General features: G+C 38.6%; 2 protein-coding genes and 1 non-coding gene across 3 annotated transcripts; 1 reads left to right on the top strand and 2 right to left on the bottom strand.

Moving 5' to 3' along the window:
• Positions 1-23896: 23896 nt before the first annotated feature.
• LOC145071660 (small nucleolar RNA R71) lies at positions 23897-24003 on the top strand. Its single transcript, XR_013690667.1, has one exon. It is a non-coding gene; the product is annotated as a small nucleolar RNA R71 (small nucleolar RNA).
• A 9990-nt stretch (positions 24004-33993) lies between these two features.
• Positions 33994-37371, bottom strand: LOC145069120 (T-complex protein 1 subunit epsilon-like). The gene is made up of 9 exons (XM_079016089.1): positions 37026-37371; positions 35897-36215; positions 35468-35816; positions 35264-35396; positions 35120-35172; positions 34922-35024; positions 34647-34813; positions 34432-34545; positions 33994-34327 (listed from the first exon to the last, which is right to left on the bottom strand). The coding sequence occupies exons 1-9, from the start codon at positions 37222-37224 to the stop codon at positions 34157-34159; spliced, it is 1608 nt and encodes a 535-aa protein (XP_078872215.1). The 5' UTR covers positions 37225-37371; the 3' UTR covers positions 33994-34156.
• Positions 37372-37879: 508 nt separating this feature from the next.
• Positions 37880-40773, bottom strand: LOC145070130 (actin-related protein 3-like). The gene is made up of 9 exons (XM_079017076.1): positions 40221-40773; positions 39517-39985; positions 39273-39419; positions 39087-39179; positions 38895-39014; positions 38688-38798; positions 38492-38617; positions 38307-38405; positions 37880-38177 (listed from the first exon to the last, which is right to left on the bottom strand). The coding sequence occupies exons 1-9, from the start codon at positions 40268-40270 to the stop codon at positions 38097-38099; spliced, it is 1296 nt and encodes a 431-aa protein (XP_078873202.1). The 5' UTR covers positions 40271-40773; the 3' UTR covers positions 37880-38096.
• Positions 40774-72089: the final 31316 nt, after the last annotated feature.

Raw genomic sequence — 72089 nt, 5'->3', positions numbered from 1 at the left:
AAATGAGAGACTTTTCATTTTATGTAACCTATGTGTTTCTTTAATGGACTTTAAAAGAATGATTTTTGGTAATCCATAACTTGAGGACAAATTATGGATTCTATTAAAACACATAACGATCAAGAATTAAAGTTGCAAATAATTCCTATGATCTTCTAAATTCATAAGTTCATGAACATTCATATCATGAATTTCAAGAATCATAAATAATCCATACAAAACTTGAAAATTTGATAATAGCCATTGAAAATGGATTATCATAACCATTACACCATCTAAAACAAGTTTTGTAAGTCCAAAACAGTTTAGGGTAATGTTTCTAGTCAATTTCCAGCAGCAAAACTCGAAAATTTGCATTCTGGGGCTCCTACTCGTTGAGTGCACAAACCTACTCGACGAGTAGGATGAATTATCACATGGACTCGTCGAGTCCCCACATGGACTCGGCGAGTTCATGCTGCAGAATGCAGAAAACTTGAGTTTTTTCAACAATTTGCATCAAGTATCAAGAAAACAAGCCTAGGCTCTGATACCACTAAAGGTTTTTGAGCATTCAAACACTCCTAAGGTGTACATGCAACCCTAGAAACCTTGGATCTACGTTTTACTAAGATACATGCATATTTGATTTTCCAAGGTTCTTTACTTAACTAGCATGACATGGGGAACTTTGAAACATAATAGCTAGAAGAAGAACATACCTTTTGTTGTTTGGATTCCTTGAGAACCTTGTGAGCCTAGCACCTCAAGTGTGATGCCTCAAATGTCTCACACAACACCACAACACTTGGAATAACCTTAAGAGAAGTTCACTAACACACAAAATTCGGCTAGCCCTCTTGTGCTTGCTTGTAGTGCCAATTTTGCTAGTCATGGGGTCTTTATATAGTTCTGTCACAAGTAGGGTTATAACCTCCATGGACTATCCATGGAGCACCTGATGGGTTTAGCCCAATTCATATAAACCATGGATCATTAGCCCACTATACAAGAATAGATGATTTACACAATCAACCCCATATATTAAATTAGTCTCTTTTTGATAACTTAATTAATTCCAAATTAATTCTCTGATCAATACTAATTAAATAATATTATTAATATATTAGAACTTATAATATATTAATAAACCTTAAGTGTCATTTCTCTCATTTAGTCTATCCAAGTGTTTCAATGCCATGTAACCCGAATGGACCATGCTAACTGGGTCAAGTACATTCCAGGAATAGTTATGAACTTAAACACCTAATCCAACAGTAATCTGAGTTTCTGGTGCGGTGAGGGTTGAGAATCCTAAAGCCGTCTAGGATCTGAGTTAGTGTTGTCTTTATGATTCATGATTTGTGATTGCATGATATAGGGATATCAGGCATGGCCTTGGGGAAGGTACACGTAGGTGTGGAAGGTAGTATCGGGACTGTATTACTAAAAGCTTAGGAACTGTACCCAAATCAATGACAGTCCTGATAGTTCTTAAGAGTCCGGTGAGGAGAAATCTCTTTCGAATTCCTTATCTTTTTTAATTGAGAATGGATGGTGATGATCACGCGAGGTTCGGGTTCAGGATCAGGATCGGGCTCTGTCTTCTGTGTAGAGCCCATTGATGAGAGGTTGCGGGATCTTATCGCAGCCGAGGTTACTTGTCGCATCCTTGATGCTACCCCATTGATTTTTGGTACCGTAAAGGAGGGCATCATGGAGATCATGGAGGAGCGGCACAGGTCTTTCCGAATCGAGATTGCTACAGGCCAGGTTGGGGCCCGAGCTCCCTCGTTCAGGAAGTTTAAGGCGTGCAGGGCGCCTAAGTTCTTCGGGGTCAAGGATCCCATCACTAGTCGACACTTGGTGGCAGACATGGAGAATGCCTATCGCACGATCTTTTCCCCGAGGCGGAAAAGGTGGGGTTTGCATCTTGTATGTTGAGGGATCGAGCACGAAATTGGTGGGATGAGGTGACCAGTGAGGTGGGATCCGCGGGTGTGGCTGAGATGTCTTGGGAGGAGTTTGTGGGGAGGTTTTATTAGGAGTTTGCATCGTCCATTGAGGAGCAGTGTTTGGTGAGAGAGTTCCAGGAGTTGCAGCAGACTACCGAGACTGTGGCGGAGATCACTGCCAAGTTCCCTGAATAAGATGGTAAAGAAGGCCCGGGAATGGGAAATTGAGTTAGATCTCTACATGAAGCAAAATTTGGAGCAGGTTCAGGCAGCAATGGGTCACGACAAGAAGCCTAAGACCTCCGATCCTCCCAACAAAGGCCATCAAGGTCGTGGCCGTTGGGCTAAGTGTAGTAAGCCGCACAGTGGAGCCTGCCGAGCAACGGGCTCGACATGTTATGTGTGTAGCCATCCATGTCACATGAGTCGGGATTGCCCCAAGAAGGGCTTGATTTGTTTCCATTGCAACCATACTGGACATAAAAAAGGTCGATTGTCTGAGGTTGGTTAGAGGAGGAGGAGTAGTGGCAGCGCTTGTGCTCGCTACGATAAGGATTACTGATGGCCGCATGATCAAGGCAGAAGCTCCAGCGGTGAAGAGCCACGCATTTCAGCTGACTACCGAGGAGGCCCGAGCAGCACCTGACGTCGTGACTGGTATGTGCACTAATTATGTCTTGTTTATGTTATTGTTATGCTTATGCTATTATGATTTTATATAGGGACCCTTTTAGCCAATGGTTTGTCGGCCCAGATTCTTTTTGATTCGGGGGCTACCTGATCATTTTTATCTCTTGCACTCAGCAAGAAGTTTCAGCATGCTCCGAGGACTTTGGTTTCCCCACTCGAGGTTGAGATTGCGGATGACCGCACTGTGAGTGCAGCGAGAGTATTTCGGAGGAGCGTTTTGAATATGTTCGAGTAGAGGTTTTCTATCGACTTGGTTCTGATGCCTTTGTGAGGATTGAGGGTTATCATTGCGATGGATTGGTTGGGGCTCAATGGGGCCATGATAGATTATGAGAATCAGTTGGTGAGCGTCGAACCCCAAGTTGGGGATAATTGTTTATTCATGCAGAGAGAGTCTCGCATGGGCAGGTCTTTGTTCGGCTACGAGGGCTAGGAGACTCCTTCAGCAGGGTTGTTTTGGATTTTTGGCTTATGTTTCGGATACGAGGGTGGAGGCCACACCAGATATGAGCAGGGTACCAATTGTGCGAGATTTTCATGATGTATTCTTAGAGGAGTTTCCAGGGGTGCCTCCCAAGAGTCAAGTGGAGTTCCGTATCGATTTAGTGCCTGGTACGGCTCCAATAGCCAAGGCACCGTATCGTCTAGCTCCGCCTAAGATGCAGGAGTTGTCTACGCAACTTCAGGAGCTGCTAGATCAGGGATTCATTCGTCCGAGTAGTTCCCCCTAGGGAGCACCGATCCTGTTTATGAAAAAGAAGGATGGGTTGCACAGGATGTGTATTGATTATCGGGAACTAAACAAGCTAACAGTGAAGAACCATTATCCGCTTCCGATGATTGATGATTTGTTCGATCAGCCTCAAGGTGCATCGTGGTTTTCAAAAATTGATCTTCGGCCAGGGTATCATCAGATGAGGATCCGGGATGAAGACATACTGTGACAACCCAAATGTAACAAAGTAAATGAAAACACTTAAATTAAATTTAGAAAACACTTAAATTAAAACACTTAAATTAAATTTCCAAAGTAATTTAGAAAAAGTTAGTTTTTTTTATTACGGCCACTAAATCGGGTGCGACCAAAAGCCCCGTATAACGACAGTATCAGGTAGAATCCCACTGAGCCCCAACTCTAACCACTATATAAGGGTGAGTGGAGTCCATTGGAGACTTTTTACACTCTCCAAACTCTCTCTCTCTCTCTCTCTACAACTTTTTCCCGAGTCAAAAATCGTCCGTTTCGAGCCCGAAACGAGTAGGTAAACTATCCAAACTCGTTGTATAACTTATCTAGCGTGCAAATTCGAGTTTAAAACATAAAATAGGGACATAATCATGAGTTTACGGACCAAGAACACTCTTGGGCCGTGAACACCAATTAATGGGGTTTTTAAGCCCCAAAACCCCTCCAAATTGTCCCTAAGGCTTGGATATGACTTGTAGGCTTATGGAATCGGACTTAGAACACCTTGAACTAGCATTTTGAAGAGTAAACAAGAGTTTACTGCCCAAGAACATGCTTGGGCCGTAAACTCCTCTTCATGGGGAGTAAACTCATTTTTGTGTGTTAAAAATGCCCTTAAACACACCAATGGCCTTGGATTAAATTCTAGAAACGACCAACAACAAGCTAGGGACCTTAAATGCAATTAAAACAACTCCATAAGGAGTTTACGGTCGTAAACCCCTCATGGAAGGGTACCTGGTCCGTAAACTCCCACAAAGGGGTTATTTGGTGCCCTAGACTCTCCATTTGACTTGGAAAAATGCTTAGGAAATTACCCACTACCACTTAAGCCCTTAAAACACCAAAAGAAAGAGGGTATAGGAGCTTACGGCCATAAGCTCCCTTGCTTATGGCCGTAAACTCCTCAAAGGGGCCATTTCATGCTTTAAACTCATTCACACCTTATGGTTTTGGACTTAGAATAATTCCATGAGCAAGTAGAAACCTTAAAATACCCTAGAACCCATCACCATGAGTTTACGGCCGTAAACTCATGGTGAGTAGTCCTTGGGCCGTAAACTAAGTATTAGGGGTTTACTCTTGGAGAGTAAACTCCATTCCCTATCCATACACACCCTTAGACGCTACCCGGGACACCCAAACACTTATCTAAAGTGTTTTCCGCTCCTTTGAGTGCGTATACTTGTTTAATTAGTATTAAATATACTAATTGCATGTGAACATATGTTAAATAGGTCATTGAGTGTGTTCGAGTCCTTGCGTGACACCGAACGCCCAAACGGCGCCTTCGTCGGACCTACTTACACCAGGTGAGTTCATACCCCTGAATGAACCTTTTAAATGTTTTTACATGTTTTATAGGGGGGAATACAAGTTAAACATGCCAGTTATCATATCAATCACATGTGATTGATAACCCGCATGCACAAGATTTTACCACTGTACACTGTTTTTACCGAGTAGGACACTATAATGGTTTTCAATTGTTTCAAACTCTTACTTATACTGTTTTATCTAAATTCATTCTAAACTGGTTTATGAAAGATGTTCTAAGGTTTTCAAACATATTTTACAAAACAATACAAATTGTGATATTCTCCAGATATAAAGGTTTTTCATCAAAGTTTCCCTTTTACGACGTATACTTTTACTTGTTAAATACTGCTGCTTCGCTAATACTTATTTTATACTCCTACTCTGTAACGCTTTCACTTATACTTGTAGTCGCTTATACCTGATGGACGCTTATACTTATTCATACTCTTACTTAGAGATACACTTCTACTTCACTTATACTTGATATCGCTTCTACTTCACTTATACTCGATACGCTCTTACTTCACTTATTGTCGTCTCTACTTCGTGATACGCTTATACTTGTTCAACACTCTTACTTCACTTGCGACCACTCCTACTTCACCTGTTAGACACTCCTACTTCACAAAGATCACTTCTACTTGATACACACTCAGTCGTAGTTAGATATATATCTGTGCTTATATAGGTACATATAAGTAATGATTGAAAGACTTAGGAAGGCTCGTCTGCCCTATTTCCTTTTCTTCGTTGAGATGTGGTCTGGTGGGATCGGATGGCCGTCCGAAGGTCGTTTGACTCATTAGTTATATATTATGTATATGAGCATGGACATATAGGAATGCTCTAGTCAGTTCAGTTAAGAGTCTCTACCTCTAGCCTACACTTACATTAGAAACCCACTATTGGGAAGTCTCTACCTCTAGTTCAGCACTTTCACACTACCCACTATTTGGAAGTCTCTACCCACTATTTGGGATGCATCTTCAGGACACAGCCTTCTCCGTCGTCTAGTCGGTAACCAGAATCTCCTGTAGGGAGGGCGGACATTGTGTGTATAGATCTATACGGGATTGACAACCCCGCACCCAGAATGCTAGCTACAGTCCCAGCCTACCAAGCCAACGGGTGACAAATGTCACATCTTATAGTCGCTTGTAGGGCGTCTGGAACTCTAGTCAGTATGGTTACGAGTATCCCGGGTTACCTTATAATTCTTTGGCCTTAAGGTAACGGTATTTCGCCAGCAATTTACACTGTATGTTGGTAATTCATTTTCAGAGTCACACTGTTTGACCTTACAAGACGTATCTTTCATTTGATACTGTCTGGGTCTGTCTCCTCTGTTTGACCTTACAAGACGTATCTTTCATTTGATACTGTCTGGGGTCTGTCTCCTCTGTTTTGACCTTACAAGACGTATCTCTCATTTGATGCTGTCTGGGGTCTGTATCCACTGTATTCACAGAATCCACTGTATTCACTGTGTTCACTGTTTTTGACCTTGCTAGACGTATTTTTCATTTGATACTGTCTGCGGTTTGTTTTCACTGTTTTGGACCTTACCAGTTGTACCTTTCATTTGGTACCTCCTGGGGTCTGTGTCTCCACTTGATTAGACTAAACCATGCGTGTCGTTCGTTCGATACTCTCCTGGAGTCTATGATTCCTTGCCTTAGTCTGCAGTCCTCACTGCTGAGGCGTATGTTATTCCCTGATGTCGTTGCTTTCTTTAATAATCAAATTCAGTATTTTGATAATGATAGCAATTTAGGGAAAACTACTTTTTACCACATAACACTGACCAGTCTTGGTAGAAGGCTGCTTTATTTAAAGAAAATATAGGATTTTCTGGAAAGAACTCTAATACATAGTAAACACTTAACTACTACTTCATTAAGTTATTTGACAAAATGACACTAAATACTTATGAACTCACCAGCATTGTAAAAAATGCTGATACTCGCTTTTCAAATAACTTGTATTCTCAGGTTAGCATTAGACAGGTACATCCCCAGAGCAGTTGATGAAGATGGCTTAGTGCCTCGCTGTACTTACATATATCTGTCTGTATTACTTGTATTACTTTGGTGTCTTGTAATGTAACCATGTAAAACTATTACTATTAATGCAATGTTTTGTTGTACTTTGATTACTATAATGCATGTGTTGTGATACTTGACATGACGTCATCCACCCCAGAATGTTTCCGCCATTCCGGTTTTGGGGTGTGACACATACCGAAGACAGCGTTCAAAAATCTTTATGGTCATTACGAGTTTGTGGTGATGTCATTTGGGCTCACCAATGCTCCGGTAGCATTCATAGATCTCATGAACCGGATCTGCAGACCGATGTTGGATCAGTCTGTGATTGTTTTTATCGATGATATTTTGGTCTGAAGACCATGGGAGGAGCCCAAGGCCCAGGGATACAAGACCATGGGGTAGCCCATGGCATTCCAAATGAAGACCACGGAGGGAGTCCGTGGCAACTTACATGTGCATATGCATGCATGGTATTATGTGATTATATGATTTTTGTGTTTTCGGAAACTCACTAATCTTATGCTTACAGTTTTATTGAACGTTTCAGGTACTTCTATTGATAAGGGCAAGGGTCCGGCTTGATGGCGTGGCATGCATTCTCTAGTGTTTTCATATTTAGTTTTCGTACTCCGAACGTTAAAATATTATGGCTATGTAATGGGATTGTTGGACACCTTGTGGTTGATATCTATGAAATTAAAAGTTAAAAATTTTCTATAAAATTTGGGCTGTTACAAAATCCAACAACCCTATGCGGCCCTTCAAACCAGATTTCCACTACCGCTAGAGTTAAAAGATATTATAATAATACTTTGTATAATATATTTTATAATATATTTGTTATTTACAAGTTCATAATAACGATATTGAACTTTAAAATGAGCTATACATAAAGTAGGGTAAGTATAACTCACTTACCGGGAGGTTTGGCTAGGAATCGGGCTCTGCGGGGACAGAACTTCCGAGCCGAAATCTTCTTCTCAGATCCTTCTGGCGCTCCGGGACATTCCTCTAGCACCTTGGAGTTACTAGGGATTGGGAAGGGTTTAGAGAAGTAATTGACACACAGAGAGAGAAGGGCTGAGGTGTGAAGAAAATGAGTAAGCCTCGCATGGTATTTATAGGCTGAAAAATGGCTCAACTCGGCAAATTCTGAGCCTCCAACTCGTCGATTTGGGTTCCAGGTGTCACCATCTGGTGGCATTGTGTGGGGGGGAAGCAATGGCTTAGATCGCTCCATGTCACCCATTTCATATCAGCCCATCCCGACTTCTAAATTTCGTAACTTTCGCATACGAGCTCCATTTTCGACGTTCTTTATATCCACGCATATGTATTGACAAAATCTACAACTCTCCTTTTGGCTCCATCAGTTAATTCGTGACTGATTTTAAATTTAACAGTATGAGAAGATTATATTGTTTAACGACTGTGTAAAATTCACAACTTTTACATATGGACTCCGTTTTCGACTGTCTTTTTATCGTTGCACTCCTATTAAAGAGATCTTCAATTCTCATTCTCCCAAGGGCCTTTATCATATCGCGCGCATCTTCCAGCAATCAGGGGAGGTCCCGAGTACATAGACGGGGCAATCCTCGGGATGAAAGTACATTCTCTCGTGTTCTGGAACTCCTTTTCTTCGGCTAAACAAAGAAGGTTCAGTCTTGTGAAACTGTAACATAGGCGAAACCTGGCATCCCGCCCAAATTTTTACCTTCTCCAGTCCTGGAAAGAAACGCTACTTTCCTTCCTCCCACCAGCAGCTATAAGATATATCCTGATCAGATCTAGGTTGTGTCGGCTACAAAACGGTCGAACTAAAATTCGAATTTCGGGCTACATACTGTTATGCCAAATCTTAGAAAAATCATAACTTCCTCATACGAAGTCAGATTTGGGCGTTCTTTTTATGTACGATCTCGGTTTAACATACACTACGACTTCCTTTTAGATCTCTAAGGCTAAAAAGTTTTTTTTTATCAAAAATTCACTTTTTACGTTACACGGTGTCGTGCCGATTTAACCATAAAACTTTGTCAGGTCATTACTTCTTCGTTATAACTCAAATTTCAGCATTCTTTATATGTACAAAACACTTGTGACATATACTATAAATTGGTTAAGATTATTTATTCTAAATAACCTTCTATCAAAAAGTCATTTTTGACGCTCATTGTCTTTAAATTGACTAGCCCGAATCTGCGGGCGTTACAATCTTTAATGGTTTAAGTAATGGTTTGAGCATTAGAATAAACAGATCAAGAATAATAGAACTCATATACTTTCTTAGGGTAGAATGGTTCTGGGAAGTCGTAAAAAGCATATCGAAGAGGACAGCTTTTTGCGTAGTTGACGAAGTCTTCAATCCCTGAGTTCTTGAACTGATTTAGGATAACATCAGAGAATGTCATGTTTTTTTATTGAATGATGATAAGAGAACCAGGAGCATGGGGCCTTTGACCGCATTAGCTTTAGGAGAAAACTCATAAAGAACCTTTGATATGTTGAGAACTTGAGAAAGATGATGGTTGAGAGAGCCTTTGCGAGACAGAAAATCAACTGCTTGAATGAATTGTGAAAGTGACCTAAAAGAGACAGAACTTTTCCCAATTTATTTGTAAATTTTCTTCCCATTTACGTTATCATGATTGGAGAAAACAGCGGAGATGAAAGAATCATGCATCAACAGAAGCATTCAACGTATCAGAATTAGCATATCAGAGTTGCATCTAATAAAAAAAAGATTATGATGTCTCCTGATAGCATTGGTTTGAACTATCATTCACTGGCATAGTCTTGAGAAGTTTCATCAGTGTATCACTTTATGCATGGAACCATCAACTTCTTTTACTAGAAGAATAAAGGGGGAGAATGGGATGATGTGTGTAATACATTCCGGTATGAAATGTACCCATCGGCATAGAGTGTCGAAGTTTTTATCAATGTATGGCTAATATAGTGAATCGTTAACCTCTTTAATAGAAGAATTGTTAGCAAAGAATGGGTAGGTGTGTGTAATACATCACGGAAAATGATATAACCATCGGCACAGATTTTTCGAATTCTCATCAGCATCTAGCTTCATATGTTGAATCATAAAATTCTAAAGAAGAAAATATGGCGAGAATGGATTGGTTCATGTGATAAGCTACGGTACATAGCTTAACCATCGACACATATTTTTCAAGCTCTCATAAGCGTATGGTACATTACACTAAATCATAAAGCCATAAAGAAGAATTGATAACCATTGGCATAGAGTTTCAAACATTTATCAGTGTGTGGTTTATCATAGTGAATCGTTAAGTTTTATAAATAAGAGATTGAGGAGAGAATGTAATGTTTCAATCATGCTGTGGTGGAATCAGCGTGAATCATGAACAGTGTAAACTTATCAATGAGACGTGGTTTATCTTCTGTATCATAAAGTTAAGTTTCAGTCTAGAAGTTATATTTCACCATCAATTTATTTAATATGGTACAAGATAAATAAAATGATGAGAAACACAATGTTAATAAGACAAAATAGTTAGTCAACAAAGGAAGTTTTCTAAAAGCGAAAAGTGTGCAGCTTTTTCAGAAATGGGAATAAGAATCGATTCAAAAAATCTTTTCAATTGAATGGTCATAAATGAGTTTCCTTTCTCCGAGATATCTGCCCCTCAACACTGTCTATAAAAGAATAACTAGGCAAGATCAGATATTAACATAAAACATATAGTAAACAGGGAGAGAAGATGCCTTTAATCGTTGAGGTATTACAGATTGATTCCAAGCTTCATGTTCACCAAGAAAAAGAGAAGAACAAGAACCAATCTTTGTAACCAACGAGTTAATGGGATCCAATCTTTGTAACCTTCAATTTATGAGAGTCACCAAGACAAGACTCAAAGATTTCATACATTTTGATTCGTGGTAGAAGAGATGAGGAGCATTGTCTTATTGAAGAGGACCCGATTCAAAAAATCTTTTCAATTCAATGGTCATAAATGGGTTTCCTTTCTCTGAGATATCTTCCCCTTAACACTATCTATAAAAGAATAACTAGGCAAGATCAAATATTAACATAAAACATATAGTAAACAGGGAGAGAAGATGCCTTTAATCGCTGAGGTATTACGGATTGATTCCAAGGTTCATGTTCACCAAGAACAAGAGAAGAATAAGAATCAATCTTTGTAACCAACGAGTTAATGGGATCCAACCTTTGTAACCTTCGATTTAGGAGAGTCGCCAAGACAAGACTCAAAGATTTCATACATTTTGATTCGTGGTAGAAGAGATGAGGAGCATTGTCTTATTAAAGAGGACTTTGGATCTCAGATGGGAAACGGTGTAGTAGTGACAACATCTATGGAAATCAGACGTGCTACGTTACCTAGCTTTACTTTATCCCATTGCAACCAAGATAGGTTGTTAGAGAAGAAAGATATTTGTGCCCAGAAGAACAAGTTTAGACACAATTCTCTCCTATCTGGCCTCATCGGAAGAATATTTCATGTCTATTAGCGTGAGCATCAACTTCATGAAGAGGGTAGTTGGTGTTGAAGAAAGGATGCAGAGCCAGCTCTGACTACTCCTACTCTGAAGATTTTACACCAAAGGAATGACACGTTGATCCCCTTCAAATTGACAAATCAGTTAAGATCATTGTCGAGATAAAGGCAGAAGATCCTGAGACTTAGAAAGTGAGAGAAAAGAGAACACATAGGAAAATTTAGTAGCATAATATATAATGTATACTTTTTTGGTAAAATGAAAGTTAAAAAGAATTTTTGAAGCAAAAGAAATCTCATAGTAAACTAAAAATCAGTATCATATGTTCAGAAAATCTTAAGGATAGCAAAAAGTAATGTAACGTCATAAAGCAGCATAGTCCAACAAGAGTAAAATTAAAGCAGGTAAATATTATTATCCAAGAGTGCAATGAGCACAATTTTGTTCTTTGAGTCAATGACTTTTCCTTCATTGCAATTAAATAGAACTTTGTAACCAGCATCACAAACTTGACTGATGGAGATAAGATTGCTTTTAAGGCCCTTGACATAGAACACATTCTCCCGCTTGAACGTTTTGCACTCAAATGTTTCAACACCCATGACTATTCCTTCACTATTGTCTGAAAAAACTACAATAGGACCATCTTTCTCCACAAACTTTGTTAAGAGGAACTTGAGACCAGTTATGTGTCTAGAGCACCCACTACTAAGGAACCAAGTATGTGTTAGATCTATACCAATGGAGGATACATTCTAGCTATTCATCTTTGTTTCTTGGACAACTTCAGAAGTATCAACGTCGCTTGCTAGAACCACCATCAGGGGTATCATTGATGAGATCCATAATACCCTTAATGTTTAACCCTTCGTCTTCAGATGTCTCCTCTTCTTCCACCCATTCCTAAGAGTCCTGCTTTGCAATGAAGACTTTTGGTAGAGAGATGTTCTCCTTCTTCATGTGGGCTAGCAACTTCTTGTACAGCTCTTCATAACTCTCCGGACTTTGAGCTTCTTTCTTCTCCTTACAGTCCCTGGTAAAATGGTTAGGGCTTCCATAGTTAAAACAGTTACATGAGTTTCTTTTCTCTGAGTTAAGTCATCTCACTGAATTGCCTCCCTTGTACTGAGCTCCTTGGACTCCATTTTTTCTACTTTCTTCGTAACATTTAACAATAAGTGAAGCATTAGTAAAAAGTTCATCGGTAATTTCATCATTACTTGTTTTGCCATGATCATAGTCATCGGAGTCGTTGATGAGACTCATTGCTTCTTTTCGGGAGACCAAGGCTACAAACTTCTCTTTGTTTGAATCCTTCATTATGTATTTATGAAGACCTTTGGTTTCTTCGTAGTTTCGTAGATTTCCAAACAAGGAGTTAAGATCCATGACGTTAATCTTCTCACTATTCTTAAGAACATCAACATGATGCTCCTAGATTTTTCCAAAAGAGTCCAAGAACTTTAAAACCAACCGAGAAATGCTTGATGACTACCAACCTATGCATATCATTCACCAAACAGCTAAACATGTTAAAGGTTTGAGTCAGAGATTCAGCTTTTCGAGCAAAGAAGTGTTCATATCTCCGATTGAGGTTGTTGATGGTTGTAGCTTGAACTTCCACTATGCCTTCATAAGCCATCATCAGCGTCTCCAACATCTCTTGAGCTGACTCGCAGTTCTGAACTAAATGATACACGTGATAGGGAAGAGAGTTTCCTATGGCTACCCTAGCTTTCACATCAAGACCGATAAGTCTCGTGTCATCATCGCCATAACTAGCCTTTGGCTTTTTCTTCAAGGGACCAACAGGAGAATTATCAACCATAGGTTGATACACAGGAACGTGAGCACCTATCCCAATGATGTTAAGCATCCCATAATCCATGGTTTCAAGGACAACCATAGCCTTTGTTTTCCACATTGTAAAGTTGTGTTCCATCGAAAGGAGGGATCTTGTTGAGAGAAGACGGTTTGGGATTATAGGAGGTCGACATGATAAGTTTAGTGTATCAAAAACCCACTATGATACCAAGTGAAGGTTTGTATCGATCGGATACACTCAAGTATGAATAATAATGAATAAACAAACTAAGCAAAAGACTAAACAGAAAAACGAAAGAACAAAAGTAATCATAAAGATGCTTTCACTAAGAAAGAATGTTCTCACCCTAATATATGTCTTGGTGACCGTCTTTGTGACCTTTATTCTCTTGGTTTTTTTAATGGAAAGAAATTATAATTAAAACAAAAGAAAACAAGCTAAAGAGAGAAGCTCTAGCATATTACGCTTTTTTGTAATATGCTAGAGCTTCTCGCTTTAGCTTGCTTTGCTTTGTTCTAATTATAACTATTTTGCATTCAAAAAACAAGAGAACGAAGGTCACAAAGACGGTCACCAAGACATACATTTAGATTTCACCATAATGTTGTATATATATGATTACAATAACTGAAATCTCATTAATTAAAGGATGTATACCTATCTAAGTAAAGGTTTGATCCTAATCACAAATATTATGAATCATATATATATATATATATATATATATATATATATATATATATACGTATAACTTCCTAATATACAAAAGATCACATAGATCATTGGTTCACGCTGACGCTGATAAGATTTGGTGTTAGCGTTGGTGTTGGTGCTGATGTTGGCGTTTGCGTTGGTGGTCAGCGTGTAGTGTTTGACTCATCGGGTCATAAGGTCTGACCTTACACTTTATCACAAAAGAATTTTGATCAAGTCATCCATTTTAAAAGGCATGTAGAATTGACACATAACTAGTGGTTAAGTGACATTTATCCTACTAGAAATTGCAAAACTACCTCAAACATCAAAAGATAAAAATGATGTTTATGTTTTATAATTCTAGTTTTAAAAACATATTGTTTCACGTATATTACAAGCATTTAATAATACATGGTACTTTTTATAAAAGCATATTTTCTTTGGTGTTGGAGTTTTTTATGAGTTTTACAATCTCAATTTCAAATTTTTTTTCTTATTTTCAAACTTTATAAGCTTTTTTTAATAGAACTCCTTTTAGTTCAAAACTCATTTATTTTAGCATCTTGTATTAAAATTTATTATTTTGAAAGTAGCAAAGTTCATGATGATTTACATTTTTATTTATTGGTTGTCTAGCTAGGGATGTCAAAAAGTCTCGTGGGACCCCGTTCCCATGGGGGCCCCGTACCGTTTGGAGGAATTTTTATCAAAAATCGGGGGCGGGGACGGGGACGGGGGTCGGTGTAGGTAATGTTGTCCCGAAACTCCCATGGGGACCCCGTTAATAAATCACACATGTATTTACATATATTAATTATATAAAATAACATGATTTTGAGCTTCCAAAATTCATCAAAAAAACAAGTTTTTAAGTTGTTAGTATAATGTTTTTAAGATTTCATAACTTTTCTATTTTTAACATGTAAAATTTTGTTATAAATAATTATTTATTACCTAAAAAATAGCTTCTTTTAGAATAACAACTTCTTTTAGCCCAAAAAAAGGCAGCCCAAAATCAATCGGGGTGGGGGAACAAGGGCGGGGGTAATAAAGGGAATTCGGGGGCAGGGGCGGGGGTAGGAAGGCTGAACATTTTGGGGGCGTGGGCAGGGACGGGGGAACATAGAAATTTCGGGGCGGGGACGGGGGACGCACTCCCCGTCCTGTTTACCCCCACTGACATCCTTATGTCTAGTATGAAAAAACATACTTTCATCTACACAAACAAAACTAAAAACATACAATCATCACATACATATTATGAGTGCATAAACCAAGTCATAATTATATTAGATTTAATGTGAGTCATACATGAAATATCAAGTCCTTTTCCTAGGGGACAATAGGGACCAAAATCTTCAAGAGATGTTATTAAGGCTGCCACTAGCAAAAACATCCAATGCACGCAACATGTTGAACACTCGATGAATTAGAACTTGTTCCGGCAACATGCAAAACTTTACATAAGGGTTTCATTAGGCTCTGTTGCTTCACAAATTATGATGTAACACTTTTCAACAACAACACTTTACAGAAAAGGTTGTCTTTGCCACTACTATTAAAAAAAGACCATTTGATCTTCAATATGGATCCATCTTCGTTTTGTTACATTTTAAAGTACCTACCCTAGATCACAAGCAAATCTAATACTTAAAAAAGGAATAAATTTCTATTTACTATTACAAACCATTTGAATAAATAAATATTACTACAACTATATCGAAAAGGGTCCAACAACATCAACACATGGTCAATGGCTTGTTTATGCATTTATAATAATACAAAAATTATCAAATAACCTTTTATTTTTCTAAGACAACATTATTGTGACCAAATGCATGTAGTTAAAAAAATAGATCACATTGTTTATGTTGCCAAAAAGCCATACAAGAATTGTTCATGTTTTGCATGAAAATCGTCTATGGCTACAAAAAAACCAAACATCTTCATTTCATCCATAATATATATATATATATATATATATATATATATATATATATATGTGTGTGTGTGTGTGTGTGTGTAAAAAGGCTCTGATACCAATTGACAGAAATATAGTGTTCAAGATCGACTTTAAAACATAAAATTTTTGATTTTGCAACGGAAGATGATGTGTGTATAACTAACTAGTTTTATCCTACTTTTTAAATATGAAATTGACACACAAAAGGCAGTGTATCTGTCAATTGGTGGTATAATTTAGCAAACAGAGTATCGAACACAAGGAACGACAATTAAACTAATTAGTAGAATTATCTAAAAAACAAATAGTAAAAGTAGGGTTTTCTCTAGTTTTACAAGACTTGAAACTTAACTAACACTTAAACTAAGTAACTAACAGCTAAGCAAACAAGAATCAGCTAAATTCAATAGTGAAGGAGTCTTCTGTTTAGGTTTGAATCATTTGATCATATGGTTGATTTTATGGTAAATGTAGTGGATTAATTTTTATTGGCTACAGATTAAGGTGATTAGGTTCACGTTCGCTATTACTAATCCTTAGAAAACAGATTAATTCAAGTAGTGGCCAGTTGTCTAAATTAATGAATTTCCTAATTTATTGGTTCGGGTTAAGTAAGACTTGTAGTGGTTAATCAAATTGGTCGTTCAATTAACCTCTTGTTGATAGTTCGTCACACAAGCTCACACATTAACTTACCTATTTTCTAGTTAACCCTAGTTTCACGTTCGCTATTCCTAGGCATATAACAATGTTTTGACATTAATCATACGAGACTAGCAATTAAGAGATGTTGATACAACTTAATATATTGGTTAATTAACAGAAAATAGTTGTTGTTAACATATAAGGTTCTTTAACAAGCTTAACAAAACAATATCACCAAATTAAATTTATCCTAGCCATAAAATCAATCCATATTCACAAAGTCATTTACCCTAAACAGAAGATACGAGTTTTAGCTCATAATTACAGAAAAAACAAACTCAAAAACGAAATCAATTGGTTTATACATGGTTCAATCAAAAGATTAAGTAAAGAGTAAACTATAATGTGCCTTAATCCTCCTCAAAATAGAATGTAGGGTTGATTCTGCACTTTCCAGAGCTTCCACCGTATTCTTGATCGCAGCTTAGCCTCCAAGGGTTCCAGTGAAGTCCTTGGTCTCAGGCAGGAATGTCTTATTTATAGATTTCTGGAAACAGGTTTGACTCGTCGAGTCCAAGGATCAACTTGCCGAGTCCTTCATTAAAAACCCGTGTACGGCAAGGACTTCTATTGCTTCACGAATGTTCGACTAGACTCGTCGAGTCGGGGTATTGGCTCACCGAGTTCTTCAGGATTTTTGACTTTTTCTTCTTTATTTACTTCCCGAGCTCCCGATTGTTATTTCTGCTTCCTTTTGCTTCCGAGCACTTCTTCTAGGCTGAAAATACAATTTAGACGTAATTAAGCACCTTTAGTTCCATAATTGCAATAAAATAGTCAAAAAGTATTAATATTCTATACAAAATATATGAATAAATATGCACATATCAAAATACCCCACACTTGACTTTTGCTTTCCCCCAAGCAAATCTGAATTTTAACATATTAGCATCACATAAGACAATCCCAATCAAACCCAACCATTATGCCAAGACCGCAACGCATGCATTTGTGTCTAAAATTTTTCCTAAGGACCCCCCTCAATTCTAAATACTCACAATCCTCATAAATACTCGCCCACTTCTTTTGAACAATGCACATTTTATGCATCCCTCCGAATCCATCTGCAGAAGACTTCCTAACCTCAAGGTATTTTTGGTTAAGCAACTCAAGAATACATAATCTAGAAAATTATAACTTTTTTTTCGATACCACTATGGAGCTTATTCGGAATTCTTCACTTCTTTGATATTTGATCTTGATTTCTTTGAGCTCACCACCTTTTTGATTTTTGGTATCTTCAGCTTTTGAACTTCTTTAGAATTTTGATCTTTTGATCTTCATACTTTGACTCCTCCAAAATTCTTACAACTTTTTTTTGTAATTCTCTCTCTTTTTTTTAAACATGTAACTCACTTTGTTTTTCACTCAAAACCTACATGCTTAAGCAATGGCGCTCAACTTCAACCTTTATTCATTAAAGATATTAATTTTCCTGGATACATTTCAGGTACACGATGCTAAACATATTGCATTCATCAAACTAAGTGAGGTTGTGTTTTTTCCCATGATTTCACTAGAATAAAAGGGGCCACAAATGCATTATAACGTATATAGGCTCAACTAAACATTTGGGTCTTCAAAGAATCATCAAACATAATACTAGCATGACTCCTAATTGCTTTTACCAAAATTTTCTAAATTAATTCCTCTCAATTTTTCTACAAAATTTTAAAATTAAGCCTAAATTAAGATTCTAAGTTAACGAATGTAACCAACCCCCTACCCCACACTTAATTCATGCAATGTCCCCATTACATGTTATGCATGAAAAAGAAAAGTACAAAAGCAAAGAGGGAATTGGAACAAACTCCCCTAGGATAGTAGTCGCGAGGTTGATCTTGTGACATTGAAAGCTCAACCTTCAATTGACTTTAGACATGGGAACAGCTCACCCATGCCTCGGGCATCAAATCTCGTGTGGTTGATAGCTCTAAAAATGCATGAAAGACTCTCGGAAAACTTCAGCAATTAATCTTCAAAAATGCAGTCAATTTCCGTGTGAAATATCATCAAATCATGAGCTTGAGAAGTGAAATAAGGAGCAACTCGTCGAGTCATTATGGTGACTCGCCGAGTTGAAGCGCAAAAATGGCAGAAATCATGAAATTGTACTGCGACTCGTCAAGTTCATATGTGCACTCGGCGAGTTCGTCGCTGTGTGGAAAAAATGTATTATGCTTCAAATCCGGTTTTTGGTGAGTTGAACTAGCATCAAAATGACACTCATGATCTTCTTTTCTTCAATATTTACGCACTCTTTAACCCTCTTTATAATCGGACTCGTTACTTGGACTCAAAACTTCATTCTCTCTTGCCTAGACTCAATTCTTCCCACTATTATATCACTCTCTAGGCCATTTGCATGCAAACCCTCATTCAAATTCTGAAAATAACAACACAGAAGTAATAAAAAGGAAAACAAACTAATGATGATCCTAAAAACTACTTGTCCAAAAATAATCAAACATAATAAAAATAGTTTCAACACAACCAAACAATTAAAAATAAAAAGGATAAACTAGTCTTCATCTTCCTCATCACCATCTCCATCATCTCCTCGTCCGCTACCTCCCGCTCCACTTCTACGGGCATCGATTCTTTCCTCCCACGTGCGTACATACAAATAATTACCCCCATTCACATGTTGAATGTTGAAATGATTAAACATTTTAATATAAGATTTGTTGCCAAAATTCACACCCCTTGCCAAATCATCTTGAAATTGTCTCATCTCCACATTATACCAATCCATTGGTACTTCATCATCGACCGGAATCACTGGTGGGTCTTCATGGGCTTCTTCTTGTCGTCTCCTCACCCTTTTTTCCGGCTCCTTGAGTGCTATAATTGTATCATCATGTGGGATTGCAAAAACCCCACCACCAAAATCTTCTATAATCCTTGCCCTCCTTAAAAGCATAATGCTAAAAGGAGGGGTCGGGACCATTGTCAACATATTCCATGCTGCACTCTCCATCAACCCATACGATCTTGCCAGGCGGGTCACAAACAACCCGCCATTGATTTTTGAAGTTTTTCTCTCCTTGATCGCTCTGTAGGCTAAATAATATGCTAAACAGTATGGAAGATTGCAAAAAGTGTTTGGAGTAATAATACTCCACAAATAAAAGACATCAAGGTTAGGAACCATGTCGTCATCCTTCCGCATATTGATCGTGCAAGCAATAAGTCGGTGTATAAGACGCTGGATTGGTGAAAGAATGCTCCCTTCCTGAGCCGATTTGGGGATATAGACTTTATTTGCAATTGTGTTCCACCATGTGGAACCCACGACTCCCTCTGGGAACTCTTTGTGACAATGCTCCAAGAAAGTACCAAAACCTTCAGTATTGACCAAATGTTGGTCATAGATACCTAATCTCCATGCAAGCTCGCCAATGCTACATTGGCGGTATTCCCCGCCAAGGCAAAACATGAGGACACCCGGAGTGTGGTAATCATTTCCTCCACGGAAAGAAATGGTTGAGAAAAATTCCCATCACAACTCCTGAAACACCGGTTCTTGAATATGGAATAACCGGTTCCACCCATCACAAGTGAATGACACCCTATTGTGCACAAATGTCTTGACCACAAATAAGGCCAATTCCTGTTCATATCGGATTTGTCCCAGCCACTCCCAGTTCATTGCGTTGGGCACATAAATTTCCTTCTTTTTAACTTCCTCCAACTTCTTCCTCCATTTAGTCATTGTGGACTTTGATTCAATTTGTGGAAAATTTAACCAAGGATGATCCTCTTGGTTTCCTTGTGAACTTCGGCCCCTTCTGGAAAACATTTTCTGTAATCATAAAACAAGATAAAAGAACACCAAAACACCACAGAAATGTTAGAATAAAATCTGGCCTACATCAGGGACTGACTCATCGAGTTCTTCAACAGAATCGGCTAGTCTGATGAACTACTTGAGTCCTGTTGTGATTCGAACAATATTTGGTCATGAAATCTTTAAATTCAGTCAAGGGGTTTGTCTAGGAAGATATTCTAAGTACTAATTCACAACCATTCTCAACAAAAACACTTTAAACATGTCAAAATTAGAACACTAAAAAATATATCTTTTTCAAAACTGGGTTTTTCGAGAAATTAAGACCATGAAACCTCTAAAGGTTGAACCTTAAACATAATTAAAAACAAAAGATGTTAGCTTGTTGGAAGAAAGTAGAAGAAATCAAGAGAATCAAGATGGTTGATTGAAAGGAAGTTGGAATGTCGAGTGGGTGTGTCGGCTGTATAGAATGAAAGTGTTTTCCAATTAGGGTTAAAACCCTAATTTTACAAAATTGTAAAATTATTTTTTTTCGGTAAAAATACCCGACACGTCGAGTCAGTGTAGCGACTCGTCGAGTCGAGTCACGAATACAAGTTGATAATTCATGCTTTGACTCGTCGAGTCATAAACCAACTCGTCGATTCATTTGTTCTTTTGAAAAAAATTCCATCTTTTTACATGCTATCTTAAAAATAATTTCACCAAACCCCACACTCAGACCTTGCTCGTCCTCAAGCAATCATTTCAGAAAATTAAGAAGATTTAGATAGACAAATCCTTAGAAAACCACACAAAACAAAAACGAAAAAGAAAACGACAAAGAAAGCAAACTCTATTGATGGGTTGCCTCACGTTAAGCGCTTCTTTTTTAGGAGTCGTTAGCTGGACTCCTTCCCGCTCTACGTCTTTGCGTTGTCTTTCATCGGGAATTCCTACTTAGTCCTTTGTGGTTTATACTTTGTTTTGTAAATATGGATTTTCCTCTTATACGTCCTTTTCAATTCTTCCATTCTCTTCTTTGTGGCATTTTCTTCAACTTTACGCTTTATCCCTCTACCACGATTATTCTTTTTCGCTTCTTCCCTGTGACCAATTGTTTCCATTCCTCCTTTATCTACCTCGATTTCCTTTTCATTCATTATTTCATCATCACTCGAGGTCACGAATTCTTCCTCACTTTCATCACATAATAAAGAATCCGGTGGTTTAAAAGTGAAGACTTCAAATGTAGTAGAGACTAAGGCTCGAGGCTTGGTTCTTTTGATTGTGGTTGATATTGCTTCTTGATCAGGCATGTGTGATTTAATGGAAAAGTTATGCTAATCATTATTCTAAGCCTTAGTATTCTCTTTATCTTCTAAGCTTTCCTTCTTGTCATCTTGGATTGCTTCATCATATTGCACAATTGTGTCAAGATAAACCAAGTGTGCATTTTCAAAGTCACTCAAATCTTTAACAGCTCTGCTTTCCTCAAGTAGATTCTTCAATTGATCAGGCAAAATGTGCACGTCAATTCCAGAGAGGGTACTCATGGATTGCAGGCCAAAGTCTCCATCAGATTGTGACTTTTCGTCTATACTCATCGAGTCAGTGGGTCCTACTCGGCGAGTCATTGCGGGTTCAACACTTTGGATGGTCTCCTGGAAATCAGCTTCCTCGATCAGCCTCTCTATCTCCTTCAGGTCGCCTTCAGCATCAAAATTCTCTTCTAAAGATAATATGAATTGAATTGGATTGCTTTCTTGCAAAATCGTAAGCTCTCTTTCTAACAATTCATCATCCAATCCATTGAAGAAACTTTATCTTCTCTTGGCTCTATGTGCCCATTCTTTTGCTCAACTTTAAAAATAACTGAATCATCCCCCACCCTTAGTGTTAGTGTACATTCGTGCATATCTACTCAGGCACAAGCGGTATTCAAGAACGGCCGCCCAAGAATGATTGGGACTTTAAGGTCTTCTTCCATGTTTAGTATTATGAAGTCAGTAGGGAACACTAGTTTATCTACCTTGATGAGAAGATCTTCGCACACTCCCATTGGATGTATTATTGTTTTATCACCTAGATGGATTTTCATTTGAATAGGCTTTGGGTCTGGAAGGTTTAGCTTTTTGAAGAAGGAATATGGCATAATATTTATACTTGCCCCTGAATCAGTCAACGCTTGCGTGGTCATTAAGTTCCCAAATTGACAAGGCACGGTGATGCTTCCTAGATCGCCCCTCTTCTCTGGCAATTCTTTCAACACTATCTCAACCACTTTTTCCATATTTCTTCTAGTTGTAAAGAGGTTCTTAAGAAAACTTGCATATTTTGGCGTTTAAACTATTGTTTCAACAAACAGAATATTCACTTGGAGTGCCTTTATATGCTCCATAAAATTCCTATACTATTGAATATGTTCATCAGGTTTGGCTTGACTCGGAAATGGAAAAGAGGGTTGGTAAGGTTTTAAAGGAGGGTTGTTTCTGTCATCAGACATTGGACTCGTCGAGGGTTGTTTTTGTCATCAGACGTTGGACTTATCGAATCCTTGTTTGGGACTCGGCGAGTTGAGTTGGGTTTACTCGATTCCCAGTTTTCTGCCTCTTCTTTTTGCACCTCTATGGGATCCTTCTGTATAGGGGTCAGAGGAGTGAAAATTTTCTCAGAATCTGTTGTTATTGCATTCACATGTGCCATTCTTGGATTCTGTTCGGTATTGCTAGGAAGTTTACCCGGTGCTCTTTGGTTGATTTGTTGTGAAATATGGCCTAGCAGTTTTTCAATGTTATGAATGGATGCTTGCTGATTCCTAAGCATGGATTTTTGATCCATCATCATGCCTTGGTGCTCCCTTAACATATTTTGTTGCTCTTTTATTGCAGCGTCTGTGTCATTATGTCTCTTCTCGGATGCAGCTACAAATCTTGTGAGCATGTCCTCCAAATCTGATTTCTTTTCTTGCACTGGATCCTCTTTTTGATAAAGAAAACCCCTTGATTTCTTGCTTATATTTTTCCTCCTTTTCCTTTTTGTATTCATCGTATGGGAGCCATTCCTTCTTGGGTTTTTGCCAATCATCATCATATTTATCACCACTTGAATAGCACACTTGTACTTTTCGGTTCCCGTTCTCATCCAAATCACAATCTCTAGTAAGGTGAGGCATGTTACAATTCTCACATCCTACCCGGATAGCATGGATGGCTTGGTCCATCTTAGTCATTCTTCAGTCCAAAATCTCCAACTTAGCCACCATTGTTGCCATGCTATCAGTAACTGAGTTCACCACCCCTCGAATTGGTTCATTCCTTGGGTTATGATATTATCTAGAATGCTTAGAGAATTCTTCAGTTAGCTCTTTTATCACCGGGGGTGGCTTCTTTGTGAGTGGTCCTTGTGAATCAAGGAGCTGCCTAGTTGTTACATTTACTCCATCATAGAAAATGGAGACTTCTTGTTGGTTGTTTAGATCATGATGTGGGCAGTTCCTTAGTAAGCCTTTGTATCTCTCCCACACCTCATATAGTGACTCTCCAGCTTGTTGCTCAAAGTTTGCTATGGCTTTCTTTAACTTGGCTATCTTCGAGGGAGGGCAAATTTGGTCTATAAATTCCTCTTTCATTTTAACCCAAGTAGTGATGGATCCTAGAGGGAGTGATTTCAACCAATCTTTCGCAGCTCCCTTGAATGTGATTGGTAGCATACGAAGCAAAACGGTGTCACGAGCCACATTAGGGACATTGAAGTAGTCGGCTATATCGTTGACCGCATCTAGATGTTTGTATGCGTCTTCGTGATCTTTCCCGAAGAATGGAATTTCCTTAAGTTGAGCAAGTATGTGGCCTTTTAGTTCGAAAGTGACAGTTACGGGAATCGCGAGTTACACGAGTCCTGGGTCGGTGTCATCACGCATCCTTTTCTTCCATTCACCCATGGGAACTTCATCGATGTTAGCCATGGTGTTAGCGGGTTCGCCTTCAAAGTCGCTTTCTTCTTCGGATTCGGAATCGTAATCGGTTACTTATGGAATTGGATTTTCTTCATAATGTTCTAACTTGCTTTCCTCACTCTTTTGACTACTGGTTTCGCCTGTTTTCTTACTTTTCTTCTTCCCAAAGACTGACTTAAGGACTTTGAAAGGTCATTTCCTTGACGGGCTAGTGTCTTCAACAGCCTTGTCTTTGTTCTTTCTAAGAGCGGATTCTAGATCCTCATATGGAGGAACTAGGGGTGTGTTGGATCCTCGGGTCATGTAACACCAGAAATCAAAAAAAGAAACATGCGTAAAAAGAACAAAATATGAACTAAAAACGAAACTGTGGATTCAGCGATTGACTCGTCGAGTCTATTCGTAGGAACTCGACAAGTTCACTGCCAAAACAGAAAAAAAAATTAAACAAATTTCCTAAAAGCTAGAAACTAAAAATCAGTCCTAATACTAAATTTACTTAAAGCAGTAACTTTGTGCAAGAAAAATCTCACACAAATGATCGATAACACTAGTAATCAATTAAATTTTAGAACCGTTCCCCGACAACGGCGCCAAAAACTTGATGTGTGTATAACTAACTAGTTTTATCCTACTTTTTAAATATGAAATTGACACACAAAAGGCAGTGTACCTGTCAATTGGTGGTATAATTTAGCAAGCATGGTATCGAACACAGGGAACGACAATTAAACTAATTACTAAAATTATCAAAAAAAACAAATAGTAAAATAGCAGGGTTTTCTCTAGTTTTACAAGACTAGAAACTTAACTAACACTTAAACTAAGCAACTAACAACTAAGCAAACAAGAATCAAATAAATTCAATAGTGAAAGAGTCTTTTGTTTAGGTTTGAATCATTTGATCCTATGGTTGATTTTATGGTAAATGCAACGGATTAACTTTTCATTGGCTACCAATTAAGGTGATTAGGTTCATGTTTGCTATTACTAATCCTTAGAAAACAAATTAATTCAAGCAGTGGCCAGTTGTCTAAATTAATGAATTTCCTAGTTTATTGGTTCGGGTTAAGTAAGACTTGTAGTAGTTACTCAAATTGGTCATTCAATTAACCTCTTGTTGATGGTTCGTCACACAAGCTCACACATTAACTTACCTATTTTCTAGTTAACCCTAGTTTTACGTTCGCTGTTCCTAGGCATATAACAATGTTTTCACATAGATCATACGAGACTAGCAATTAAGAGATATTCATACAACTTAATATACTGGTTAATTAACAGAAAATAGTTGTTGTTAACGTATAAGGTTCTTTAACAAGCTTAACAAAACAATATCACCAAATTAAATTAATCCTAACCATAAAATCAATCCATATTCACAAAGTCATCTACCCTAAACAGAAGATACGAGTTTTAGCTCATAATTATAGAAAAAACAAACTCAAAAACGAAATCAATTGTTTATACATGGTTCAATCAAAAGATTAAGTAAAGAGTAAACTAGAATTTGCCTTAATCCTCCTTAAAGTTGAATGTAGGGTTGATTTTGCACTTTCCAGAGCTTCCACCGTGTTCTTTATTTCAGCTTAGCCTCCAAGGTTCTAGTGAAGTCCTTGGTCTCCGGCAGGAATGTCTTATTTATAGATTTCAGGAAACAGGGTCAACTCGTCGAGTCCAAGGATCGACTCGCCGATTCCTTCATTAAAACTCGTGTACGGCAAGGACTTCTATTGCTTCGCGAATGTTCGACTAGATTCATCGATTCGGGGTATTGACTCGCCGAGTTCTTCAGGATTTTTGACTTTTTCTTCTTTATTTACTTCCCGAGCTCCTGATTGTTATTTCCGCTTCCTTTTGCTTTCGAGCACTTCTTCTAGGCTGAAAAGACAATTTATACGTAATTAAGGATTCTTTTGAAGGTGGAGATCTATTCACCACTCCGCTTTGTACAGTGTAATGCCTCATTGTACCTTCTATTTTTTAGAAGTTGTCAAACGAAACCTTGCAAAACTCCAACCCATTTTCGTTTTGAGTGACCTAACTTGGTTCCCGGTCTGCTTTTCAACCATAGTCTTCCACTCCTTGAACCACCCAAACACTTCATATTCATCCTTTGTCTTCAGAAAATACACCCAGGTCTTCAATGAAAAATCATCGATAAAAGTCACAAAGTATTAACATCCACCATGAGACTTTACAGGATAGAGATCCCATATATCTGAGTGAACACACTCGAGGATCTCCTTGCTTAAGTGTTGAACCGAACTGAACTTCACCATGCGTTGTATCTCTTGAACACAAGCTTCGCCAGGTTTAGCATTTCTAGATGCATCTCCACCAAACAACCCTTTCTCGCTCATATGTCCTAACTTATGATACCACAACTTTCTTTCATCATCATACTAATCCAAGGATTAGAATACAGTCGTCTTTGCCCTAACCGTACAACCTTTCAGGATATAAATCTCATAAGGATTCATATTTCTCTTCATAACTACAAGAGCACCCTTGGAGACTCTTACTCAGTCACCCACTTCAGAATACTTCAATCCATCATTCACCAATGTGCTAAGAGAGATCAGGTTCTTTCAAAGATTTGGGACAAACTACCAATCCAATTTCCTGACCATACCATCGTGTATCGTGATCTGCACTTTGTCACTGCCCTTTACCCTGCTTATCTAATCATCACCCACCCTGATTGTTTCATTCCACTCATTAAAGGAGTCGAACTAGTCTCTATTGTACGTCATGTGATAGGATGCTCCAGTAAGCATCAGTAGAACTAGATGTATATACAGTCAAAACTTCATCATCATCCCCTTCATCGGGATCTCCTTGAACAACAACATTGTTGTTTCTTGATTCAACACCATTATTCACTTTCTTCAGCAATGGACAATCTCTTCTTAAGTGCCCCTTTTTCCTTTCAATTATAACATTTGATGTTTCCTTTAGATTTAGAACTTGACATCCCTTTGCTTTTGATACAACATGTTTGTCATAAAATTTTTATGATACTTATCACACAATTTCTTCTAAAGCCCATATGCACTCGTTTGATCCACAAACTCTATTAGTACTTTGTATGTCAAACTGAACATGCTCCATGAGCCCTAAGTGCTCCATTGAGTTCCAATTGCTCCATTAAACTCAAATGCTCCATGCAAATGTTCCAAATGCTCAAGTCACATTTAACAGAATATTTAAGTCGAGTATACTGTATAAAACTAAGATATTATTATAAAATAGTAAGCAATATTTTTACTTTCAAATAGATAAATTTAAGTGAAAAAGATGGTTTTATATATGAATTTTAGGAAAATAAATCTTGATATAAAAGTGTTGTTAAGACACCTTGCCTTAATTTTTTAAAGGATTGATTATAGATGGTTTATAAAAAATTAGTATTGGTTTTCTATTGTTAGTTTGAAATATTCTAATATTTGAGAAAGGTTGAAACAATACTATTCTCATGAAAAAAAATGAAATTTTGAAATGAAAAAAAAAATGATTTGACCTACTCTATTATGCTTGAGTGGATTATTAGGTCTGAAAAGTTGACTTTTGGTCAACAACCCACGTCACATCTTTTCTTTTTTCTGACAACTTTAGTAGTGTTTGTTTTGATGCAGTTGTAGTTCATTTTGGCTTAAGGCTCTTAACAAGTTTTCAAAAAAGATTTCTTAACTTTTAACATATTTTTGAGAATTTTAATCTTACATTTCAATTAAAATCTCACACCTAATCTTGATATTATCATATTCACTTACTTGCTTCAATTTACTTATTAATGGTATAGCTCCATTCAAGATTAGTATTGTGTAAGTGTTTGAGAGTGTTTATGTGAGTGATCATACTTCCTCTTACTAGATAGGAAAATCTTGTATAATGTATTTAAGACTACCTAACAGTCTTAATTTATTATTAATTGATCATACATCGGTGGATAATTAGTCTTAACTTATGATTGATTGATAATCTATTGGTGGATAATCTATCGGTGGATAACAATTGTAGACGGTGGGGGTATCCATATCGAAATGGAAGCTCTATGTAGAACTCAACCATTGTAAATCATTATGTTATTTATTCCCTTAATCTTTTATATATTTTGAATGTACATGTTGTTTGTATCTTTGTAGTTATAAGTTGGAAGAAAGTATTGTTTTCTTGAACTACTTTGTATTTTTTTTCTTATAAATCAAAGTATTTTGTTTATCTTTACAAACTTTGTTTAGGGTTGTTTAATAAATGTTAACTTGTTTATAATTATTATTAGCATATCCCCTTCCCACTTCCCAAGGAACACTTATAAGTACTTCAGATATAAAAGAGAGCTCCAAAAGTAATAAGAGCTCAAAGAATAGTAGGAATTTTAAAGGTATTGTGAGCGAAGAAGATAGTAAGAGTTCATAATTTGAGGTTACATATGAAGTAGATTCATAAATCCAAATGTCAAAACATCCACTAGAGAGAGAAAACCTCCACGTAGATACTCTCAACCAGCAAATTATTTGTTATTGACTTAGAATGATGAGCCAAATTCTTATCTAGAGGATTTGAGAATGAAGGATTCCATGCACTAGAAGAAAGCTATATAGGATGAGATGAGTTCACTTAATAAGAACCAAACTTGATCCCAACAGTGAGCTGCCAATACGAAAAAGAACTATATAACATGTAGGTGTTAATGTAAAGGATGCACTTGATCGTAGAAAACGATACATGGTTACAATTATAATTAGTGAGTTCTGATAGAAAAAGAGATTTGATTACAATAAGATATTTGGTTATGAAGATGAGTACAATCATATTAGTCTTAGATATAATGGCTACTAATCACTTACATATCGAGAATGGCTTGATGTAAAGGCATCTTTCTTGCATGGTGACCTTGATGAAGACACTTATATGGCACAACCATAAGTTTTTAGATAAAAGGTTTTTAGATGAATGGTGTGGAAAACCTGGTATGCATATTAAAGAAAAACATGTATTGATTAAAGCAATCACCAAGACAATAGTACTTGAAATTAAAAAACTACATGTAGAGGATATATACACGAGATGTGACATGGATAATTGTTTATATGTGAAAAAATTTGATTCCTCATAGATTATATTGTTATATGTTTATGACATATTACTGGTTGGATCATACGTAAGTAGCCATAGACAATGGTTTATCTATGTAGACAGTGTTGCTACTGATATACCATAACTGCTTTCCCTCTCTAAGATAGGTTTGTATTTTTCTCTTTTTATTTTTAAGTATCATGGGTTATAGAGAATGGTTTACCTAATTACTTATGTAATCTCTATATTTATCATCCCTAAAGCCACAAAGGTTTCCTAACACCACTTATATATTTTGACATGGACAAAACTACTCTTAAGATGTGAAAGCAAGTGATACATTATTTTTTATTGTTTTAGATAAAGGTGCAAAACAATTATATAACAAAAAAATCATTATCTCAATTATATTTAAATACATTATCTATTTAATAATTGTTAAATGAGCAAATTGCAATAAAGTCACTAAGTTAATCAAAAATTTCAATTTTGATACCGTATTTTTTTGTTCTCTCAATTAAGTCACTATATTTACAATTTTGTTACAATATCAACCAAATGATCAGTTCTCTTAGTAACCACTTTTCCTAAATTGCAATCAAGTCACTAAGTTTACCAAAAGTTTGATTATGACATTATATTTATAATTTTGTTGCAATACCAACCATTTGACCAATTACTATTGATCTAACAGGTTACCAAATAAGTGACATACCAGTATTGTGATGTGGAAGTCACGTCGGATCTTATGTGATAGGATTGAGTTTCAAATATAGTGTTTGCATTGAACTCAATTCCATATATCTTCTTCTCCTCTTCTCATTAAAGTATTTCTTCACAAATAGAGTCTAAAGGTTGATCTAGTGGTTCAAACTCACTTCAAATTCAGAGAAAATGGCATACTCACCTTTTCAGGAGATGTTATTGTGGTTTAGAATCTCGATTTCTACAAGTAAATGATGACTCATACAAGGTCGATCCAGGAGATGCTTAGTGAGTTTGAACCATTAAATCGACTTGTAGGGGTCTTCATTTACTTGTTGTCCAAATCGAGGTTCTAAACCACAATAGCATATCCTGAAAGGGTAACTACGCCCTTTTCACTGACTTGTAAGTGAGTTTTAACCATTGGACCGACTTTCAGACGCCATTTGTGAAGAAATAATCTGAAATGAAATGGAGAAGAAGATATGTGAAATTAGGTTCGATGCAAATTAAACCCATAATTTAAAACTCGGACCTATCACATATGATCCGACATGGTTTCCAAATCACAATATTGTCATGTCATTATTTTGGTAACCTATTGATGGTAACCGGTCAATTGTTGACATTGGAATAAAATTGTAAATATAATGACATAATTGAGAAAAACAAACGCGGTGTCAAAATGAATATTTTGGTAAATTTAGTGATTTTATTGCAATTCGAGAAAAAAAATAGTTATCAGGAGAATATGGAGAACCAGTCATTTGATTGATATTCCAACAAAATTGTAAATATAGTGACTTAATTGAGAAAAAAAAATACGGTGTCAAAATCGAAATTTTTAGTTAACTTAGTGACTTTATTGCGATTTATTCTTGTTAAATTGTATTTTTGTTGTGTTCTTTTAGGTTGTATTTGTTAACAAAATAACTAGTTGTTTGTCATTTGCAAAATCTATTTGTTAATTGTTACTTTTATTTTATTAATTGTTAGTTTAAGGGGAAAAAAAAAAATATTCCATATCAAGTTTATTTGTCATGTCCTTTTGTTTTGAATTTTTAGTTTCGTCCCTTAGTTCCAGTGCTTATCTTTCACCCGTGAGCAACCAACAGATATTTGGTATGAGCATAATCAAACATAAAAGCCAGAAATACATTCAAACTTTCCAATAATAGAAAATTTCAGCAAAACATAGGTTAAAGCCAAAAATACACATTTAGGAAGTGTATATAACATTTATACCTCCTCAACCGTTTTATTAGAAAATTATATTATATGGTTTTCATAATCATATATTATTATAAAAACTATATTTAACTTGTCATTGTATCAATCTATTTTGACACTTTTAGGCATCCACTAATATGGGGACATGGGATGGAGAAAGCAAAGGTATCAAGAGCAGAATTATTGGGAGGCAGCTCCCACAAAGCACATGTCCAAACACATATCAATTATCATCCACCAGTTGATTTGAGATAACCCTTCAGACATGAAAGCCCTACAATGCTCACTTATTAAGTCCATTTAAAAGAGGTTACTTTAGTAGATTTTTTATTGATCAATTTATAAGTTTTTATTCTTATTTAGATCAAAGTCCAACTCATTTATTAATATACCAAAAACCCGTAAATAACTAAAAATAAAATTAACAGTTTGGCTGATCTATAATATTTTTATATGGCATCTTTTCCCTGTTTACGTCCTTCCTTTAGCGCACGAAAGGGTTGTTTAAAAATAAACAAACTAAACCGAAAAAAAGATCAACCACAATTTTAATGGGAAAAATTCTATGCACGTTGTCCAAAATTAAGCAGAAAACTTTTAACATTTTTTTCTTTCATATTAGATCCTTGTGACCGGTTAGATTATGTCACCATTTTGTGTTCTATTTTGGTCACTAAAATTTTTAGTACGCCTAAAACCCCTACAAAAAAAAATATTTTTATACAATTTTACGTAGAGGTGTTATTCGATCGGATAATAAAATGCTAGAACTGAACTCATGTTAAAAATAAATAAAAAATATAAATAACAATGATGCATAAAAAATAAAAACAAATTTGAGGCGTATCCGTATTAGAAACAAAGTTGGCCCAAGATGAATGCAACATGAACAACGACCCAAACATTTGTCATCATCGTCTAATATGTTTTTTAAAGTATATTTCATATAATAATATTTAAAATATGTAAATTCCCTTATAGGTTTTTGGAAACAAGATCAAGGCAAATTTACATAAATGGTCCATGTTGACTTTTGAAAAATCTCAAGAATAAATTTGACGATGGAATCAAGATGCCAAGTATGGAGGAAATTGGGTACAAGATCAATAGTTCAATACAATCACTTAAAACACACACTACTGAGTACTGAGTGAGTACTAGGTAGAGGTGGCAAAAATTGACACAACACGAAATAAACGGGTTTGGATAAGATATTTCAATCCGTTTAAATAAATGGGTTGACACGACATGACACGGAAATTAAAGGGGTAAGGTTAGGGTTGAGAATTTCAACTCGAAAATGACCCGTTTATTTATATGCAAATTTTTTGAATTATTTAAATAAACTAGAAAGATACAAAACCAAAACCATAAGTAAAAGAAAACCTTCGAATTGAGTCGTTTTGTAATGTTGAAATGACTTAGCCGTCTAGATCAAGACTTAATTTCAGTTTTTCCATTCTTTCCCAAACTACCCGATCTCTTTCACCACTCTCACATCCTCGCGACCTTTTCATCCGCCTCCCCAACTCCCACTCTTTTAATTTTGTCATCTGAACTTGCTATGACTTCATCTATTCTGCCTCCAAACTATTAGTTTTTCCTCTCCGCCTACCCAACTCCTACTCTTTTAACATGCTCAATCTTTTAACCTCACATGACACGACATATTTCAAGATATAACCCTAACCCGAAACCCGACATGAACTCGACACGAAAATAAACGGGTTGACACAACACGACACATTAATTAAATGGGTCGAGTTAAGATCAAGCACTTTAAACCCGTTTAGTGTTTCGACACGACACGGTTGCCACCTCTAGTACTAGGTGGGATCTATAAGGGTGGAAAATGGGTAAAGTGAGTTTTTGAAATTTTTAAATGAGATTGTGAGCAAAATGCTATGGAGGCCAAGAGTATGTGGGTTGGGGGGTTCTTACGTAGTTTTCTTTTAATTCATATATTTGGTCCTTGTAGTTCATTATATAGTTTTCTTTTAATTCATATATTTGGTCCATGTAGTTCATTAATTGATAAAATATAAGAAAAGACAAAACAAGGGGTATTTTGGTCATTTTGCTCAGAGATCTCTAACAGAGTTAGACACAAAAACCGTGTAAAGGTTTGAAACCATAAAGACAAACAGTATAATGAAACACAAGGTTGTCCTGAACTTGAGACTTTTTGGAAACTATAGGGACCATTTATGCAATGTTGTCTATTATAAATGACAAAAGGAAAAATCAAACATTATATTATTATGTATAATAAAAAGCTAATGCGTTAGGAATAGCAAACTTTTTAGGTTTAGTATTTTGGTATGTTGCAGGTTTGGTCCCTATATAGAAAACAAATTAAAGAATATGTAAAAAAAAAAAAAAAACTCCTATAATTCATATAACTAACGATTTCCCAAAACAACGTACACTGAGTTTTATCCACATAAAGTTTTAGTTTTTGCATTTATATATAAAACAATCTGAGTCATTTCTTTGAATACAAGGAAAAAAAAGTCATTTAAGAGGCCATTATTTTTGTTTTTGCCATGAACCCAAAATATATTTGGACTGATACTGATTATAAATATCAAATACAGATAAAAAAAATTAATAATAATAATAAATTGTTTAATGGTTTTAAGGATTAACAATACAAACAAGTTCAATTCACACCATACCATACTTCTAGTTTTCTATGACATAACACAAAATTTAGGACTTCGAAAAAAAGGGTAAAAAGGTCAAATACCTAGAAATCAAATCAATACTCGGAGGGAGAGATGACATCATCGATTTTCAAGATCATCTTCACGACTTGTGTAGCAAGCAAGAGCTGTTGTTGCTTTCCAATTAGGGTTTCGAATACATTTTGCTCACGCATGTCGTTTGTGCCAGCATCATTGCAATCTATCCCACAACACGCGTTCTTCTCCTACCAGATATAATTTTAAATCATGTTATATAATTAATGAAAAAGACATAAATGCCCTCCCCATTAAGAAATGGTTTGTCCAGTTCAGTCAAAAAAAAAATTACCTTTATTTGCTGAGATTTGACTGCAGATAGTGTCTCAATGGGTTGCAGACCACTGTTCTCTGCAAGAGCCATGGGAACAGAATCCAAAGCATCTGCAAAAGCCCTCACAGCATACTGGCAATGGCGACAAAATAATTACAATTAAAAACTCCGTTTATTGAAACTATTTAAAAAAGAAATCAAATATATATATTTATATTTATATATTTATATACCTGCTCAACTCCTGGATATTTATCAGCAGCTGCTTCAACTGCAATTGAGCATGAAATTTCTGGTGCCCCACCACCATATACAATAGAGTTATTGCGGATGAGATTTCTTGCAACACATAATGCATCATGAATGCTGCGTTTTGTCTCCTCTATCATCATCTTGTTACCTAATTTATCTCAAAATTATGATTATCTATCCAATAACATTTTATCAGGAAAAAAATGATAAAGCTTTGAAGGTTAAACATAACCAATGAAAATACATGTTAACTTACCCCCACGAATAAATATGGTTACAGCCCTTGAATTAGCACAATGCTCAATATATAGCATCCGATCTTTTGTGGTGCCAAATGATTTCTCTCTAACCAAACCAGCCTGTCCATAAATTTAATAAAAAATTTAAAAAGTCATTTATTATGTTTTTTTCAGGATTACAACCAATGAAAATAGTAAATGAGAAGAAATTATACCTTGCCTAGCTTTTCTGCTGTTAATTCCTGAAACCTAGGGACAATTCTTCCACCTGTTGAAAATAAAGAATAAACACCAAAATCATATCAAAAGGGTAAAACAGACAATAATCAGTTGTTATGAGATAATTAGTAGACACAAACCAGTGGCTATTGCTATAAGCTCTAATTCAACACCACCAACCCATCTCACAGCAGGTAAGTTTCTGTGCATTAATAAGTGATTTGCTTCATCATCAAAACCCCATTGGCAAATTACCAATGTAGCCCCAACATCCTGTAGAAAAAATATATACATTGAGGCATGAGATTACAAAAAATAAAAAGTAGAATGAGGTGTCACCATACCTTGCATTGTTGAACCATGTCATCAAAGTATTTCCTTTCTTGCTCACGTAAAGTTTGAAACTTTTCAACTGTATCAATATCAACCTTATGCTTAGTCTTTGGCTTTGGAGGCTCAAAGGGGCAAGTCAAAATGGCAATTTTAGCATCCTCAATATGCTTTGGCATTTGAGGGTGACTCATATCTTTGTCAACAAGAATCCCATAAATAAGCTCTGTATCTTCCAATTTTCCACCAACTTTTCCCTCAATTTTAATCAGATCTAAGTTAACATCCTTCCTCTCTAAATCAGCAACTGCCATTACTGCCTTCACAGCAATCTCAGCCAAACTTCTTTTGCAACGGTTCACACTGAATTGAATTGAATCAGATATAAAAAAAAAACATGTAATCTTTTAAAAGATTGGAAAGAAAAATTGAGAAAAGCTTACATCTTGGAGGATAAGGTAGTCATGCAAGTTTGAACAAGGGGTTCTATATTTGTAGGATTGAACTCAAACTTGTGTGAGATTTGTTGCAAATGATCAACAGCAATCTTTGAAGCAATCTCATAGCCTTCTGCAACACGAATTGGATGAATACCACGTTCTATTAGTCGTTCAGCTTGTTCTAGAAGTGCTCCAGCCATAACAACAACTCCTGTTGTTCCATCACCAATCTCATAGTCTTGACTCCTTGAGAGTTCAACCATCAGTTTACCAATTTGATTGTCAACATCCATTTGCTCCAAGATTGTTGCACCATCATTTGCTGGAAAAAAAAATTAAAGTTAAATCTTGATAGCAATAAGCTATGCTGAATAAATTTAGGGAACTCAAATAGCAGCAAATGATTTCAACCAATTTTAATCGCTTATCACATCCTTCAAGTCATACCCATGATCAAATCAGAGTCAAATCCTTGAGATAGCTCTCACCATTGGGGAAAATAGTTAAGCTTCTCATATAAGCTTTAAAGGAGCTTTCAACATACTATGTAAAAGGATAGAAAAAACAATTTAGTGCACTGCAGACTGAACGCTGCCTTTACTATATTTTAACATGGGTGCTTGTATTTGTGCTTGATGTAATCAGCATTTTCTCCGAGAGAGTAAATAATAAACATATCAAAATTTGAAAGTACATGTTTGGCATACAAAGCCAATTTGTAGATCGCAGTGGAGGGATCAGATAACAAGTTACTAGTTCTATGTGGTCGTATGATCTGCTGTTCAATAAAATAAATCCCATCTAAGTAACCTTATACAGATCAAGTTTAGTTAAATCCGCAAATAATGATCTGGTCTTTCAAATTGCTTTGAAATAAGATCTCAAACTGCATTATAACAAAAATGTGTTCGATTATAACCTATAGTTCCTATAACACATTCTCTACCTACAGAAGATAGATTACATTCAATAAGTAAATCACGCATCGATTCATATTATTATACGTAAAAAAAAAAGGCAATATTCGATGCAGTGTTGGAGATCGTGGCGAAAACTAAGAATGGATTAAACCGGCAACATGAAACCACATAGAGAGAGAGAGAGAGAGAGAGATGGAGAGGCGAATATTTACTGATGGTGATGTCGCCGTCGGGGCTCTGGAGCATCTTGTCCATGCCTTTAGGACCAAGAGAAGTCCGGAGGATGCGAGCAACGGCGGTGCCGGCGGAAATGTTGGCTTTCTGAGCATCTAAACCTCTTAGCCTGCTCTTACTTTCTTGTTCCCTTAAGATTATGAAGGGCCGCCCATATTCGTCGAACGCCAACGCCATTTTTGTTGATCTTGCACTTGCTTAAGCTCTTAGATCGACATACAAATCAAAAATGGTTTGATCGAAAGCCACACACACGACAACGTTGAGAAGGTGGTTACCGAAGCTGCGAGTTCAAATGAGTGGTTATACCCTAAAAACCCTGGCCCAAGGGTTTGAGAGTTGCGACAAACCTCTCTCACTGATTCTCTGCTCCCGCTTATTTTTTCGGGTTTGACCCGGTTTTCATGTCGGGTCGATTAAAATTCTATCAAACAAAAATTAATATTTTATATTATTCACAAACTCAAATATCATATTCTTATTTTCAATTGAACTACTAAATGAAAACTAATTCAGACTGGTTTAATGTGATTCTATTATTTATTTATTTTTTCATTTGATTCTGGATTCCATTACAAAATAAATAAGACTTTAGATAAAGGATCTTAACTAGGATGGTCAAATGGTCCTATAAACATTTTTTTTATTTGTTCATTTCTAAAATTCCACAAATAGCTAATGTTTTAAATAGTTACGATAAATAGTATTTATAATAGTAATAATAACAAAAACATGATTTTTAATAAAACATTTTCAAAAAGTTGAAGAAAAAATTATACTAGTAATATTTTAGACGAATTTTAGACCATTAAGACTTTTTTGCTCAATAACATTTGATGACAATTTGTATTAAAGTTTTCAAAATCTGTCACCTTATAAGCCTGCAATCCAATACAAATATTTCACAAGGATCCCTATCAGAAAAACCATTGCTTCCTAAACCCCCAACAAAAAATACAAAAAAAAAAAAATCCAAAATTCACTTTTTTCATACATGAATTCAAGCCTCTAGAAATGTACACAACCACTATAACAGATTCTTGTATCAATCAATACATTCCCTTGAAAACAGGATTTGTTCTGCATATGCTTGCCCCATATTCTTCATATTCTGCTTTTGTATGACAAGCCTAATCCACACATAAATCAAATACACATTTCAGTAATTAACTAACATCAACATACATATAGATACCCACATAAATTAGTGTTTCAAATTTTCAATTGCTGATTAAAATAATAATAATTAAAAAAAATACCATGAAAAATTCCTGTGTTGATGCAAGTACAGAGCCTCCAAACCATACCGCATGTTTCTGGATAGGATGGCTCACTACATTAACTTCAACCGGTTGTGCCTGGAACCAAAATTAACATCAGTTTTTTTTTTTTTTTGTCACTAAAAATGAAATAAAATATATTTTATTGAAAATTATATGCTTACTTTCACTTCATTACTAAATTTCGCTTCTGATGCATGAACACGTGCACCCACAATCTTCTTTACCTCCCTTTGTAACCTTCTGTGGAAATCTTTAAACATGGTTGATCCTCCAGACAATACAATATTCTGAAATAAATCAAACCAAGGGTCACAAGTATTTTTACGGTTTTGCCCTTTTACAATTATAAAAATGTACCTTATAGAGGGCGCGTCTTGTGTCAATTGGTGCAGACTGAATACACTTGTCTATTACAACAGGTAAAGGAGTTGTAAAGCCTCTATTGTATATCTCTGGATTGAAGAAGACCTACACAAGGATTATTTTATAAATTATAAATTATAATACATACATCTTGACAAATTACTTTTCTACCCCTTCAAAATAAATAAAGGAAAGACAGACCTCAGGACCAAGGAATCGTTCATAGCCAATATCACATGAGTATGGTGCCCCTGTCTTTGGTTTAATGCCTTTCCATTGTTTAATGTATTTTGCTGGCTCTTTGTCATGCTTATTAAACTCCTGAACATTTAAAGAAAATAATATAAAGATATAATCATTCATTTAAACATATTACACAAAGCATATGACTACCTTGACAATGTCTGAACAAGTGTAGCAAAATGTTTCTTTAACTTTCCTTGCTACTTCAAGTGAATCTTCAGGTGGAATGTGCTCTCCTCTTTCCTAAATAAGATAATATCATGGAATCTTTCAACATTTTTTTCTCATAATCTTGATTTTGCAAGAATGATTAAGTGAAAATGAACATCAACATACCCTCATGAGTTGTTGGATGAAGTAAGTAACATCTTTTCCTGAAATAGGTATCGACTTAATACTGCTCCCAATAACATAACCTTCTGCAACAGGAACAACATGTGTAGCTCCATCTCCAACATCCACCACAACACCTGTCATCTCACACTAAGCAAAACCATATAATGATTTAAACATTACAAATTACCAAATAAACTCAAGAATCAAGATTAAAGATTAAAGATTAAAGATCCAAGAAACTAACCTTCTTTGTGGTGTATCCAGCAGCAAGAGCAAGAACAGGCTGAACTGCTATATAAAGCCCTGGAACATTGAATGTCTCAAACATAATCTCACCAGTGTATTCTCGAGTCTCGGGTGCAGTCAATGGGCTTTCAGTCAACAAAAAGTAATGATCCTCTGGATCACAACGCAAGTAATTGTATATACATTGTTGCCAAAATCGCTCCATTGCATCCCAATTTTCCACCTGTCCATGTTTGATTGGGTGAGTTAGATTGTAGATGCCACTAGATCTTGACTTTGACATGGCTTCTTCTCCTATGTGAAAATCAAGATCAGCCATCACTCCTGCACTGTGTTGAGTTAGCCAGCTGCTGCTTCCCTTGATTGAGCTTCGGGAAGGTTGGCTTACAAATGAGTCGTTAAGAGCAACTACTGTTGGAACGTTAAAGAAAGGCTCCACATTACCAGCAAATCCCATTTTCGTATACCTGTAATACCATTATAAGTTCAATTGTTAGGTCGGATTTTGTTGAGTAATTTTATCGAACAGGTGGTCTGCAAACTGTGAAAAGAGTACTAGTTTAGTAAACATTGTTGAAATGGTGGGGCAAAACGTGCTACAATCACTTGGTTGATAAGTCTTGGGTGAATATATATGAATCTTATTGGGGAATTTAAACAAACATGTGGGGCGCGTTGCAGAGATGTGAGTGAGTTAAATACCCGGTGCCATTGTCGATGACTACAGCAGGACGAGAGGTTGAAGGATCCATGATGCGAGCCAAAAGTAGAGAGAAATAATGATGTTCGTGGAGTGGTAATGGACCTGCAACTGAGATCCAAAGTGGGGTTTAAGGGAAGAACTGATCATGGTCGTTTGAGACGATGGATTAAAACTGTCGGCGTCGATTTCAACCCAAAGCAACTAGTCGGCAAACAATACTGGAGATGATCGATGTTCTTAATGGGTTTGAAAGCATCCATTTGATTGCATTGAAATTTATGATGAATGTGAAAGTTGTTTCACAAATTTCACCATCATTGCAATTGAATACAGACCCAGTGTCGTTTTCTCCGATCAAGATACTTACCTTTATGATGAAACAACAGAAACCTGTCAGTGATTCTTTCTCTATGTATGTGTTCTTGAATCTCGTGTGTAATGTTTCGAGATTGTAAACACCAAATATGGCAATCAGAGTTGAGTATGAAATTGGGCCGTTTGGTTTTGGTATCGCCACGCAACGTTGGATCCCAAATAACCAAAAGTATTCGTCACGGCTCTATTATGCTGATATATGCTATAATTGTATAACGAGTAAATCACAAAAATAGGATGGGTTGAAAGAATAAATAATTATTTTTCTACCTAATCGTAAGATTTTTGTGGTTACGTCGTTTTTGCAGGTGATTGTGTATGGCGTACGATCTTATGTTGGAATTAGACGGGATATTTTTGGCACCCTTGCCTTGGGCTCGATGTTGTTGCGACACAACTACTTTCTCTCGTTCGCTGATTAGCCCAATATTTTGTATAGCTTGGTTGGATCCTTGTTCGACTCTCTATTGTGGTGATGCACTACTAACTCCTTCTATCTGACTTCTAAGACATACTATTAGATATTTTTCCCAGGCGAGTTGCCACTATCTCCGGTTAGCCCATGTTCATCTCTCTCTCTCTCTCTCTCTCTCTCTCTCTATATATATATATATATATATATATATATATATATATATATATATATATCCAATCAGCAATCACCGTCTTCGCTAACACCTTAGTCATGGGAATCCTTTCGCGTTTGAAACAAGATCTCACCACCAACGTTGCCTCCAGATCTAGTTTTTATCGCCACCTCTGCATTCAGATCTAGCAGACGTTGCTAGCTCATGTTCATGATCTCCGTCGGCATAACATCTCTCATAAAACTATAGGGTAATGTTAGTATGTTAGCATTAAGGGTTTATGTCCAAACGATTAGGGTTTAGGTTAGGCTTGGGCCCTTATCTATCCCTTTTTATATGAGGTTTAAACATCTCTATCAATCAAGCAACTTATAATATTTACATTCCCTAAATTTTATAAAAGCGGCTTTTTTGCTTTATAACCTCTTTTGTAATCGTTATATCGTTATTGATTTTCTCTTTGCTACTTCTTTCTAAGGAATTCCTTACTTTTCCTTTGTTTTAAAAAATGGTAGACAACTAGGCAATTGATGTTGTTTCCTCAATGATGATTATGGAGGAACAATGATTGTGGAGAAGGATGAAGCAACAACATTAGATTTCCAATTTAGGGAGACTTATGGCATTTTTCCTTAACCTGACATTTGTATCACTTAAGACTCGTCTGGAAGGTAAGTATTTACATGAAATCTTTAGAGTATTGGCTTCATCTTCCCTTGAGTTATTTTTCTAATTGTTTTGGGGTTTTATAAAATATGCATTATTCGTCCAAACCAATACAATAGGAAAGTTACTTGTTTTGAGATGTTAAGTTGGAGTCTCAAAGTAGTGTTGATTTCCATCTATTTTGGTAATTTTATTACATATAAGTAAATGTGCATTGGTATATATTCTCCCCAATGGGTGAGGTTAAGATTACCAAATGTTTCCCTAATTTCATTAAGAAGTGGAAAGAACAATTATTTTTGGTTGATGAGACTTTGTTTGCACCAATGACTGATGTTTCAACAACTTCCATGATGATTAAAGATAAGAAGTTGGACCCTACCGTCCAGGATATAGTAGATAATTTAGATCATATTATGGATGGTACGAATGTAGAAGAGATTACACTGGCTTTGGTGGGCATGAGTCTAAAGTGTCGGGATAACAACAAGATGTGGATGTGTTTTTTGATGAACCCAAGTATGGCATTTTGTTTTTCTTGTGTTTATTTTTCTTTATTGGCTTTGTTGTATGAACACTTGCCTTAGTTAATATTTGCAGATTAGGAGATTCTTGTTGACTTAATGAAAATTGTGACCAAGAACTATTTTAAGGATTATCTTTTAGATCGCAAAATATCCTTGTTTTTTGACACCCCTCACCTCCCCCCCCCCCCCCCCCCAATTATCACTTCCAACCCTTTTTCACTCATTGAAAATATATGTATCCGAATGAAGTAATTTTTACCATCAGACATTGCATCAACAAAAAAAAATTACAGCTAAACATGGATTTTTGGTCTTCTTATCTCCTCACCATATGACTATAGCTTGACATAGTTATTTACAATTGCTCCTTCAATTAGAGTGAAAGCATATTTCTTGGCTCTCTTATAATGAATCGTACTCATTTCAATGCCAAATGTGTTTTCACCTCCTCTATAAGTAGTCTAACACTCAATGTCTGATTGTTTACAAATTCTTGAGTGAAATGGCTTCATATCCATCTATAAGTGAAAATTGATCCAAATTTGAAATTCCTAGCATTATGCTTGATTATAAGAGACTTGATCTGGAAAGAATGATCACCACTCATCCATGTCCCCTCCAAAGCCTAAAATTATTGTTTCCATTGTAACACTTCACTAATAGCTTTCTGCTACCATTTTTTCATAGAACATAATTGATACCCACTTGCAACTTCATAATTCCATAGCATGACTTTCACTTGTTTAGGATTCTCAAACCTCATACCTAACACATGTTGTTGCTCCTTATAGTGTTGGTCTTCATTGAAAATATTTCGCAAATTAGCAGTAACATCATCATCTTCAGCTTCATTCTGAATTATGCTAGCATCAACAGGTTCATCTTGACCTACATTCTCACCCATCTCACAATCTTGCCCTCAAGCTTCGTTTAGAGGTATAAAGCTCTGAATTGTTGGTTATTTCATTAGATCTTTCTAGATGTGGAGTTTTGTGCTTATTAGCTGTGACAACCCAAGTTGTACCGTTACATTTCCCCGTTACCGTTAACGGAATATTCCAATTTATAAAAGTTCCGTTAATTAGAGGTCGTCAATTAAATAAACATTTCAATTGTTTATGTTTAATATGCCGTTAAGTCGTGATAAAAGGAAATAAAAACACATAACACACATTTCCATTTAATTGGAAAAAGTTAGTTTTTATTATTACGACCACTAAATCGGGTGCGACCAAAAGCCCCGTATAACGGCAGTATTGGGTAAAATTCCACTGAGCTCCAACTCCCACCCATATATAAAGGGGAGTAAACTCCATTTGGAGCTTTTCCACCCTCTCTCTCTCTAGACTCGTTTTCGACCCGAATCCGCAACCAAACGCTTCCAAATCGTAAGTCCGCTTACCCTAGCTTACTCTAAACATTATGATTCGTGTTTATAGCTTAGAATTGGACCATTTAAGCTGTTGAAAAGGAGTTCACGGCCTAAGCTCCTCCTTAGGCCGTAAACACCTAAAATAAGGCCAAAATGACCCCAAAATGTCCCTAAAGGCTTGGAAATAAATCAAGGGACTTGCCTAGGAGTGTTTAAACATTAAATCACATGGTTTTAGGGGGTAAAAGAGAGTTTACGGCCCAGGCATATGCCAAGGCCGTAAACACCTCTTAAACATGTCTAAAAGCCCCAAAAACACTCCCAAACCACCCTTAGGCTTAATACATGAATTAGGGGCTTGCTATTTTGGGTTTAAATCATTTAAACACAAGGAAATATGGGGTAACATGGAGTTTACGGCCCAGACAAGTGCCTAGGCCGTAAACACCCCTAAACATGGAAAAATGATAGTAAATGTCCCCTAAATGGCCTTATACTTTCACTAGAAAATGCTAGTGTCACACCCCAAAACCGGAACGACGGAAACGTTCTGGGGTGGATGACGTCATGTCAAGTATCACAACACATGCATTATAGTAATCAAAGTACAACAAAATATTGCATTAATAGTAATAGTTTTACAAGGTTACATTACAATACATCGAAGTAATACAAGTGAATATAATAAATACAATGTGGTACTAAGCTATCTTCATCAACAGCTCTTGGGATGTACCTGTTCTAATGCTAACCTGAGAATACAAGTTATTTGAAAAGCGAGTATCAGCATTTTTACAAATGCTGGTGAGTTCATAAGTATTTAGTGACTTTTATTCAAATAACTTTATAAAGAAGTAGTTAAGTGTTTAATGTGTATTAGAGTTCTTTCCAGAAAATCCTATATTTTCTTTAATAAAGCAGCCTTCTACCAACGCTGGTCAGTGTTATGTGGTAAAAAGTCATTTTCCCTAAATTGCTATCATTATCAGAATACTGAATTTGATTATCGAGGAAAGCAAGTGACATCAGGGAATAACATATGCCTCAGTAGTGAGGACTGCTGACTAAGGCATGGAATCATAGACTCCAGGAGAGTATCGAACGAACGACACGCCTGGTTCAGTCTAACAAATAGAGACACAGACCCCAGAAGGTACCAAATGAAAGATACAGCTGGTAAGGTCTGAAACAGTGAATACAGACCGCAGACAGTATCAAATGAAAGATGCGTCTAGCAAGGTCTAAAACAGTGGATACAGTGAATACAGTGAATATAGTGAATACAGTGGATACTGTGAATACAGTGGATACAGACCCCAGACAGTATCAAATGAAAGATACATCTTGTAAGGTCAAAACAGAGAATACGGACCCCAGACAATATCAAATGAAAGATACGTCTTATAAGGTCAGAACAGTGTGACTCTGAAAAAGTGATACCAGCATACAGTGTAAATTGCCGGTGTGATACCGTTACCTTAAGGCCAAAGAATTATAAGGTAACCCGGGATACTCGTAACCATACTGACTAGAGTACCAGACGCCCTACGAGCGTCTAAAATGTGACATTTGTCACCCGTTGGCTTGGTAGGCCGGGACTGTAGCTAGCAGTCTGGGTGCGGGGTTGTCAATCCCGTATAGATCTATACACACAATGTCCGCTCTCCCTACAGGAGACTCTGGTTACCAACTAGACGACAGAGAAGGCCGTGTCCTGAAGATGCATCCCATATAGTGGGTAGAGACTTCCAACTAGTGGGTTTCTAATGTAAGTGTTGAACTAGAGGTAGAGACTCTTAACTGAATTGACTGAAGTAAACCCGTATGTCTATGCTTGTGTACATAGTATATAAGTAATGAATCAAACGACCTTCGGATGGACATCCGATCCCACCAGACCACATCTCAATGAAGAAAAGGAAATAGGGCGGACAAGCCTTCCTAAGCCCTTCAATCATTATTTATATGCATCTATACAAGTACAGACATACATTTAACTACGCTTGAGGGTGTATCAAGTGGAATCATATCGTGAAGTATAAGTGTACAGTGTGGAATAACCGATTTGTGAAGTATAAGTGTACAGTGAAATATCCGAGTCGTGAAGTATAAGCGTACAGTGGAACATCTGAGTCGTGAAGTATAAGCGTACATAGTGGGATAATCGAATCGCGAAGTATAAGTGTACCAAGTGTAAGTGTATCACGATGTGGAAACGACGATAAGTGAAGTAAGAGCGTCTATCAAGTATAAGCGACTACAAGTATAAGCGAAATAGAGACAATAACAAGCATAAACGCATCACGAAGTGAAAGCGTTATCGAGTAGGAGTTTAAAATACATAAAAGCGAAGCAGTAGTAACTAACAAGTAAAATCATACGTCGTGAAAGTGAACTTTGATGAAAAGCCTTTATACTCGGGAAAATCACAACTTGTATTCTTTTGTAAAAACATGTTTGAAAACCTTTGGAAATATTTCATAAACCAGTTTAGAATGAATTTAGATAAAACAGTATAAGTAAGAGTTTTGAAACAAATGAAAACCTTTTTAGAAAATCATTATAGTGTCCTACTCGGTAAAACAGTGTAGAGTGTCGTAAAATCTTGTGCATGCGGGTTATCAATCACATGTGATTGATTTGATAACTAGCATGTTTAACTTGTATTCCCCCCCTATAAAACATGTAAAAACATTTAAAAGGTTCATTCAGGGGTATGAACTCACTTGGTGTAAGTAGGTCCGACGAAGGTGCCGTTTGGGCGTTCGGTGTCACGTAAAGACTCGAACACACTCAATGACCTATATAACATATGATAACATATGTTCACATACAATTAGTATATTTAATACTAATTAAACACGTATACGCACTCAAAGGAGCGGAAAACACTTTGGTTAAGTGTTTGGGTGTCCCGGGTAGCGTCTAAGGGTGTGTATGACTTAGGAATGGAGTTTACTCTCCAAGAGTAAACCCTTAACACTTAGTTTACGGCCCAGGGACTACTCACCATGAGTTTACGGCCGTAAACTCATGGTGAGGGTATCTAGTGTGTTTTAAGGCTTCTACTTGTTCATGGAATTATTCTAGGCCCAATTCCAAAAGGCATGAGTGGGTTTAGGGTCTTTAAGGGCACTATAATGGAGTTTACGGCCTAGGGACAACTCCTAAGGGAGTTTACGGCCGTAAACTCTCATCCCTTGAGTTTTGTGAAGTTTCAAGCCCTTATATCACTTCTAGTAATTTATTCAAGGCTATAGGGGTGTTTGGTGTTCCAAGAGGGCACTCCTTTAGAGTTTATGGTCCAAATGACCAACCTTTGAGAGTTTACGGCCGTAAGCTCTATGGCTTGGCCTCTCATACACCCTCCATTCTTTGAGTTTAAGCCCTTGTTTCAATCCTAGTATTTTATGGTAAATGTCTAAGGTCATTTAGGGGACAAAAAACAACATTTGGGCATGTTTTGGGGAGTTTACGGCCTTGGTACATACCTGGGCCATAAACTCCTTTTCCCCCTTCATTTTGATGTGTTTAAGTGATCAAAAACCCAATTACTAACTCCCTAAATTATGTATGAAGCCTAAGGGTGGTTTGGGAGTGTTTCGGAGGCATTTTAACATAGTTTTGAGGGGTTTACGGCCTAAGCATGTGCTTGGGCCGTAAACTCTCTTTTATGCCCTAAATCATTGTGTTTTCATGCTCAAACACTCTTAGGTAAAACCCTTAATTTATTTCTAAGCCATTAGGGACATTCTTGAGTCATTTTGGCCATCTTTTGGGGGTTTACGGCCTAAGGAGGCACTTAGTCCGTAAACTCCTTTTTCATGTCTTAATCTTGTGATTTTTAGGCTAAAAAGACAATAATGTACACATAGAACAAGTTAGGGTTGATAGTCTTACGTTTAGGAGTCGGAAATCGCAGTTTTTGAGTCGAAAACGAGCCTAGAGAGAGAGTATAGAGAGAGAGGGTGGAAAAGCTCCAAATGGAGTTTACTCCCCTTTATATATGGGTGGGAGTTGGAGCTCAGTGGAATTCTACCCAATACTGCCGTTATACGGGGCTTTTGGTCGCACCCGATTTAGTGGTCGTAATAATAACACTTAACATTTTCCAAATAAATGGAAATGTGTGTCCTATGTTTTTATTCCCTTTCATCAAGACTTAACGGCATATTAAACATAAACAATTGAAATGTTTATTAAATTGACGACCTCTAATGAACGGAACTTTTATAACTGGAATATTCCGTTAACGGTAACAGGGAAATGTAACGGAACAACTTGGGTTGTCACATCATCCCCCCGTTAGAGGGAATTTTGTCCCGAAATTCAGGTCTAGGCAAGGAAGTAGGTATGAATGGCCAAGTAGAGGGAAGGGAGTACTTCCTATACGGTTGTCCTCGCATTCCCAAGCGAACTCTAGTCGGTGTTTGTCATTCCCACAGACCTTCACGTACGGGATGCGGATTCCGTCTAGTGTAGCTAGTGGGTTCCAACTGGTGTATCTACAAGGTTAGGGTTCTCAATGGTTTCTATCAAGATGAGTGGGGCACGAAGAGTGATGTCGGGCAATTGCATATCAAGTCTAAGAAGTGGATCGATCGGGTGTGAATCTTGTGGTATATTCGAAGGTGGTAGCGGCCTGAAAAGGGTTGGACCAAGTCTCCATGGGGATTCTCATATGGTCCTAAGCTCTCGGAATGGTAGAGCTTTTCAGTACCTAGAACATAGTGTACTTCTATGGCAAGATCATCACTGGTGTGATCGCCATTCCGAAGTTCCTAACGTTCTTTCTCGTACTGTGTGTGTAGTCCTTCGGGTTGGTTCTTAGAAAGCTCGAGTGGTCTTTGGTCTCGCGTTTTCTGTCAACTGGTTGATAGAGACTTTCTAGATCGTCGAGTGGGTTGCGAGGCTATGGTTATCGGTTTGCTGTAGAGTGTCTATCTCAAGCTTGTGCAAAAGGAACCTGCACTAACGAAGCTTGAGATGCGGAAACCCCGGAGGTCGGGAATATAGGGTTTCACCAGACGAGTGTTGGACTATCTCGGGAGGTGGTTCTACTATCTCTGCGTGAGATGGTATTCGTGGAACACCTAATAGTCCAATGAATCCCTAAGACTTTGCTTTATTCTAGTGCGGAAAGCGTATGTTCCTGCATAACCCTTCGACTAACACCAAGGCTAGTGTCAAGTCTATAATCTCTTTCGGGATCTGGGTCATGAGTTTTAAATGCAACTTCTTCCGCACTTGACCAAGTATTCTTGGCTGTGAAGGTTATCCTGTGGTTCTCGGTATTCTAGTGTTCACTTTGGAAAGCGTATTTCATCGTCTTACAGGGCGACGACGATTTCCTCCATGCGAGAGGGTGGAGGATGATAGGCACTACCTGTTTATACAGGGTGGGCAAGGTGCCTGAGTAGTAAGAGCATCTACTGCAACTACTCTTTCGAAGGTTCTGAGTTTCCTCGGTCTAGATCAATTCTAGTGAGTATAGGGTCTCATCACTCGAAACTTTACTAGCTTAACCCGCAGTGATTCCCTTGACTCCAGCTCCTATGTTATGGAATAGGGTGAAAGTGTTTTGCGAAGAGGTCCGTGGTAGAGCTCATGCTTGGCTTAACCGCCAATACTTGATGTATGCCAGCAGTATACCTGGTTATAGTGGTCAGCCTCATGAGTTCTATTCTCTAGGTTCACGAACCTGATGTGTGAGTTGTGAAGGGTCTCCCGGGGGAATCTACGGAGTATGCTTCGGTTAGTGGTCGTCTTCTTAGAGTATCTGTAGTGTTGTTCAGTTCGGTGTCCATCTGACTACGAGGGGTCGGTCAACAGTGTGGGGTACCCTCTCTTGGGTACTTCGGAAGGTTTGAGATAAGAGGGACGATTGACGGATCGCATTAGGTTTGATTATTTGTGTTAGGTTTAGGTTCGAAAGAACCGTTATTTGCCGACATGGCTATGGAGAAATTTCTTTTTGCACAGCACTAAGGACGTACACATGGTTGCACGAAGTCAAACCATGATCAATAGAGTCGTCGAAGTTGGCACACTCCGACATGATGTAAAGTGAAGATCGATAGAGTCATGTGCCGAACAGGCACACAAGTTCTAGGCGTCTCGGGTTTCGTCCTATGTATCACTACCGCGGATACTTGGACCGATAGAGTCGACGCGGTACTATAGAGAGTCCTAAGTGTTTCCGAATAGAGTACCTTTTCATGAACGAATTCTCACGAGGCATTTCTATAATCACCTCACATATACTAGTCATGTATATTTAAGGTGGGGAGGACTGTTGACTGAGCGACCCCGCCCTAAATCCACAACCAAACGAGGAACAGGAAATGAGGCGGCATTCGCTCACTCTAGGTCTGTCCATCTTAAATATACATGGCCGTAACGTATATGTTTAGCCATTATAGTTTTACCTAATGAATTTTAAATTTTATAACAGTGCTGCGACTTTCGCCTTATTGGGAAGAATTTACATTTGAATTAGTCTTTTATTGTTCTTAGTTTAGTTATCCGAGATCGAGAGACGTACAAAAATCTAACGAGTTCCTTGCCGCTTCTCCCTAAGCAGTAGTGTCAGGCCCCTTCTGTGTCTTTGTCTTTCCCTTCGGTTGGGCAGTCCTTCTTGAAGTGTCCCATTTTACCACATAGGTGGCAAACTGGATTGGTCGTCACTTTGGTGATTAATGCAATACGCTCCACCGGAGTTCTGCATACGCGAGCAGTATGACCCTTCATGTTGCACCTAGCACAATAGAGTTCCCGGCAGGCACCATGATGATGGTAGTTGCACTTGCTGCAGTGGGGAAGGTCTCCTAGGTATGGTCTTCTTGAGGTCGGGAGGGAAGGATTTTCAGGAGCAACGACCGTCTCAGCTCGTTGCCCTTCGGAAGGTCCTTGAGCCGAGGTACTTCCCTCCTCAATCTTTATTTTTCTCTTTAGTGGGTTCGTTTGAGGTGCTTGTGTGACTGGGTATGAAAGTGTTGGTTGCTGCTGTCCATTGCCAGGATTGGAAATCCCAACAGGCACCTTGCTAACATTGGCGTTGTTAGCATTCAGGTGAGCCATGACAGCTGCTACGGCTGCTGAGATTGCAGCTTGGAACGTAGCTTCATCGAATAAGAGTGTAGGTTTCTTGCTTGAGGACTGGTTACGCTTCTTCGGTGGCATGGTTTTTCCTACACGGAAAGGAATACAAGGTAATGAGAGACGATGGTTAACCCTGGACATTTCTGTCCTGAACGTATTAGGCATAATTTTTTCCCGTGCCTCGGGTACTGGTTGTCTGAGTGTCGACCTACATCCCTATGATGTAGTCTTGGTAATCAAGGTAAGAGTATGAGTATCGGAAAAAGGCCATAAGATGCGAGTCGTTCCTACTAAGTTACCTTTATACTGGGAAAGGTTTCACTCTACGGCCTGGAGAGATTTGAGAACGGTTCGGAACGAACTGCGGAAAGAGAGGCTCACAAGGGCAGATGGCTAAAATTCTCTCAATAAAGGTGCGAGGATCCGCCCTAATTGTGTATCTGGCAACGGGAAACGACGATTTACCTAACACATAGCGTGAGTAGTTTAACCACTAACTCACTAAATTGTATTATTTTATGGGTGTATTAGCGTGACGAACACGAGGAAAAGACACTTCTCGGGTTCCATGCACTGGCTCCCGCTGTCTGCCTCGTATCTTTGACTGGAATCGGCGTTGGTTTCCTTCGGATAGTTACCTAGGGTTCTCTCCTCGTATGGACATATTGAATTTCCACTCTGCCTTCCTTCTGATTCCAACTCTGGGTGTCACCACTTCATGATGGATGACTGGGAATCTCCGAAGTTTAGGCGAATTCTCACCGTTGTCCCTAAAAGAACATGGGCACTTGGTGCATTCAATAGTCTCGACCCAGTTCATTTATTTCCGAACAGGAAATCTTCTCAATGAACCTCTTCGGGGTCGAATTCAACTCTTCTGTTATGCACTGAAGTGGGTAGGGTTTTCTACAGGGTTCGTGCGAGAATGGAAATGTCTAAAGAATCCTAAGAGATTATTAACATTTCACTGTAGGATCCATATCGAGTTTGCTACGATTACACAGGGTATACAAATCATATATAGCTTAGATCCGATATGCCTTCGAATATGTGATACTAATCTAGAACCACATCCCAACGAGGAAAAGGAAATAGAGCGAAACCACACATTCTTAGCCTATGGGATCCTTATTATATATAACCTTGGGAGTACACCCTCTGTAGTTGTAGGTATATCAATAAGGATCTTTTAGTTATTCACACAAGGTTGTTTATGTATTCTAAAAATACCCCTATGGTATTTTAATTCTTGTTTGATTCTTATCTTCTGAATATGATTCTGGGATTAGTGTGGACCTTTTAGCGTTCTAAAATACTCCTATAGTATTTTAACTTTATGTTTGGCTCTAGCATTCCTAGTTGGTAAGTTTCAGACCTGTTGTACACCACTATCACTCCCAAGCACACGTTCATCGCATCTCGGATAAATGTAGTTGATCAGGTTACATTTATCCCAGCTTACGATTACATAACTGCCCAGGTTTGACAGTAGTGCTCAACATCCGAAGACTTTTATTATTGTTCTTCTTGTGATACTTTTGTTCGAATGTTTAGGTTTTGGATGTTATTATACTTTGGTAAAATATGGTTATATTTTAAAGTATAATTCTTGGTCAGAGTGTTTTATCCCTTTGTGTTTATAGGTTGTATATCTTTTATGAATTGATATACTTAGCTCACTATAAACAATGCTCTGATACCAATCTGTCACACCCCAAAACCGGAACGGCGGAAACGTTCTGGGGTGGATATTGTCATGTCAAGTATCACAACACATGCATTATAGTAATCAAAGTACAACAAAACATTGCATTAATAGTAATAGTTTTACAAGGTTACATTACAATACATCAAAGTAATACAAGTGAATATAATAAATACAGCGTGGTACTAAGCTATCTTCATCAATAGCTCCTGGGATGTACCTGTTCTAATGCTAACCTGAGAATACAAGTTATTTGAAAAGCGAGTATCAGCATTTTTACAAATGCTGGTGAGTTCATAAGTATTTAGTGACTTTTATTCAAATAACTTTATAAAGAAGTAGTTAAGTGTTTACTGTGTATTAGAGTTCTTTCCAGAAAATCCTATATTTTCTTTAATAAAGCAGCCTTTTACCAAGGTTGGTCAGTGTTATGTGGTAAAAAGTCATTTTCCCTAAATTGCTGACATTATCAGAATACTGAATTTGATTATCGAGGAAAGCAAGTGACATCAGGGAATAACATATGCCTCAGTAGTGAGGACTGCTGACTAAGGCATGGAATCATAGACTCCAGGAGAGTATCGAACGAACGACACGCCTGGTTCAGTCTAACAAATAGAGACACAGACCCCAGAAGGTACCAAATGAAAGATACAGCTGGTAAGGTCTGAAACAGTGAATACAGACCGCAGACAGTATCAAATGAAAGATGCGTCTAGCAAGGTCTAAAACAGTGGATACAGTGAATACAGTGGATACTGTGAATACAGTGGATACAGACCCCAGACAGTATCAAATCCAGACAGTATCAAATGAAAGATACGTCTTGTAAGGTCAAAACAGAGAATACGGACCCCAGACAGTATCAAATGAAAGATATGTCTTGTAAGGTCAGAACAGTGTGACTCTGAAAAAGTGATACCAGCATACAGTGTAAATTGCCGGTGTGATACCGTTACCTTAAGGCCAAAGAATTATAAGGTAACTCGGGATACTCATAACCATACTGACTAGAGTACCAGACGCCCTACGAGCGTCTAAAATGTGACATTTGTCACCTGTTGGCTTGGTAGGTCGGGATTGTAGCTAGCAGTCTGGGTGCGGGGTTGTCAATCCCGTATAGATCTATACACACAATGTCCGCTCTCCCTACAGGAGACTCTGGTTACCAACTAGACGACAGAGAAGGCCGTGTCCTGAAGATGCATCCCATATAGTGGGTAGAGACTTCCAACTAGTGGGTTTCTAATGTAAGTGCTGAACTAGAGGTAGAGACTCTTAACTGAATTGACTGAAGTAAACCCGTATGTCTATGCTTGTGTACATAGTATATAAGTAATGAATCAAAAGGACCTTCGGATGGACATCCGATCCCACCAGACCACATCTCAATGAAGAAAAGGAAATAGGGCGGACAAGCCTTCCTAAGCCCTTCAATCATTATTTATATGCATCTATACAAGTACAGACATACATTTAACTACGCTTGAGGGTGTATCAAGTGGAATCATATCGTGAAGTATAAGTGTACAGTGTGGAATAACCGATTTGTGAAGTATAAGTGTACAGTGAAATATCCGAGTCGTGAAGTATAAGCGTACAGTGGAACATCTGAGTCGTGAAGTATAAGCGTACAGAGTGGGATAATCGAATCGCGAAGTATAAGTGTACCAAGTGAAGTAAGAGCGTCTATCAAGTATAAGCGACTACAAGTATAAGCGAAATAGAGACAATAACAAGCATAAACGCATCACGAAGTGAAAGCGTTATCGAGTAGGAGTTTAAAATACATAAAAGCAAAGCAGTAGTAACTAACAAGTAAAATCATACGTCGTGAAAGTGAACTTTGATGAAAAGCCTTTATACTCGGGAAAATCACAACTTGTATTCTTTTGTAAAAACATGTTTGAAAACCTTTGGAAATATTTCATAAACCAGTTTAGAATGAATTTAGATAAAACAGTATAAGTAAGAGTTTTGAAACAAATGAAAACCTTTTTAGAAAATCATTATAGTGTCCTACTCGGTAAAACAGTGTAGAGTGTCGTAAAATCTTGTGCATGCGGGTTATCAATCACATGTGATTGATTTGATAACTGGCATGTTTAACTTGTATTCCCCCCTATAAAACATGTAAAAACATTTAAAAGGTTCATTCAGGGGTATGAACTCACCTGGTGTAAGTAGGTCCGACGAAGGTGACGTTTGGGCGTTCGGTGTCACGTAAAGACTCGAACACACTCAATGACCTATATAACATATGATAATATATGTTCACATAAAATTAGTATATTTAATACTAATTAAACATGTATACGCACTCAAAGGGGCGGAAAACACTTTGGTTAAGTGTTTGGGTGTCCCGGGTAGCGTCTAAGGGTGTGTATGACTTAGGAATGGAGTTTACTCTCCAAGAGTAAACCCTTAACACTTAGTTTACGGCCCAGGGACTACTCACCATGAGTTTACGGCCGTAAAATCATGGTGAGGGTATCTAGTGTGTTTTAAGGCTTCTACTTGTTCATGGAATTATTCTAGGTCCAATTCCAAAAGGTGTGAGTGGGTTTAGGGTCTTTAAGGGCACTATAATGGAGTTTACGGCCTAGGGACAACTCCTAAGGGAGTTTACGGCAGTAAACTCTCATCCCTTGAGTTTTTTGAAGTTTCAAGCCCTTATATCACTTCTAGTAATTTATTCAAGGCTATAGGGGTGTTTGGGGTTCCAAGAGGGCACTCCTTTAGAGTTTATGGTCCAAATGACCAACCTTTGAGAGTTTGCGGCCGTAAGCTCTATGGCTTGGCCGTGAACTCTCATACACCCTCCATTCTTTGAGTTTAAGCCCTTATTTCAATCCTAGTATTTTATGGTAAATGTCTAAGGTCGTTTAGGGGACAAAAACCAACATTTGGGCATGTTTTTGGGAGTTTACGGCCTTGGTACATACCTGGGCCGTAAACTCCTTTTTCCCCTTCATTTTGATGTGTTTAAGTGATCAAAACCCCAATTACTAAGTCCCGAACGAACAGGAGATTCTCATTGATTTTGATCTCGTCAAGGGGAATGACGAGTGTTTCATCCGATAGGCACTTCTTTAGATTATAAACATGGAACACTGGGTGTACACTGTTTATATCTGCGGGTAACTGTAGTTTATATGCCACGGGACCTATTCGGGCGACGATCTCGAAAGGCCCGATGTATCGTGGGTTCAGTTTTCCCTGTTTTCCGAAACGAATAACCCCTTTCCAGGGTGAGACTTTCAACAGTACTCGATCACCAACCTGAAACTCTAAGGGCTTTCGCCGTTTATCGGCGTAGCTCTTTTGTCGGTCGCGCGATGCTTGTAATCGAGCCCTGATTTGGACGATCTTTTCCGTGGTTTCGCGAATGATCTCCGGTCCCGTTAGCGACTTGTCCGACGTATGTGTTTTTGCTAGTTGAGTATCACCTACCTCAGCCCAACATAACGGTGATCTACAGTTACGCCCGTATAGTGCTTCGAAAGGAGCGACCTTGATGCTCGAATGGTAACTGTTGTTATATGAGAATTCGACTAAAGGTAAGTGGGTATCCCAAGACTTCCCAAAGTCTATCACGCATGCGCGGAGCATGTCTTCGAGCGTTTGGATGGTTCGTTCGCTTTGACCATCCGTTTGCGGATGATAAGTGGTGCTCATGTCGAGATGAGTTCCCATTGCCTTATGGAGTGATTGCCAAAAACGTGAAGTGAACCTACTGTCCCTATCCGAGATAATAGACACTGGTACTCCGTGGAGTCTTACGATTTCTCGAATGTATAAACGTGTCAATCTCTCCATCTTGTAGGATTCTTTGATTGGCAGGAAATGGGCAGATTTTGTCAGTCGGTCGATTATTACCCATATGGTGTCTAGTCCATCCGACGTTTTGGGCAGCTTGGTCACGAAGTCCATAGAAATCCCCTCCCATTTCCACTCAGGAATTACCGGTTGCTGTAATAACCATGAGGGCTTCTGCTATTCCACCTTTACCTTGGCACACGTAAGGCACTTACTAACATAGGTAGCAATTTCCGCCTTCATGTTAGGCCACCAATAGTATTGTTTAATATCCAAATACATCTTGTCTGAACCAGGATGAATGGAGTATCGCGTCTTGTGGGCTTCCTTCATAACTACCTACCTATATCCTCCGATTTTAGGGACCCAAATACGGTTCATGAAGTAGTATACTCCATTCTCCTTTGCCTCTAGGTTCTTCTCCATCCCGCGCAATGCTTCGCTTGCTCTATTTTCCGTCTTCATGGCCTCTGACTGGGCTACTGCAATTTGAGTGACTAGGTGAGATTGAATGGTTATTGAGAGAGTTTTCGTACGACGATTAGAGTACTCCTTCCGACTTAATGCGTCAGCTACCACGTTGGCCTTGCCTGGGTGGTACTTGATCTCACACTCGTAATCGTTTAGTAATTCAACCCATCTTCGTTGCCTCATGTTCAACTCCTTCTGGTTCAAGATGTGCTGGAGACTTTTGTGGTCCGTGAAGATGGTGCACTTCGTACCATACAGGTAGTGCCTCCAAATTTTCAGAGCGAAGACCATGGCTCCCAATTCTAGGTCATGGGTCGTATAATTTACTTCGTGCGTCTTTAGTTGGCGAGATGCGTAAGCTATCACCCTTCCACGCTGCATGAGAACGCAACCTAAGCCTTGATTTGACGTGTCACAGTAGACCACGAAATCTTCCATTCCCTCCGGTAGTGATAGTACCGGGGCGCTACAGAGAGCTTGTTTCAGGGTTCAGAATGTGGCTTCTTGGTTGTCCGTCCATTTGAATGGTACGCCCTTTTGTGTAAGCGAGGTAAGTGGCTTGGCGATCTTAGAGAAGTTTTGAATGAATCTCCTATCGTAGCCTGCTAGACCCAAGAACTGACGGATTTTCGTAGGTGTTGTCGGGATTGCCCATCCTTCAACAGCTTTGACTTTTGAGGGATCCACATGAATTCCATCTTGGCTAACTACATGACCTAGGAAGTTCACACTCCGGAGCCAGAACTCACACTTGGAAAGTTTTGCGTATAGCTTTTCCGATTGCAAAGTTTCTAGGATTTGTCGGAGATGTTGGCCATGCTCTTCTTCGCTTCGGGAATAGACGAGAATATCGTCAATGAAGACGATGACAAAGTTGTCAAGGAATGGTCGACAAATTCGGTTCATTAGGTCCATAAATGCGGCAGGGGCATTTGTTAGACCGAAGGGCATTACGACAAATTCATAATGTCCGTAGCGAGTTCGGAAAGCGGTTTTTGGAATATCCTCTTCCCGGACTTTGAGTTGGTGGTATCCGGACCGTAGATCTATCTTAGAAAAATAACTAGCTCCTTGGAGCTGGTCAAATAGATCATCGATTCGTGGGAGTGGGTAGCAATTTTTAACAGTGAGTTTATTTAACTCTCTGTAATTGATGCACATCCTAAAAGATCCGTCCTTCTTTTTGACAAAGAGGACTGGAGCTCCCCATGGCGAGTAACTAGGGCGGATGAATCCCTTGTCCAAGAGTTCGCTGAGTTGGCTGGATAATTCCTGCATCTCAGCAGGACCTAACCGATAGGGTGATTTAGCGAGAGGAGTTGCTCCTGGCACGAGGTCGATTCGAAATTCCACTTGTCTCTCTGGGGGTACTCCTGGAAGATCTTCAGGAAACACGTCTGGGAACTCACATGCTACGGGAATGTCTTGAACGTTAACCTCTTCCTTGATTTTGACCACTATGTGAGACAGGAACGCCAAGTTGTTCTTTCGTAGATGTTTTTGTGCCTTGATGCACGAGATGAGGCGAAGGTTCATGCTAGGTTTGTCTCCGTAAATTACTAGGGTTTCGTGATTGGGAAGGCGAAGGCGAATGGCCTTCTCGTGACACATAACTTCAGCATGGTGGGGGCTTAACCAGTCCATGCCAATAATCACATCGAAACTCCTAATTGATACAGGCATCAAGTCTATTCGAAAGACGTGTTGATTGAGGGTTAGGGTACATCCGATGTAGATTTCCCCGGTGGATTCGGTTTTCCCATTGGCCATTTCCACCATAAAGGTTTCATTTAGCTTCTGGGGCTGTTGTTTTAATAGATGTTTAAACTTATTGCTTACGAAACTTCGCTCCGCTCCGGTGTCAAATAGGATGCATGCATAAGTGTAGTTTAGGGGAAACGTACCGGTAACAACAGCGGGGTCCTGAATCGCCTCTCCCTGACCCATGGTCAGCATCCTTCCTGTTCCTCCGTTTCCTAGATTGTTGTTGTTAGGGAAGTCTCGGCGGAAATGCCCAGTCCTCCCACAGCCATAGCAGGTGTGGCTAGGCCCTGCATTGTTGCCGCCGGTGGTGACGTTGTTGTTGTTGCGATTGTTGTTGTGGTTGCTGTTTCCCTGTTGTTGGTTCTGGGGAGGGTAAGTCCTGCAGTACTTCGCCGTGTGTCCCCTTCGGTTACAACTGGTGCACTGTAACTCCTTGCATTCTCCATTGTGATGGAAACCGCATTTTTTGCACTTGGGAAGATTACCGGAATAAGGTCTGGGAGCATTTAAAGCAGCTGAGGCTGGAGCATGTGGTGTGGCTGGAACCGGTGCGGTGACAGTGTTAACTACCACTGTCTGCTGCTTTTTAGAGGTCTCGGGGCCCTGACGCCCCTTCCTCTTATTGTTCTTCCCCTTCTTGCCATCACCTTCCTTCTTTCCTTCAGCCTCCGCCGGCTTCTCACCCTTCTTGTTGTTATGGTCATACAACTTCTTTGCCAATCTTTTTGCACTGTCAAATGTTTCGGGGTTTGCAGCTATCACATTTCCTTGAATTGGTGATGTTAGTCCCCAGATGAATCGCTCAATCTTCTTTCCTTCCGAGGTGATCATACCCGGGCACAACAGAGACAGTTCACTAAATCTCGATATGTAGGCATCGATATTCGCATTCTGCACAGCGAGGTTCCACAGCTCTTGCTCCATTTTCTGAATCTCCCCTCGTGGGCAGTATTCAGCCATCAACATTTCTTTCATCTCCGCCCACGACATGGAGTTGGCTACAGGGAGTGTCATGGCTTCCACATGTCTGTTCCACCAGGTGAGCGCTTGATCGACAAAAGTGTAGGCCGCGAACTTCACTTTCATCTGCTCAGGACAATCGCATATCTCGAATACCGATTCCACCTTCTCGATCCATCGCTTCAGAGTGATTACTCCTCCAGTGCCGTTAAAAGTTCGTGGTTTGGCATTTGTAAAGTCCTTGTAGGTACATGTTTTAGTAGGTCCTTGATTCATTCCGTTGTTCGAACTCCCTGCCCCTTGCCCGTTGCCTCCTCCGTTATTCCCCTGATGGAGTTGTGCCATAGCTGCGGTGACCGCAGCAGACACGGCTGCCTGGAATGCAGTGGAGTCAACTTCGGGTGGGGTTGGTCCAGGGTTTCCGCGAGTAGGACGGCGAGGCATCTGTCTGTCATGAGACGGAAAGATGTTGAGTGTTTGGGGTTTCTGGAAGGTTGTGACCCTACTGACTAGGTGTAATGTACATACTAAAACATTCATATCATTTAACATACAATCATAGATTTCTCAACACATAGCAATTTGTAATATCATAACAAGGCACGTAAAAGTTTACTAATATTATCCGCATCTGATATATGAAAAATTTGCTCGTAAGAGCATACATGAGTGACACTAGTTTGACAGCATAACAGCTCTATGAGTAGTGTAGTCACTTAAACATAGAGTCGGGGTACATAACATAGTTCCTAATGACCTACTAAGATAAGTCTATCCCTAACCGCGACGATCCGCGTCCTACGTAGTGGCGGGGTCATATGCCGAAATGTTGCACCAGTAACTGAGCCATCTCCGTCATGTCTCCAATAACCTCATCCCTCTCATGCTCAGCTCGCACTGCCTGAGCCTCCATAGCATACAACTGTTGTCGCAGTGCGGCGATCTCAGCTTTGGGGGAACGGTTCTCCCTTGGGGGGTTCACTGGTGAAGCGGGGTGGTCTGGTTGCGCCTCATTCTCACACGGCGGGATGTGGTCCTTGTCCCCGTCTTGACCTTCCTCGACGTCGTCGTCGGTCTCTCCAAATTCGTAGTCAGTGTCTATGTATTCTTCAGGTCCGACATCGTGTGCTTCCTCTGGATTCCCTTCTGGTTCATCTTCAAGCATCCCGTGAGCCACTAGGACTTGATGGAACTGGATACCCGGCTGATCTCCCTCCATGACGACTGGGGGAAAGTATAAACTATCGTCACTCCCATGGCTATGGTATATACTAAACAGACGTTCTCTTTTTGGTGATAAAAGGGGTATAGTTTTAGGTTCCCTAGCTATCCCGATCTCATCAGAACGTGTGTTAGTTATACTTTGGAGAGAATGTAGTTGATCAGGCTACATCCACTCCTTGGTACCACTAAGAACAGTCCTGAATTAACCGAGATACTAGCATTATTTTGTTTGGTTCGACGTTATGTTCCTTATCCCTAATGCAAGAAAAGGTGTTTTATTGTTGTATTGTACTTGTTTTGTTCAGAGTTATGTTAGTCCCTCTTTTGGTTTATAGTTGCATATCAATGTATGGTTAGATATGCTAGTTCACTATAAACAATGCTCTGATACCAACCTGTCACACCCCCGAACCAGACGGCGGAAACGTCCGGGGGCTGTTGTGACTCAATTGAATACCATCACAATGAATATACATGAAACATAACATCATACAATACCAAGCATTGGAATATTACAACTGGTAGCGCTTACATTCAGTACATAGTCTCAAAACATTACATTCTCAAAAGTAGATTGTTCAATACTAGATAAACAACAACAAGACATCACTGAGTACATTTTTCCCTTCGGTTTACCGGTTACCTGAGAATACAAGTATTTTGAAAAACGTCAACATATGAAATGTTGGTGAGTTCATAAGTAATGTTTGAAATATAGTGGTTTGTATTGTTTGAAAATCACCAGAAAATCCGATATTTTCTGAAAAGAACTTAGTATAAAAAGTGTGAAGATCCGTAAGTATGCTTGTTTGTTTCTATAAATGTAAGAATACGATTTGTAAGACTCGGTATGTAATTCGGAGGTGTATTAATTGAAAACCCTAGGAAAACCCGACGTTTCCCTATTACTTTGCATTAAATAATTTATGTTTTGTTTCTTCGTTACGACAGGTGTATTCGTTGAGCTCCGGAGACGTTGGATTAATTGCGGATTGTGAATTGTTGTAAACGTACATTAATGAAAACGACCAGTTGACAACCGTACAAACGATCCCTTAGGCGTCGTTTGCACTATTCACTTAACCCAACCACCCGGACTCATGTAGCCCCACAACCGAGGGGAAAAGAAGAGGGTGCGAAACCCCGGTATTTCCCTACGTCGTTCAAGGCTATCGTGAATGCGAAGGACCCTTAGTCCAACTCGCATTTGGTGAATTCTCGACTTTACTAGCAGCACCAGAAGGCCCTTGGGGTCCAACAGCACAAAGCCTGTAAAAGTCCTTTTACACGAAATTGGGTCATATAAGACCCAACTACATGTAAGCGAGTTTCCTTCGGGCCTAAAGATCATGCCATTGGGCTACCTAGGCCCAACAAACATGATTTGAAACTTTTGGGCCCAAAGACGGTGTATCGACGTCTGGTGTATTCCCGCGTGTGTATTGAGTTCCCGAGAGTTTCATGTGTGTATTGAAGTGTCGTCGCGTTAGTAGTTTCGGATTTGTTATTGATTCGAGACCGAATCAATTCGTTTGATAACGATTTTGGTGTTGAAGGTGTATTATAATTTGCTGATAGTCGAGATGTTAGAATTTCATCATGACGGATTTATTATTTACAACTTTAGGATGTTTCATTATTGTAGCCCCTTTTCTTTTGGATAATTTACACATTTAATCCTTTATATAAAATAATTTCTATTTTAGTCCTCAAACTATTTTTCTTGACACTTTAGTATCAAAACTTGTAGAAAGTTATTTTTCAGCCCAAAGTTATTTGAAAAACAGTTTTAGTCCACCAAAAGAAATTTTTCTCGGCTAGAACCCTTAATTTTGCAGTTTTTACACTTTTGGCCCAAAATAGAATATTTTTGCATTTTTGGTCCCTTTTAAATATGAAAAGAATTTTTAACCCTTGAAATGGGCTTGGAGCACTAGTAGTCCCCTGTTTTACAGAAAATCACAGCTTCAGCCCTTCTAATTTGAAAATCTCGCATATTGGGCTTTATTGGGCTGAAAAGTTCATTTTTGGCCCATTATGCTTAAAAATTCACATTTTAATCCTTCCAAGAGAATATTTCCAGAAAAATAACTTATGGAAACTGTTTTGAATCATTTCATCCTTCAGAATTTGTATTTTGACATTTTGGGCCCTTTAACTTCTTATTTTTAACATTTTGAGTCCAAAAATGGGATTTTTAGCCCAATAAGTTCATGTTAACCAAGTTGGCTATTTTTCTAGAAATGATTTGTGTATAGCAATATGTTTAACACTTGTTTCATACATCCTAATGCAAATCTCGATTTTAAGGGCTTTTTGACTAGTTTCAACACCATAATCACATATAAACATGTATATAAGCATAGAAATCATACAAAGCATACATATACTCATAGATCTACACATTTGCTTGTATTCCCCCCCCCCCCACGAAACTTGTAAAAACCGAAAAATAGGGGGTATGAAGCTCACCTTTGGGTGTGGTTTCGGTTTTGGAGAAAAGATGGAAGAAAATGAGGTGATTTTCGGCCCCTAGCACACCTTGATGAAGATCTCGGCCTTGAGGTGTTTCTAGGATGCAAGATCATGATTTTTGCATGGATTAGGAAGACATTTTTGATAGATCAAGGAACTTAGATCATAGATTTAAGTATAACCTTACCTTGGATGGTGATTCTTGTGAAAAATCTCCTTGAAATGCCCTTGAATCTTCGAAAATTTAGTGAAGAGAGGTGAAGGTGTTTTTGAGAGTGTTTGATGTGTGAAAAGTGATGAAGTGTGTGTGTGTGTGGGTGCTTTCAGCCGAAGTCAAGAAGAAGAGAAGAGAGAGAGAGGTGAGTTGACAATCCTAGATGTATGTTGGTCCATGCATGGAGATATGTGGGATATAAGTGAGGTGGCAAGGATTAGGTCAACTCCTTTCTTCTTGGATTTGGGCTTTGGGCCGAGAATTTGGAAGGGAAGGAGATCATTGGGCTTTAATGCCCCTAAGCCTATATTATAATTAGTTTGGATGATTTTTGGCCCAAACAAAAATATAATATGATTTTTACACTTTGTTGGGCTAGTTTGAGTTAATTATGATTCATAATATTTAATTTATTTCATTCTAGGCCCAATATGGCCCAAAATGTTGAAATAAATAAATGTGGGTCCAATTAGAGCCCATTTAAAGGTTCTAATCTCATGATAGTCAAATTGGAGGCTTATTGGCCTAATGGGTCCAATAAGGAAGTCCTAGTCCAAAGTGGACTTAACAAGAACCTCTAGGGTTTCCAATTGCTTATTGACTATTTGTAGCACTTGTATGGTGTATTTGATTGAAATTCTGTTGTCATAGAGTAAGTATCATACATGCTTTTAAGTTTTTGGATTCTACATTTTACTTGAATGTAGTGATTACAAGACACAAAATTTCTAGTTGTGACAGTTGTTATATCATAAGAACTAGTGATTATATATCTTTTAATCCATCAAATTTCATGTTTTGAGTAGATTTCCATAACACCAAGAACACACATTAGTGTTCTTGGACTTTTAGCTCATTTCAAGCTTCCAACTAGTAAGTATTCCTACCCTAGTGTATTGAAAGGCTTATTAATCATCTTACATCAAGGAAATGTCCAAAGAACACCAAGAACAAGGTGTTCACGGTTCAAGAAGTCATTGAACTGTAAACACCAAGTAAAAGTGCCAAAGGGTGCCTTAGTCCTTCACAATGCCTTAGGGACAAGTCTAGATCCTTCCTTGATGTGTTTATCACATAAAAAGGCACAAAAATCTCTCATTTATATGTGTTTACGGTTTGGGGAGCTCCCAAAACCATAAACACCCCAAAGTGGGTATAAATGGCCCATATTCCTTCCTTATGCCTAGAATCTAACCTACACTATTACCTTGAAGTGTTTAGGACTTGACAACATCATAAAACCATGTTCCATAGGAGTCTACGGCAGCAAACTCATGGAGAAATGGTCCATGGGCCATAAACTCCATTTAGGAGTGTATTGATGCCACAAAACATTTCATAAGGCTTAAACGTGAAGTAGGAATGCTTGGAATGGATTAGAAGTCTTCAAACAAAAAATGGTCAAAAAGTGTGTGAGCTTACGACCATAAAATCAAGGGTTTATGACCGTAAACTCTTTTGGTTGTGACCATAAAACCGTAAACTCCCTAATGGAGTTTTCCTTGAACCCCAAGCACACTAGCCTTTCCCTACAACACTTAGATGCAATCCTTGGTACTTATAACACTTGTATAAGGTGTTTAGCATGTCCTAGGGTGTCTTGACTTTGTTTATTAGTTTTTTAAAGACTAATTGGATACATATATATATATATATATATATGATATTATATGTTAACTAGGATCATAGAGTGTGTTCAAGACTTCACTTGACACCTAGAAATCCTACATCTTCAGTTCATCCGTACCACTCACTACAGGTGAGTTCATACCCCTTAATCAATGGTTTAAATGTTTTTAAATGCTTTTATTGGGGGGGGGGGGAATACAAGTTGAATACTTATAGTTATTATATCAATCACATGTGATTAATAACTACCAAACTAGTAGTTTGCTTACTATTCAAACTGTTTATTAAACTGTTTTACAAACTGTTTACTTGTCAAATACTTTTACTTAAACTCTTTTATACTTATTATAAAATGCATGCCTATGTATGTATAATTATATAAGTAATGTTTAAAGGGCTTAGGATGGCCAGCTCGCTTTATCTCTTTTTCCTCGTTGGGATGTGGCTGTAGGGCATCAACTATCCGTCCGAAGGTCGTCTATCTATTAGTTATATATTATGTAAACATATATAAACATAAAAGTTCTTTCAATCAGTTCCATACCTTTGGGTAGCAAGGGTTTACAATCATGATCATACATTACTAGTAAGCTACCATAGGGGTAGTACATAAAGATACTAATACTATTTCTAGAACAATGAAACATACAATGAGTCAGGTCATTCATGAGTCAATATGAGTAGTACACACATTACATTACTATACATGCTAGATAGAGAGAGAACACACAGTATAGCTAGCACACGCAGAACATTACAGTACATACAGGCTAGACAGAGAAAGAGTACACTTTACAGTAGCACATTCATTACATGCACATTCATGCAGTTATGTGAACCATTAAACGGGTCATGGAACTTCCTTCCATGACTGTTTTTGTATCAAGAATCTCCTTAATTGGGGAGCGTATGAGTTTGCGTATAGATCTATACTGGATTGACTATCCTACACCTTCCTGCTCGCTATAGTGGGACTTGCAAGTCTACGGGTGCCAAATGTCATTTCTTACGGCGTCTTACATCGTTGTTTTACTAGAGTCGGTAGCAGGATACAGGTCGATCACATGTTACTTTGATCACCTTTTGTTTTAAGGTAGTTAGTACAGCGGTAGTCACTTATTACAAATACTACGGTACTATGTATGTTCCCATTACATCCACTTCGTGAATATTCACACGATGCACGGTAATGTAAAAACTATATTTTTGGTTAATGATAGTCAAAATTGGGAAAACACACACTCTTACAAGAGACACACGCACAGACACTAGATGCCTTGGTAGAAGGCTATAGTTAGTAGGAAACATAGGGTTTTCTAGGAGAGTACAAAACATCTTGCAAACATTTTACAAATGCTTTCATACAAACACAGACATTAATATACTTATGATATCACCAGCTTTAAAGCTGATACTCGCTTTCAAAATAACTTGTATTCTCAGGTCACCAATAGACAGGTACATGTGCCAGGTTTTTGAGAAGATGGAGTTCGTTCAAGACTCCTCTTTTATTTTGATATGTATATTTTGGTGTCTATTTAACTTGACAGAACACACATGTATGAACTTATATTATTAATGCAATGGATGATGTTGTTGCTTGTTTACTATTATTCATTGTTGTGATACTGTACATGACGTCCTCCGCCCCAGAACGTTTCCGCCGTTCATGGATTTGGGATGTGACAGATTGGTATCAGAGCATTGTTTATAGTGAATTGAGTATATCAACCCATAAAAGATATACTAACTATAAATACATTGGGATTAAAATACTCTGACCAAGAGTTTATACTTTAAATATTAAAATATTTAATGAAGTATACGTGCCTGCATTCATACTAAAATCAGTGTCACTAAGACAGTACAAAAGTATTACGATTGTTGGGCAACACAATTAGACTTAGAGACGTATGGTCAAAACTGGGAAGATATAGCCTGATCAACTATATTATCTGAGGGTTGACTAGCATGTGCTTAAGTGTGGTTGTGAGGTTGCAACAAGTCTAAAAACTTACCCACAATACCACAATGAGAACAATATAACTTAAACTTAAAATACTATAGGAGTATTTTGCATTACTATAAGTTACCTATGTGCTAGATTCTTATACCTCTCTTCTCGCGTAGATTTAATGGCTGGATTCCACCTTCCCGGAGACCCGTACTATCCCAACCACGACAATGCAGGATGGCTGGAAGATGAACCAGAAGATGATCACCCAATTCCTTTGGATGATCATGAAGCTGAAGGCCTTTCTGATGGTTCTGACTCAGAGCCAGAAGTCAATAACCTGCCCCCAGCTGATCAAAACCCAGACCCTCGTCCAACATTTCAAGGACCCACACCCATGTGGGCCACAAACTTGAATACATGGAGCTATGAACAGGGTCAACCCATTCCCTACAATGGAGACATAAGTTTCTACAACCTCACTGAGGGAGGTTCTGCGGACAGAGTCCTACCCGTCATGGTTTGTAGGATTTCTCGGAACGCGAAGCTGGATCAATCATCTATCAATCGAGTCTTGGAGATTGACGCCAACTCTGGTGTTAACACTTTTCGCATTCGCCAACTAGAGTCTGCTCATGAAAGGGCTCCGGTTCATAATGCAGCTCTTCGGAGGGAACTCGCTGAAACCTGAGCTGAAGTCAGAGAACTTCGAGCTCAAAAAGTAAGAGCTGACAGGCACATGAGGGACATAGAACGTCTCCTGTCGGGATCAAGAACTCACTCTGGTAGTTCTCGTCGCTGATAGATTCTCATCAACTTCTCTCTTTTGGATATAACCTAGTTATGTAAAAACTCTGGTCTAAATTCCCTATCTTTGTATATCATAGGCATGTTAGGTCTTGGTTAGGTTGTAATTCTGTCAAAATTTTCCCATTTTTGGTTGATGTAAGGCCTCCTTCTGTTGGCTGTTTTTGTAATTCAAGTAATATTGACAGGTACCTAATCTTATGGGAATTATTATCCAAATGTGATCATCTATTAGTTCTAGATTTCCATTCAATCGTATCGTTGGGCTATGGAGAGTTAGTCCATGAGTCATTCTCATCAATCCTTCCATTGAAATCTTATCAATGTTTTCATCTTCATAAACTATAGATCAAAGATGCCGCCTCGCAGAAATCCAAGGAGAAACCCTAATAACGAAACACCACCTCCTCCACCTCCTCAACCACCTACTCCTCAGTTCGACACGACAACCTTAAATGCTGCTGTAGCTGCAGCTGTGGCTACAGCCATGGCTCAATATCATTCATCTGGTTCCACTGGAGGAGGAACCCTTGTCCTGTCAACTCATGGTGAAATCCCGGTGTGCTTGAAAGAGTGCTTATACAAGGACTTCACCAACTGCAAGCCATTGTCCTTCAAGGGGACTGGCGGAGTCATTGCCCTCTTGCAATGGTTCGAGAAAACCGAATCGGTTTTTGAAATCTGCTCTTGTCCCGAGGAGAGCAAGGTGAAGTTCGCTTCTTGCACCTTCGAAACGAAAGCCCTAACATGGTGGAACAACCATGTTAAGTCACTATCTCTTGTACAACCATGTTAAGTCACTATCTCATGTAGTGGCTAATGCTATGGGCTGGGAAAGTTTAAAAGACCTCATGATTAAGGAGTACTGCCCGAGGGGCGAGATCCAAAAGCTGGAGGAAGAGCTATGGAGCCTAACCATGAAGGGCTCCAACGTAGTCGCCTACACCGCCAGGTTCTGTGAATTGGTGGCCCTCTGTCCCAACATGATTCCTTCAGAGGGAAAGAAAATCGAGAGGTACATATGGGGGCTGGTGCCACCATACCAGGGAAATGTTTTGGCATCACACCCCACTACATTTGATAGTGCCAAAAGATTGGCACAATGGCTCATAGACCATGGGGTTCGTACCCCGGCCGCAACAACTACCCTGGCCATCTCAGAACCTGCAAGAACCGCTGACTCCAAGCGGAAGTTTTGGGATGACAAGAAGAAGGCTAAGGTTGCCAAAAAGCAGCAGGTCGTGGCAGTACATGCTGCGATAGCACCTGCCGCTGCTACTCCGGTAAAGTAGTACGCTGGAAGTTTGCCTAAGTGCAACAAGTGCAACTTCCATCACGTTGGCGCATGCCGGGAGATGCAGTGTTTGAACTGCAACGAGAAGGGGCATGTTGCCCGTATCTATAAAGCTCCGGCGAAGCCAATCAACCAAGCCACTGGTGCTAGAGTGGGCCAAAATTGCTACGGATGTGGCGAGGTAGGCCACTTCAAAAGAAACTGCCCGAAGGCAGGGTTTGCCGGTGGAGCGACAAGAGTTCTGGCCATAGGCCACGAGGAAGCGGTTTCTAACCCCACAGTGGTCACTAGTACATTCCTCCTCGATAACTCTTATGCATACATTCTATTTGATAGTGGAGCGGAGAGGAGTTTCGTGAACCAAAAATTTGCTCATTTACTTAAGCAAAAATCACGAGCACTTAATGAACCATTCACTGTAGAAATGGCTAATGGAAAGACAGAGAGTAGTAGCAATATATTCATAGGGTGTACCCTAACTTTAGAGAGCCATTCATTTTCTATCGATCTCATGCCGGTCTCAATTAAAAGTTTCGATGTCATTATCGGCATGGATTGGTTGAGTCTTCATCGTGCCGATATCATGTGTTACGAAAAGGTTGTTCTCCTTAATCTTCTGTCTGGCGAAACCTTAGTAGTTTATGGCGACAAACCCGACACGAACATTCGTATCATCTCGAGCATCCAAGCTCAGAAATTCTTGCGAAAGGAATGTCGTGCATTCCTTGCTCATGTGGTCAAAGTGAGCCAAGAAACGAAGGACATTCAGAACATTCCGGTACTACGCGACTTTCCCGACATCTTTCCAGAAGAACTCCTAGGATTACCTCCGTAACGTCAAGTCGAGTTCCGAATTGACTTAGTTCCAGGGGCTACCCCCGTAGCCAAATCACCCTATCGTCTAGCACCTTCTGAGATGCAAGAACTGTCCGGTCAACTTAACGAACTGCTCAGCAAGGGCTTTATAAGACCAAGCTTCTCACCCTGGGGAGCTCCAGTCTTGTTCGTCAAGAAGAAAGACAGATCGTTTCGTATGTGCATCGACTACAGGGAGCTCAACAAGCTGACGGTCAAAAATCATTATCCGTTGCCTCGTATCGACGATTTATTTGACCAACTTCAAGGGGAGAACTTCTTTTCAAAAATCGACTTGAGATCCGGATATCACCAACTACAAGTGCTAGGGGAGGATGTTCCAAAGACAGCCTTCCGAAATCGTTATGGGCACTACAAATTCGTAGTGATGCCGTTCGGATTGACAAACGCGCCCGCTGTATTCATGGACTTAATGAATAGGGTGTGTCGTCCTTACTTGGATCAGTTTGTCATCGTCTTCATTGATGACATACTTATCTACTCTCGAAGTAAGGAGGAGCATAGTCAACATCTGCGTCAAGTCCTCGAAACATTACGTTCGGAGAAACTCTACGCGAAGTTCTCAAAATGCGAATTTTGGATTCGACGAGTCGAATTCTTAGGGCACGTGGTTAGCGAAGAGGGTATACACGTGGACCCTTCCAAAATCAAGGCCATTGAGAACTGGTCAGCACCAAAGATGCCTACAGAAATTCGTCATTTTCTAGGCCTCGCTGGCTACTATTGTAGGTTCATTCAGAACTTCTCCAGCATTGCGAAACCTCTTACAACACTGACCCAGAAGGGCGTGGCCTTTGACTGGGAAGAGAAGCAGGAAAGAGCGTTTCAAACGCTCAAACGAGCCTTGTGCACCGCACTAATACTATCCCTTGCCGAAGGAATAGAAAACTTCGTTGTCTATTGCGATGCGTCAAATCAAGAATTCAGATGTGTTTTGATGTAGCGAGGTAAGGTCATCGCCTATGCCTCGAGACAACTAAAGACACATGAGGTCAACTACACGACCCACGATCTTGAACTAGGAGCAGTTGTGTTTGCTCTGAAGATCTGGAGACATTACTTGTACGGAACGAAAAGCACTATCTTTACAGACCACAAGAGCTTACAACACATATTCGACCAGAAGGAGCTCAACATGAGACAACGACGGTGGGTCGAGCTACTCAGTGATTACGAATGCTAAATTCGTTATCATCTGGGTAAAGCCAATCTAGTAGCTAACGCCTAAGTCGAAAGGAATATTCTGGTCGTAGAGTCAAATCATTGACTATGACTATCCATTCACACTTGTCCACACAAATTAAGGCGGCTCAGCTCGATGCTTTGAAGCCTGAAAATGTGGCGGGTGAATCCCTGAGAGGGATGGATAAGAACTTGCAGGTTAAGGGTCGCGAAGCTTATTATTTCATGGACCGGATCTGGACCCCGAAACTCGGTGGTTTTAGAGACTTGGTCATGAACGAGGTGCACAAGACTCGTTATTCCGTGCACCTGGGATCAGATAAGATGTATCTGGATCTCAAAAAGTTATACTGGTGGCCTAACATGAAAGCAGAGATTGCTACCTTCGTGAGTAAATGCCTTACTTGCGCAAAGGTCAAGGTCGAATACCAGAAACCCTCCGGTCTATTACAATAGCCTGAGATATCGGAATGGAAGTGGGATCGGATAACTATGGATTTCATAACCAAGTTGCCCAAGACAACGGGTGGACTTGATACCATATTCTGCACACTTCCTGCCGATCAAAGAATCAGACAAGATGGAGAAACTTATAAGAACTTACATTAGGGAGATTGTAAGACTGCATGGTGTTCCCTAATCCATTGTCTCGGATAGAGATAGTAGATTCTGTGTGATAGACTTTGGGAAAGCATGGGATACTCATTTACCCCTTGTCGAATTTTCCTACAACAACAGTTATCACACGAGTATAAAGGCTGCTCCATTCGAGGCCCTCTATGGTCGAAAGTGCAGATCCCCTCTGTGCTGGGCTGAGGTGGGTGCTACCCAGTTAGCTAAAGGACGAGTTCCTGAAAGCACTCTCA

This window comes from Lactuca serriola, chromosome 8, assembly GCF_051521515.1.
Source record: "Lactuca serriola cultivar US96UC23 chromosome 8, Lser_US96UC23_V15, whole genome shotgun sequence".
NCBI classification, from domain to species: Eukaryota; Viridiplantae; Streptophyta; class Magnoliopsida; order Asterales; family Asteraceae; genus Lactuca; species Lactuca serriola.
This window is presented reverse-complemented; position numbering and strand designations above follow the sequence as displayed.

Coding starts and splice junctions, on each gene's coding strand:
- LOC145069120 (XM_079016089.1), bottom strand. CDS start 37,224: ATGGCGTTGGCGTTCGACGAATATGGGCGGCCCTTCATAATCTTAAGG. Junction 34,814..34,921: donor AACCATATTTATTCGTGGGG/GTAAGTTAACAT, acceptor GAGATAAATTAG/GTAACAAGATGATGATAGAG. Junction 34,328..34,431: donor TCAAATCTCAGCAAATAAAG/GTAATTTTTTTT, acceptor TATATCTGGTAG/GAGAAGAACGCGTGTTGTGG.
- LOC145070130 (XM_079017076.1), bottom strand. CDS start 40,270: ATGGATCCTTCAACCTCTCGTCCTGCTGTAGTCATCGACAATGGCACC. Junction 39,986..40,220: donor GTCATCGACAATGGCACCGG/GTATTTAACTCA, acceptor ATGGTATTACAG/GTATACGAAAATGGGATTTG. Junction 38,178..38,306: donor CAACACAGGAATTTTTCATG/GTATTTTTTTTA, acceptor TGTGTGGATTAG/GCTTGTCATACAAAAGCAGA.